General features: G+C 35.5%; 2 protein-coding genes, 1 long non-coding RNA gene and 1 pseudogene across 7 annotated transcripts; 3 read left to right on the plus strand and 1 right to left on the minus strand.

Annotated features, from left to right (window-relative positions):
- The first annotated feature begins 8,004 nt into the window (after window positions 1-8,004).
- Window positions 8,005-18,941, plus strand: LOC148853071 (uncharacterized). 2 transcript variants are annotated; one of them, XR_016099201.1, is made up of 4 exons: window positions 8,037-8,177; window positions 9,171-10,675; window positions 10,917-11,342; window positions 18,647-18,941. It is a non-coding gene; the product is annotated as an uncharacterized LOC148853071 (long non-coding RNA). The 2 variants fall into 2 exon arrangements; XR_016099200.1 differs by lacking the exon at window positions 18,647-18,941 and having other exon boundaries at window positions 8,005-8,177; window positions 10,917-11,681.
- On the minus strand, window positions 13,129-30,231 carry LOC148853072 (lupeol synthase-like). Of its 4 annotated transcripts, none has more exons than XR_016099199.1 (19): window positions 29,913-30,048; window positions 29,389-29,622; window positions 24,170-24,355; window positions 22,955-23,044; window positions 22,634-22,831; window positions 21,638-21,722; window positions 21,261-21,427; window positions 20,806-20,994; window positions 19,736-19,849; window positions 19,148-19,267; window positions 18,943-19,065; window positions 18,670-18,768; window positions 17,822-17,878; window positions 16,626-16,672; window positions 16,365-16,508; window positions 15,238-15,305; window positions 14,769-14,849; window positions 13,892-13,975; window positions 13,129-13,435 (listed from the first exon to the last, which is right to left on the minus strand). XR_016099199.1 is itself a non-coding variant. In XM_088944540.1 (19 exons), exons 2-19 carry the CDS (start codon window positions 29,581-29,583, stop codon window positions 13,325-13,327), a joined length of 2,268 nt encoding a protein of 755 aa, XP_088800666.1. In that variant the 5' UTR covers window positions 29,584-29,622; window positions 30,018-30,231; the 3' UTR covers window positions 13,129-13,324. The 4 variants fall into 4 exon arrangements, 3 of the variants coding, with proteins under 3 accessions (XP_088800666.1, XP_088800664.1, XP_088800667.1); XM_088944540.1 differs by having other exon boundaries at window positions 15,128-15,305; window positions 30,018-30,231; XM_088944538.1 differs by having other exon boundaries at window positions 15,128-15,305; window positions 29,913-30,133.
- A 31,051-nt stretch (window positions 30,232-61,282) lies between these two features.
- On the plus strand, window positions 61,283-63,381 carry LOC148853073 (beta-amyrin 28-monooxygenase-like). Its single transcript, XM_088943493.1, has 3 exons — window positions 61,283-62,310; window positions 62,436-62,623; window positions 62,811-63,381. Exons 1-3 carry the CDS (start codon window positions 61,332-61,334, stop codon window positions 63,108-63,110), a joined length of 1,467 nt encoding a protein of 488 aa, XP_088799619.1. The 5' UTR covers window positions 61,283-61,331; the 3' UTR covers window positions 63,111-63,381.
- A 5,421-nt stretch (window positions 63,382-68,802) lies between these two features.
- On the plus strand, window positions 68,803-69,559 carry LOC148853074 (BURP domain protein RD22-like; annotated as a pseudogene).
- Window positions 69,560-72,089: the final 2,530 nt, after the last annotated feature.

The raw sequence follows: 72,089 nt of genomic DNA on the forward strand, positions 1-72,089 counted from the left end.
TTCAAGAAGATGAAGAGGTAGATTGCTGCTTGTCTCCATATCCATAACCTCAACAAATGATCTGGTGCTGCTTCCATTGCTCCCATAGTTATGCAACTTGATCCATGTGCTAAGGCATATAATGAGCGGTCAGTAAGCTTGGAACTTGGAAACAATGATCTTCGGGCTCAAAGTTGATTACTCTGCAATAACTTAAAGTACAGGTTAAGAAAACAATAGAGTAGGTTTTAGGGAGGTTTATGGCTAAGAGTAACTAAGATTGAGAAGATTTGTTTAAGATTTTGGCTTCTTATTTTTTGATGAATGTTGTTGCCAATTAATACAAATTGTAATTGAAAAATTAGTTACACCTGCTCAGCTGGAGAGTTGGTTACAATAACTAACTTCTCTCTCTATATATGGTTGTATATCTAAGATGGAATAAACAAGAAAGAAATATATTAACCTAATTGCTACTTGTACCACTATTCGTGACAATTACGGGTCACCGAACCATGGATAGCAGTAGGAAAATCAACATTAATTAATTTGTCAGACTAATTAACATTAACATCCAATGAAAATATGCACAAGAACCAATGAATACTTGAATTAAAAATCAAGATCTTAAATTAAATACAGAACCTCACAATGACACAATCGAACCTCCCCCCTTGAACCAGAAAGAGAAAGCTTAGCTACTCATGATCTTCGAACTCTCCATGCTCTGCTATAGGATTATATTCAAGAATTAAATCTAATAAGACTCTCTTTCTGGAGACTACATTCGAAATTGGGGCTCTAGGCTCTTGAATTCGAGTTGGGCTGCTTTAAAACTTGGGCTGCTACAAGGCTCTTCTGCGAGTTGGGCTTCAGCTGTGAAATGGGCATGGCTGCGAACTTGCTTCGAATTCGGGCCCAGTTTCGTATTCGAGGCGGACCGATCTTGTAAAAACCCAAAACATAAAAGTTGTGGGCCTTTCTTTCATCTTTCTGATGCCTCTTGAATTATCTAATTCGGAGTCCGGAATTGAGAGTTATGCCCAGATTACTGACTGTTGCCGAAATTGTGCAAAATCATCCGAATTGCCCTGTTTTTTTCCAATTGCCTTCTTTCTTGCCCTGAATCAAAATACAAGAGTAATGAGTCAATTTAAGTGCTAAATAAATGTAAAAGAGTGAATATTAGGGGATAAAAATATGGTACTTTTTAGTCTCATCAGGTTGTTGCTACTCCAACTCCAATACTAGTCACGATCTTCCAACCATCGTTAAACACATTAAAATTGGAGCCCTTCTGCTTCAAGTTAGAAGAGGAAGACCTGTCACCGCCGACCCTGTTATTGAAATTCTGCCTCTCCTCGGGCCTCTTGGCAATGAAGGAATTCCCCCAAATCGAATCATTAAGTGAGAGATTAGCCAAGTTTGATGACTGTAGCCGAAGATGATCGCTAAATTGCATGAAAGATTGCTGATTGTTATCCATATTTCTTGTGTGATGAATCTAAGAGACTACGTTGGTAATCCTATTCTGTGCAACCACTGTAAGATAGGGAGAGTAACAGATTCACGAAATTGGGATACTTAGCTGCCGGCGGAATCCTCATGTTCTACTAGATTCGTTGAAGCCTCCACCATTTTGGCGTCATGTTTCGGTTTTCCGTCGTTTCTCGGTGGTTTCATTCTGTTTTCGGCATCTGATAACAGACCGAAGTCTTCTTTGTTCTGTGAACTCAGATCAGACGAGTTGCAGAGGTCATCCATTCACACTAAAATAGAGATCTTTTCTTGCTCTCCGTTCGTCCGCCGCATCAAGATTAGGTCTAAGATCCGTCGACCGCCGATCTTTCTTGCTCTATTTTTGCGGTTACGTTTGATTCAGAGGGTCTCAGTCTTGGCATATTTCGTAAATTCACTATTGATTTCTATTTCCTTAAAATCACTATTACCCATCATCCTTTCTTGAGCTGTCTTCATTTTTTCTTTGGTAAGAATTCAAAGCCCGGCTTCGCTTGATTCAAGTTTTTTGTTGATCATGTCAAGTTTGTCATCAATAGTGGAACTCTCACCTTTGTTGGATCTTGCTTCACCATATTACCTTCATCATTCGGATCATCATGGATCGGTCATTGTCTCACCAAAACTTACAAGCTCTAATTACGCTTCATGGAGCAGATCTTTCCTTCTAGCCTTGTCAATCAGAAACAAAACCGGTTTTGTGGATGGAACCATTAAAGAACTTGCTCTGGATAATGCTCTTCACAATGCTTGGATGAGATGCAACAACTTAATTGTTGCATGGCTTCTTCATTCAATTTCTCCTCCAATAGCATCCACTATGTAAAATATCAGTTCGGCATCACAGATATGGGAGATCTTGAAGAAGAGATTCTCACAACCAGATGATTCAAAAATTTGTAATTTGTAGTTGTCGCTCAGTACAATTACTCAAGGAACAAGAATTGTTGATGCCTATTTCACTAAGTTGACGGGAATATGGGAAGAATTAAGGAGCTATCGACCTCTGCCTCATTGCCAGTGTGGAAGATGTAACAATGACTGTTTCAAGATTTTTTCTGAAGCACAGCAAAAGGACTATGTGTTCAAATTCATTAATGGATTAAAAACAGAAGGATGAATGTTTCTCCCTTACCTAAAATCAGTACGATGGCAATCAATTCTGGAAATCAGAAGAAGTCAAGTGTTACCTGCAGTCATTGTGGTAAAAATGGTCACTTAAAGGATAAATGCTACAGGATAATAGGTTTTCCTCCCAATTTCAAATTACTAAAGGAAAATTTGCAACTAGTGGTACACCTTCTGTTAATAGTGTGACTCAAGGCACTACTAGCATTCTGTCAAATGTTTCTGAGACATCACTAGAATTGTCACTCACTCCTGAACAGACAAGAAGGTTGCTGACTCTTCTCAATGGTTGTGACTCTCATAGCAGCCCTATTTCTCAACCAGAACCTCCAAGCAATACTGCCTTTGCAGTTATATTAGATCATACACATTCTGTTAACTCTCATTGCTTTTCATCTCATTTATCTCCCATTGATATATGGATTGTAGATACAGGGGCCATAGACCATATTGCTAATTCTCTCAAATACTTTGATTCTTACACCACTATTCATGGTTTGTTTGTCACTTTGCCAAATGGAACTAAGGTTCAAGCCACACATATTGGAACAATTCCACAGACTTCTACTATTATTCTGAATGATGTGCTTTTTGTCCCTTCCTTTTCATTCAATCTTATTTCGGTCCAAAAACTTGCCAAGGATTCTAATTCTTCTGTTATCTTCACTGCTGATTCATGCGTTTTACAGGATCAATCTTCAAGGATAATGATTGGTCTTGCTAAAGCAAAATCTGGCCTTTATCTTCTTCAACCATCATTCAAGTCTAGATGTCAAATTTTCTCCTGCTTCAACACTTCTGCTATTACACAGTCTACTACTCCTTTTCATCTGTCATTTTAGGCTAGGGCATAGTTCTAAAGATGTAATAAATAAGATACATCAATGTAATAATGATGTTTGCCCTGCTAACTTTACAAACTGCCATATTTGTCTTCTTGCTAAGCAAAGGAGGCTTCCCTTTCCCCTTCATGTCAAGAACACTGTATCTCCTTTTGAACTCATTCATATGGATATATGGGGACCATATTCTACTGCAGCTATTGGTGGTTATCACTATTTCCTTACTATTGTTGATGATTTCACTAGATTTACTTGGGTATTCCTAACGAGAGCAAAGTCTGATGTTATTTCCATTATTCCAGTATTCTACAATATGGTTAGTACTCTGTTTAATTGCTTTATCAAATAGATTCGTATAGATAATGGACCCGAGTTTAATCTCTATGAATTCTATTCCTCTAAGGGTATTGTGCATCAATTGTCCTGTGTTGGTACCCCACAACAAAATGCCATTGTTGAACGTAAACATCAACATTTATTGGTTGTTGCTAAGTCCTTAATGTTTCAAGCTTCCATGTCAATGAAATTCTGGGGAATAACAGTTCTAACTGCTGCATATATCATTAACAGACTTCCAACTGTTGTTCTGAATAATCTTACACCATTTGAGTGTGTTTGTTTCATAAAGCTCCCCAGTGTGGCCATTTCAGAGTTTATGGCTCATTATGTTTTGCCAACACTTTACAACATAATAGAAAGAAGTTTCATCTAAGAGCCATAAAATGTGTTTTTGTGGGATATCCCAATGGGACGAAGGGATAGAAACTCTATAATCTTGATGATCATTCTATTTTCATCTCTAGGGATGTAGTATTTTTTGAATCGGATTTTCCCTTTTCTTCATCCCTGCTATATCCTCTATGCATACTCATGATGCACAATCCTCCTTATTTGACTTCTCTTCCATTCATCCTTTACCGCAGCCTCAAATTCCTGCTGACAATGTTTCTTCCCCATTAGCTTCTGTTCCTTTACTACTGCTTTGTCTCTTCTTGATGAACCAAAATCCTATTCTTAAGCTAAGGATCACAGCCATTGGCAAGAGGCCATGTGAGCTGAATTGCTTGCCTTGGAAGAGAACAATACTTCGTCAATTGTTCCCTTACCTCTAGATCAGCATGTAGTGGGTTGCAAATGGGTATACAAAGTGAAGTTAGAATCTGATGGAAGCATAGAGAGACATCAAGCTAGATTGGTGGCTAAAGGTTATAGCCAACATGAAGGATTTGATTATCAGGAGACTTTTAGCCTTGTTGCAAAACAAACTACTGTGAGGGTGTTTCTTGCTTTGGCAGCTCATTTTGGTTGGTATCTAGCTCAACTTGATATTAACAATGCTTTCCTATATGGTGATTTGGAGGAATATGTTTATATGGATCTTCCTTTGGGCTATACTGTTGATAAACCTCCTCACTGTCTAGTAGGATCCAGACTAGTGTGCAAACTAAATAAATCATTGTATGGTCTTAAACAAGCATCAAGACAATGGAACACTAATTTTTTTGCAGCATTGTTTGAGTATGGTTTTGTTCAATCAAAGGCTGATTACTCTCTATTTACGAGGTCTACTACTGAAGGATTTATTGCATTATTAGTTTATGTTGATGACATTGCTATAGTTAGTAACTCCACTACACTCATTGCTGATTTCAAAATGTTCCTTAGCTCTAAGTTTAAACTTAAGGATCTAGGTTCATTGAAGTACTTCTTAGGTCTTGAAATTGCAAGATCTGACAAGGGAATTGTAGTCTGCCAAAGAAAATATGTGTTGGACCTGCTGAATGACCATGGGAAATTAGGCTGCAAACCTATCTCTACTTCTATTGATCATAATCATAAGTTGGCCAAGGATAATTGTACTCTTCTTACTGATGCTTCATATTACAGACAGTTGGTTGAGAAGTTGATTTATGCCAATTTCATTCGTCCCGACATCTCTTATGCTGCAGATTTTATCTCAATACATGGATAAACCTATTGATCTTCACTTACAAACTGCACATCATGTGTTGAAATACTTGAAATCTTCCCCTGGAGCTGGCCTTTTCTTTTATGTAGGTTCTTCTACACAGTTGAGGGCTTTCTCTGACAGTGACTAGGCTGGTTGCCCAGATACAAGGAGATCCATTTCTGGCTTCTATATTTTCTTGGGTGATTCTTTGATCACATGGAAGTCTAAGAAGTAGAATTTGGTGGCATGAACTTCAACTGAGGCGGAGTATCGCGCTATTACACCCACTACTTGTGAATTGATGTGGCTTTCTTCTTTGCTCAGGTGGCAGATGCGTTCACCAAGGCCTTGCAACCTTCACATTTTCAGCGCTTAATAGGCAAGATGAACATACTCAATATCTATATTCATCTTAAGGGGGGGTAATACAAATTGTAATTGAAAAATTAGTTACATCTACTGAGCTGGAGAGTTGGTTACAATAACTAACTTCTCTATATATATATGGTTGTATATCTAAGATGGAATGAACAAGAAAGAAAGAAATCTTTCTCTCAAGTTTTCACGCTTGTTTTCCTGCTCTCTATTATTCTTCATCTCTGTTACCAGTTGCCACAGGTGTGTTTTTTCTTTAATTGGCAGTAGAAGCTTCCATTTGATTGATGCTTAGAAATTTCTATTTCCATGAAAATGGAAACACCCATGCAATAATATTTTACTATTTTTTTAATCTACTTTCAGAAACACTCAACTCAAACCTTCTTGGTGTATACATTGCTATACTTGAAAATGCATTCACAATCTCGCATATATCCTTCAGTAATGACCTTTGCTAAAACTTTCTCATCATTGTTCAGAACCAGCTCACTAAGGTGTGCAGCCATAGCTAATTTAGTTTCAGGGGAACCTGCATTAATTGTCTTTGTGGTGAGGTTACAAGGAAAAGTAATAAAGAGCAAGGGAAAATATCCACACCATTAACATTCTGAAACACATGATAATAATTGAATTGGTTAGTTTGAAGGTTCTTTGTAACCAGTTTCCAACCATTGAAAATTTGGTCTATGCACATCATTCAACTTGGACAACTCTTAGGAAACAAGATGAATTTCTTTATCAGCATTCTAAGAGAATATATGATTTAGTCATAGAGAATGACATTGCTAATAGGTAAGGAAGGTCTGAGCACACCATCTTAATCTAACATTGGTTATATATCTTTTTCAATTAGAGAAAAAATGCACATCCTGTTAAAAACAAGTAGTTTTTCCCATTTTCAATAGAGAAGCAATTGTTGAGAGAGAGAGAGAGCCATCTATCGCACATTGTTCTCACACTTCCCCAGGTTGTCCATTGTTTTTTTTTCTACCTTTCCCAACTATTATAAGAATCTCAACATTAACAACACTAATCTTTTCGCATAGAGTTTCAGATTTTGAGAGCTAATAAAGCAGAGACACAACACCAATCTTTTCCAACTATCTAATAGTGATGAAGACCTAGTAAAGCACGAATGCCCCTTTAAAAAGGAATCCAACGAACCCAAATCACCTTTGCACTGTTCAGGAAAGGCACATTGTAGCTTAAATGATCGTTGTCTTTCATTGGCTATGAGAAGAGGTAATGGAGTGTGTCGAGTTTCACCAGTGGTTCATCTTTTGTTAGAGGCCAATGTAGGAACTGATAGAACCTTGCAGGTATGAGAACGTATCCAAGGGTTACGGATTCATCCTCTTCAAGCACCATAGTGAAGCCCTTGGACTTGAAGTGGGACAGAGCCTTGTATATCCACTAGAAGACACTCCCCTCTATTTTCTCTACTGAATAAGAAGCCCCTAGACTTGAAGGAAAGGAGGAGCTGCCAAAGTAGGACAATGTGTGGGTGTGACCAGACTGATGTCGGAGAAAGAGACAGAGATGGAGATGGATTGGACTTAGACAATTTGTCAGAAAGGGTATTTTAGAAATTTTTAGAAAATATATTAGTCACATGTAACGGAGTGCAATGGAAAGTTAATGAGAGAAGAGGTTTTAAACAATTGTAAAAAAATTAGGGGTATTTTAAGACAATAGTTAAACAATAAGGATAAAGTTAGTCAAAGTTATTGGTTTGTTTTGATTAACCGAGTAGACTATTATATATATTTATATATATTATACGGGAAAATCTATGATGTGGAAAAGATATGGTATGGGAAGAGTTTTGACCAATCAAAATCCACCCATGAATTTTGATAAATAACATCTGATTGGCTACCATGTTTATAATTTTCAGATCTCATCTTTTTCATATCATAGTCGAACCCATATTATACATATATATTATTATTTATAATATATAATATATTATTTATTATTTATAATATAATATTTTTATAGGTATTTCTAATTTATAATATATTTTATAAAGTAAAAAAAAACCGACAACCCAAACTGACGATCGGTTACGATTAACAGGTTTTTGGAAAACCGGTACTACGCCCACGGTGAGCACCCCTACTTTCCGGACTCGTGTAACGGCACTAGCGCCCATCGTTTCCTCGATTTTCGGTAGAACAGACGCTCTCTTTGGCAATTGACACGATCCATCTTGTTCTCACACTTCCCACACTTCTCTCATTTGCAAGCGTAAGCATGCAAAACTTTATCGCCAAATAAGCGCGAAGCTCAGACATTTCCAATGCTTGCTGTAATTGAAATTGGAGCACGAAGAATCCAGCAAGAGAATCATTTGCTCTGCAACACTTTCCCTTTAACAGGTTCAAAATCTATTCCTCTCCCTCATGTTTTCTTCTTGATTTCAATTTTTTTCTATGCACATACAATTTCCCCAGTGCTCAACATCTCTTCCATTCTACAACTGAATATCTCAAGTTGAACCGATCTCGCTCAGAATTTGAGTTCATCTGATGCTTGGCTTGGTATGAGATTTTGACATTTACAGTTTTATTCTCTTATGTCTTATGGTCTTTTGGTAATGGGAATGATAAAGTCTATGGTTTTTTAAAATCACAAGTTTTAGCCTGAAAATTCTTTAATTTGATGCTGAATTTAGACTTTATTTACAGATCTAACTGAGTGCTGACTATAATCATTACGGAATAAACATTTAAGTCTTGCATATCTTGCTGTGGCTAAAGAGAGATCAATCCAATATGGAGCCTACCTTAACACTAGGAGCCTTCTTTTCTGTTGTAGTTTGATATTGGCCTTTGAGATTCTGGTAGGTGCAGCTGTATATTCTTGCATACCATTCCTAATAAAACCTACAAGAATCAAGAATGTATGATTTCAGAATAAAATGAACCTTGTTACTTTACTGCTCAAATGGACTTTGTGGCATCACAAGTTATAAAAGTAACTAATAACTCCAAAAGCTTGTTCTATATGATAGGCGAGGACCACTTTGCTTGTATGGGATGTGAAAAGAAAAATAATTAGAAGAGGAAGTTGTACTATTATTCATTTAGTAAGAAGTATTTATGTTTATCTAAGTGCTTACTAGATTTTTTGTTAATTGACCGACCATTATCTATTTAGAAAGAAATCATTTCTATTCTTTTCTTCATTCTACTTTCTGTTTTTCAACTTATAGCATTCTGCCTTAATGTGCCCTTTCTTTTGACAATAGTTGCAGGTCAAGCTCTTATGTCTAGATTTTGATATAGATTTCGATTTACTATTTGAGCCCTTATCCTTAGACTTCTCTCTAGCAAACAACCCAGAGTCTTGACTATTGCCCCTATTTGCAGTCAGGTCTTTATCAATCACCTCTTTATCAAGTAATGGTGTGAGAAGGAAAGATGGCTATAGTTTTTCTAGTGGAAGAGGTCTTGCTTTGGTTCAAGTGCTTTCTGGTAGGGGCCTGCAATTCTTTCAAAGTGCATGAATGGAAGAAGATCTTGAGAAGTTCTGGGAAAACATACATAGTGGAAACAATAAACAATTGGAAGGGTTGGTTTATTGCGTTGGCAGAATGGTTTGGGAAAGACAGGAAGCAGTTGATATGTCTTCCAATGGGAAAATAGAGAAGAGGGTGGAATATAATTTTGGACAATCTACAGGGCTTCCAGATAAGGGGAAAGAAGGAGGATGGTTCAAAATGCCAACAGACGAAACAGGTTTCAGTTCAAGAGAAACAAATGGAGCATATGAAACAACCTCTGGTTGTGGTTAAAACTTCACTCTCGGTGGAAGAGAAGGAACAAAAAATTCAACTATCCTACTGTATCAAATCTCCCAAGGACAGAACGACTGCCTCGAGAGGTCTCTGACCTCTGGAGCAAAATATTTATTGTGGAAGTTAATAAACCAATAGGTGATTGGAAGAAGGTTGCTGAAGCCATTAAAAGGAAGTTGAATATCGAGGGTAGTCTCACGATCTTTCCATTCTGTGACCAAAAGGCCATCTTCGATACCCTGAACCCTCTGAGAGATTTTTATGTGACTCAGATTCAAATTGAACAAGGTTATCTGTGTGTTCAAAGATGGAGCCCTGCCACCAACTCAGTTGTACTGGCAGAAAATCCTAGGGTGAAAATTGTCGGGGCTGCATTTCACCTCTGGTTTGTTTCAAACTTCAAGAAGATTGCTTAGCTGTGCGGTGGTGTGCTCAGAGAACTTAACTGCTCAAACCTTCGAGCAACCTCGTTCAAGCTGGTGGAGGTTAAGCCAAAAAACGTCCATTGAATGGTTGAATTTATGGTGGATGGAACAGTTTATGAAACTTGGGTCCTTACAGACCTGGAGTCCAAGCTTTGGAAGGAAGCAAAGGAAGAAGATGATAAGGTGGCATTGGGTGGATTGTGTGGAAGACCCTGGTTGGCTGAGGCAAGTGAGCAGTCGAATACAGGAAGCTCAACCGTCTGGGTCTGAATTAGGAAAAGGAGGGCTGTGGATTACTAATTTCTCTATGCAAGCTGGACCACCAAGTTTGATCGTAGGGTCAGGTTTAAATCGTATGCAGAGATAGTGTCAGACCAATTTGACATCCCCAGAAAGGAAATTCTTGAAGCGGGAAAAGGAAAAGGGTTGGTTGAACCTGAAGATCCTTTGATTGAACCGGGAGAAGACAAAAATAAGGCTGTAGTTTGGGTAAAAATACTGAATACTGTCGAACTGGGGTCGGCCAAAGCAGGTGATCACTTAAGTGATCATGTGATCCCTCTTATTTCTATAACAGGGGTATATCTTTGATGTAGGCGCTCATTACTAACTCCAGGCAGGTTCAAGTATAAATATGTGGCATCACAATGAGGTAAGACATCTTGGCATTTATTGCTATCAGCTCTTTAGCTTCCTGGTGACCTTGTCTGAGCTATCCTACTCAGGCCTCGTCCTACCCTCTTTGTTACGCCCTTGCTAACTTGACCGTCAGAGTCTCTGCCCTTGGGATAACACCCGGGGCCTCTGACGTGCTACTTCCTCTACAAGTCAGACTCATCAGCCAGCCCTCATCTCGGAAGTATATTTACATTGTTGCCCTCGGCCCATTCCAGGTAGCAACAATCTTCATCCCCTATAACGTCTTCTTCGAAGCAACAAGGACTGAAGGAACCCCCCTCAGATGATGGTAGGAAAAAAAAGCTCAATCTTGGAGCTTCTTATTTCATGCGGATACCGGTGCAGTCAGAAAACTATACTACACCTAATAAACCAAATCTGAGGTACTTCAGGGAACCTAGATAAGATTTGGATGAGGACAGCAACTGGGAGGACTCACAAGGCTTTGAAAACGAAGAAAATGAAGAAGTTGCAGAGTTAAACCAACCTTCAAGTGTTGAAAGCATAGACTCCCTAAATGCTTGCAATTTCTTTGATGAAGATTGCTTGGGAACTGAGATTTTGTTTGAGGATCAGTTTGCGGAAAGAACAGTCAAGTTAGTAACGGAAGCTGAGAGAGAAGAGCTCACCCCTCTCTGTTGGTAGGTCATCCTTTATTATTGTTTAACAAGGGTTGACATTTCATTTGCTGTTAGTGTGGTTATCCAGTTTATGCATAAGCCAAAACTCCTTATATGCAAGTTGTGGACAGAATTCTATGCTCCTTAAAGGGATGCTTTGGAAAGGGGATATTTTACTCTAACCCAATTTTCAAAGTATTGATAGAATCGATATGCATGAACATGCATATCGGGTATTTTGAGTGGGGCATATTGTATCGATGCTTTGAACCTTAATTTTTACTTTCATATTTTCATAAGGGGACTGTAATAATGTTATTTAACAATTAAAAATACGAGTTTTTGGAAAAGCATTAAAAATATTGTGTTGATACTTTGAACCTTTCTCTAACCATGGACATCTTAATGTGGTGTGATATAGAGATGCTGAATGTGTTGGTTCCATCGATGATAGAACATAGAAGATCTACTTGAACAAAAAAACTGTTTATTTTATTTTACTTTTACTTTCATATTTTCACAATGGGATGGTAATAATGTTATTTGACATTTAAAGATACAAGGTTTTGGAAAAGCATTAAAAGGGCTTATTGGTGATCTGTTGGAATGATAAGATACACACAATGTGGCATATTGTATCAATACTTTGAACCTTCTCTAACCATCAGCGTCTGAATGAGGCATATAGAGATGCTGAATAGGTTGGTTCCATTGATGATAGAAGATCTACTTCAGCTTATTGGGCCTTTGTTGGAGGTACTTCAGTGTCATGGAAAAGTAAGAAATAATAGGTTGTCGGTTGATCCAGTGTAAAGACTGAATATCAAGCAATGGCACATTATGTATTTGAGTTGTTGTTGTTGGAAGACTTGTTGATTGAGCTTGGAGTAAAGCTTGATACACTCTTGAAGTTATATTTTGAAAATCGGTCCGCTATAATTATAGCTAACAATTAGGTTCAACATGATCTTACTAAGCATATAAAAGTGAATAGACACTTATAGATAATGAGTCACTATTGGAGAGATTTGTTTGTCCTTTGTGAAGTTTGAAGAACAATTAGCTGATTGCCTCACCAAAGGTGCACCTCGACCAAATTTAGAAGATAATTGGAAAAATTGGGCATGATAGACATCTATGCTCAGTTCGAGGGGGAATGTTGAGATATTGATGGGTGGCTAATGGGGGGTATTTCAGTCATTGTAATTAGTTTTAAATCTCTAATATAAATACTAATTATTGGGGTGTTAGATCCAAGTTAGATTCTCTCCCCTTTTTTCTAAATTTTCTTTACTTCTTCATTATTCTTCATTCTGTTTGATCACTATCTTATTAATACTGTAACATCACAACTATTTTTACTGATGTGGTGCGTACAAAAATAAAGAAAATGCAAGGACCCATATTGCTGAAATTCCCCCTTATTGGTTTCATTGTTGATATGATAAATGTCATTTTCTGGGTATTTAACAGGGAAGAGTCGAGGATATTTATAAAAGAAAGCATGGGCTAATTAGGATGGTTGGTTAGTTATGATCTCTCAATTGCATATACAGATGTCTGAATGATATATTGGCTTGTTTTGCTAAATAAATGTCACTGTAGATGGTCAAGGCAAGCGTAGCTAATTCTTACAAGTTACAATAACCCAGTGTAGAGGAAAACGTGAAACAACTTTTTGTAGCCAGGTATTTTCATTGGCAATGCCTTCCATTTAGTTTAGGAACATGTTAGCATGATTCTTGTGATAGGATCGCATGCTTGGCTGCCTAGTGACTTGTGTTAACACCTTTGGTATATGGAGAAATTATTTAGAACACTTGAGTGATTATTTGTTATATTGGAATGACTTATTGACATATGTTACAACTTATAGATGAGATTGCTATACATTTTCATGGAATACATTACACATATTTGCATAACTCATTACTTCTTTCACCATGCTTATTCAAATAATTGGACTTTTCTGCCAATCACCATTTTGGCAAGGCATTTAGATTTTAATAAAAAAGGACCTTCCTACGATATTGCGCAATAGCCCATATGGGAAAGATATTTCTGTACTGTGCATATTGTAATGTACAATTCCTCATGAAGACTCCTGTAATTTCCTGTGTAGATAATCAAATGCCAAATACTGTCAAAGATAAAAAAAATGGTGGAAATGAAGATATATAAAATTCATTTAGCACAATCATTAATAAGTTGGTAGAGATTAATGATTTTTAAGGATATTTGAAGAATCATAGTTTTGTTTGTTTTGCTTGTCCTCTTTCTTTCTATTCTTTTAGATAGAGAGAAGGAATAGAATAAATAAATAATGCTCCAAGTGGTGCTTTTTTACTTGAATTCCTTTTGGATTTTTTTTTTTTTTGTTTTTGTTTTTGTTTTTGTAGATGAAATATTGAGAGCCAAATTTGAGAAGGAGCAACAAGAAATATTGGGATTACTTAGCTTTACTAATCCCCTTCGAACCTTTTTATGAATCTTTGTTATTGTGTGGTTATTTGTAGAAATCTTCATGGGAGTCATTAAACATGATAAGATAGGTTACATGTCAAACATACCTGTTGGGGGAAATCACCATTTTCCATTTGTGTATTAATCAAAACTCTCATTCCACGATGTAAAGGTGTTGGGTCAATCTCAGCCTGGACCCAGAGAAACAATCAGGAATCATGGTATTATTAGTTTGGAACTTGTCTTGACATCCAAAGACGGTCATGAGGACAACACAACACACACACACAAGAGATTAATTTCGGGCAATCAATACTAAATAAATGCAAGACATGATGATGATGACAATAATTGTCATAGCAATGAGATCTATGATGCCTGGATGAAGATATTTACAAGGACATTTAATATGCAAAATGGGGATTCAACTTTCCATTTTCAATGATCAGGGACACAGATATGGCTATATGAGTATAGCTGTTCTATTTAATAAGTTTTTTGTCTGTCTTTTTGTATCTAGCTGTTGAGACTAAAGTCATTCTCAATACTTATATATCTTGCTAATTCAATTTAACTTGCCAATATAGGTGGAGTTATCCCATTTAATATGTTTATGTCTTGCTTTTGTAAGTATTTTTTAGAGCAGCAGGCCTGAAATTACAACAGCTTCTTCCACAGAAGCCAAGGAAGAAGAGGTAAAGAGAAGCTCTTACAATTCAAAATCATCTCCCCTTACTCCATTTCTTGCCAATGAGTCAGCCAGCATGTTCGCATTTCTAGGGACCCAGTTGAATTAGGTATTCAAAGAGGCACCTAGTTAGTGTGTCATTTTTACCATATGTATTGGGTTTGGACATATACAGGTATTACAGTAACATAGAATGGGAGTAATGAAGTAACAGTAATAAAATATTTGATGCTAGAAGATATAGAATGTTTATGAGTAATTATATGTTGGAAACTAAATAAGACAGACTAACGAACCTGCCCAGCATCAATAAGTGATAACATGGCCCATGCAGTTTGTACCAGATTAGAACGATTGCCCTCTATATTTGTATATACCTGTTTCAAGAAACATTAATATATTCCATAAGAAATAAATAGGAAAAGAAATCAAAAGCTAAGGTTGTTTACTTGAACATTTGATTGCAGAATACTCTCCTTTATGTGAAGATAATATGTTTGCATAGGAGCTACAGAAAAGTTTATTTTGGTACTTATTTTCTCTCCAGCAGTTCTGTCTTTGCTTTACCAGTGGCTATAAAGCAAAAATCAGATGGGTGACTGGTTTTTAGGTTATGAAACCTAACCAGAATATCTGAGCTAGTATTAAAAGTTACCTTGTTCGTGGCTGAAAGATAACTTTCTCCCCAACCACCAGAGGGCAGTTGTTTGGATAGCAAAAATGCACAGGCTTTCTGAATATGAGGGCTATTGTAGTAGTTCTTACCACAAGCCACCAAGGCCTCTACTGCAAACCATGTGCCATAGGTGAAGCAGATTCCCCAACATCCATACCTATAAATATAGTACTTCCATGTAAATCTTGATGTCTTATTTTTTTGATAGATAAATAAAACATAATGTTGACTAAAAGAGTCAATTACAACATAGTTCACCAAAAATCCAGAGGATTATCTATCTGCACAACCTCTGAATCAAAAGATTTTGCTTTATGGCCAAAACATGAGCTGCCCTATTAAGATCCCTATTTAGAAAGGAAAAATCAACTTGGTTCATACTTTTATAGACAGATGAAATAACATCTCTGAACTAAAGACATGACCAACTCATAGAAGAATTAGGATTAATAAGAGTATTTATGACTTGTAAGGAGTCTGACTTAATAGTAATACTGGTAAATTTCTGACTTCTAGCAAACAAAATAGCAACCGGAACATCTCCTCGCAACTCCACCTCAAAGACTCTCTGATGCCCACTTTTAATATTGTATAAATTAGGGAAAAGTATGATGTCGATTACTTGATAGGTTTCATCCTCATGAGAAAGGGAGGGATATATGATTGTCAGCCATTCATAGTGATGCAGGTATAGGTATAGCTTAAAGCATGTATTGTTCAGGAGATATGGCCCCATCATTTGAAAATGTGTTTTGGCTTTATGTGTGTTTGTTTGATTTTAGAAAAGGTAAATGAAAGCATGCATGTTTTGATGAGAAGACCTGAACTGATAAGGTCCTAAACTCCTAATTTGTTGGGGTCAATTTGTATAAACGAATATCATTTCAGTGATAACATTATATGAGGTCAGCAGTAACTGATGGGAGATAAGGAAGAAACAAGTTATAGAAAATGCACATTGGAACTGAATTTAGAACCAAATAAAAATTGTTTTACTATATGGTGGTTTTATAAAACCTAGTAATAGCAATTGGTGGGAGTAAGCAAAAAGTGGAACCAAATTGATTGTTGTAGATTTCTACCACTATGTTTTAATTTCTGTAGAATACAACCACATTAGAAAATGGCAAATTAAAAGAGAAAAATTTAACTTCTTTTTTTTTTTATCAGAAAACTTAAATTCTTAGTTCTAGCATATCTAATAAGTGAAATATACCATGAACCATCGGGCTTCTGTGTCTTCTCAATGTAATCTATTGCTCTTGAGATGCAATGCTCTATTTCTTTCTTCCGATATTCAGGATGTAATTTTTTAAATAGTGCCAAAGCCTGAATCACTGATGAAGTGCATTCCACATACCTGGTATAGAAAAGTTGTTGGTTTTAGGGAGAGTATTCAGTGTATTATATGGTCTCAGGGAGCATATAATATAGACAAGGCTTGTGGCGGAAACTAGATATGATTCGGAAATCTTACTCTGTCTCAATAAGGGTATCTTCAAAAAATTCTGTAGGATTGAACAACTGGAAGGAAGAGATCGAATTTCCATAAATAAATGAGTAAATAAATTGATCATCTACTTTTGTATATTGTAGCTGATAATGATGTTTTGACTTACATCTGTACTTTTGTATATGTTACACAATATGAAATACTAATATGTATGCATATATTTTGAAGTTATGTCTACTTATTGGTCATTGTACTTAATGTATTAATAATCTGTTAGCAGATACCTGTCTGTTGGATTCATGCTGTAGAATGGTCCATGTCACTTAAATGTTGCTGGGGACTGTTTTGATCTGCTCTATACTTTAATTGATTCTTTTGCTACTTTTTTCTTAGCACAGTCCCAGTTAGTTCTTAATCATAGACAACTTGATCCATATAGATGCTGCTTGGTTCCTAATCGGGTCAAGTAGGAGAATTCCCTAAACAACCCTACCTAATTCTGCCACATGGAGGAATTAATGTAGCCCAAAATTTTAATTTTTTTTTTGATCTAAAAGTTGCCCATAAAAAAGGATTTATTTTGACAACTTTGGCAAACAGTTTTGGCCCATAAAAAAGGCATATTAGCAATGATGCAATTCTAATTTGTTGATTGGTCGGGTTATCAATTGGCAGAATCATCTAGCTAGGGTTTGCAGAGTTTGGATCTCCTGCACTTCAAGTTGATGTGTGACAGGTGTTCCATTACATGTTAGTCTTGATATGCTGCACTTGTCATGCACTACCATTCAGTCTGTTATTGGTGTCCCATTACATTTGTTTTCTCAAATGTTTGGTTATTTTGCACACATGTAATTGAACACCTTTTATAGATTGAATGGAAGTGTTCAATAAGCATAGCAAAAAAAAAAGTACAGATCTTGACTCGAGTAAATATCCATATGCATGAGTATACATGTAATGGGGCGCAATTCACAGATTGAATGGAAGTGCAGGAGATATGGACTCGGGTTTATAGCGGTATAGCCATACCATTATAGAGTTGTCATTTTCCTTTATTAATGAAACCTTTGTTGTCTACAAAAAAAGGATGGCTTTGAAAACCCATTTTGATTCACTATCTTATAAATATCAGTCTTTTAGAACCTTTGGATACGATAGTTTATATGATAAATGTTTGCAAATTGTGTTCACTATTGACACTCTGACAAAGAAGTTACCTCTAACCATCGAAATGCCCGTTGTGGCTCCCATGCTGGGAAACCTCCATTACTACTCTGCATACATACATAAAAGGAACTTATCAGTGGTAGAATAGTATTTTAAATAACTAGAAGAATAAAATGTCAAAGTAAGGAATGTTATTTGGGTTGTATTTAATTTCATTGATTTGTTTCTTTTGGTTATATAGATTTTTATTAGAGTAATTCAAATTTATGTTGCAGTTTTGTGTCATAGTTTATGAGTTAACGAGGAATCAGTTTTCTGAAACTTTGGAATGGTCACTGTGTCTCATTGCTAGGTCATTATAAGCTTTTAGGAGAGAGAACTGGGTTTTTGATTTGTTTAATTGATCCTCAACAAGTAAATTGATAGGTTTAACAAATGGAGGTCTTCTGGATTTCAACCTTGCATCATGTTGAAAATTGATTTCAGGAAAATGCAAAGCTAGAGTCTAGAGATACAATTATATCAATTATTAGAAAAAAATTGTAAAATGGTAGTGAAAGTACTGTTGGTTCTGGTTTTGGTCCTAGTGAAGATACAACAAGTGATGACAGGATTAAAGAAAGTCTCCTACACATGAGAGAGTGAATTATTTCTAAAACACCTCTACAGGATGATTGATTCCTTGTTAGTCTAATGATGTTTTGTTCCAGTTTAGAGTAAACTGCAGGCAGCCACCCTGTACTTGGGGTGTATGACAACATCTTGAAAAAAGTAACAACATGAGTTTATATTTCATGCTTTATGAATATAATTCAGTATTTATTATCATAATTGATTGTCTGCTAACAAATAAATCTACATCCATGTGGTTGTAGGAATATATTGTTTTAGTACTTACTTGTAGAGAAAGAATTACGTCTACAGCATCATACATTCGTTCTATTTCCAGTTGCTCCCCAACAATTTCTGATGAAATTTGAGAGAACAAAAGACAAACCTACAGAAGGAGAAATATGTATTAAATTATGAAAATGTAGTTAAAATATTTAGTGCAACTACACATTGTTGAAATTTCCTTTCACATGTATGGACTCTTTGACCCCTCGTTCAAGGAGTGGCATTGTCTACTAGATACTTCATAACCATTTTAAAGTACAACTTTGGGCATTACCTTGAGTCCTTCTGATGTACAATCTGATACCTGCCATCCATGATCTGCAGTTGAGAATGTCCATCCACCCTTAGAAATATGACGGTACATTTTATTGAAATCACCAGAAGGGTTTTCTTTGACCTTCAGAAAATTGTATATAGGAAAGTTAGTAGATGAACTTAAAGGTAATTGTAACTAGAAATTATGAGATAAAGTATGGCACCTGTGAACTTTTTACGAAGTCATGTGCCTTTCGCAGGGTAGGGCTGAATTCTTCAATAAGGTTACTTGACAAAATTGCTTGAATAGCAAAACCAGCATCCCACATTTGACATCCAAAACTCTGAATGAAATTATGGTTGACATTAATCAGGAACACTTTCTAAGAAATGTTTGTTGAACTAAAATATGATATTTGTGCCTAGCTTGTTTGTATTGATCAAATTATCACAAGTTATTTTCCAATCGTTTAAATTAAGAGTTTCTTTTAGAAGATTAGTCTAAAGCTTCACCATTGGGAAGTGAATGCTTTTGAGTAATTGCTGGAAATTGGGTAGAGAAGCTTTATACAGATTGTAGATCTCTGTGTTTTTGAAGGTTGCAGATTCCTCTTTAATTTGTTGAGTCACGGGAATTGAATGCAATGTACATGGATTTAGGTTAGATTACTTTTGGGGTTTGGAATGGATTAATCTATTTTACTTGTAAACCCTCCACTATTTTATTTCAATATCCAATTCGACTATGAAATAAATACAACACAAATAAAAGACCCTTGGAAGTAATAGAAGCGTCACATGATCTTATTAACCTGCATTTTGATGCCATCTTCAGCAACCCATAGGTAATCTGGGATTCTAGCGAGATGGAGCTTGTATGCCTCTGAATTTGGATCCTCCACCCAGCAGGCAAGTAAACATATAGCCTGTAATGCAACCAATCATGAGGATGAAGTTTTACAAAAAATGAATGGTGCATCTTGGTGTTTGATGTTCATTTTGTTTGTCAAAGGGAAGTCTAGATTCATGGGAAGGAGTACAAATACAAATACGTGGAGTGCAAAACTTTACGTTTTGTATTATTTTGTATGTATTTGTATTGTACATATTTGGATTTGTAATCCTTCCAATTGTACAAATACAAATAATCAAATATGTATGGTGCAAAACAAGGTTTAGAAATACAAAATACATGTTTATGCACTGTACATATTTGTATTTGTACTCTTTCCAAACTGAGCTTGAGTGTTCCACCAACTTTGAAAAGCTGGCCTAGCAAGTGTGAGAAGGGAGTATCAAGTCTAAGAGTGGCCTATTTACCCAAAAAAATAAAAAAAGTCAAAGATTGGTCACTTCATAAAAGAAAATGCTTGAGGTTAGGACTGTGTCCAGTCCATCCCTCCCAAGATTGGATCAGTTTGATCTGCTGTTTACCTATTAGCAGGTTCCATTACTGGATCTCTAGGAGCACGCCATTGAGTGTGCAAGTAATGACTACCATATTTACATGCTTGAAGGTGCATTAATGGATCATGATCATAAGTAATTTAGAAGATCTTGAATGTACTTACTACTTTGATCCAGCAATGAATCGTGTTAATAGGTTACCAGCGAGATCGGCTTCTATCAGGGCAAACCTGCACCCACACCGTTCTAACAGCCTTTTGCAACCTTGCATTAGGAATATCATTCCATAAAATAAAGCACATAAGTATTGAGATGTTCTCAATGCAAGGCAGTAAAGGCTGCTCCAACGGGCTTCGCCCTGACTGAAGCCGAACTCATTACCAGTAAAGGCAGTCAGGACTAATATTGGGTAGGGTAATGGCCAGTTTTTAACCAATTTGGAACTATTATTCAAATTAGTTACCACAGAATTTACCTTTTCTACACATCCAATGGTATAGTATCTGCTGTTTTTGTCTTCATAGTGGACATGCTCCATTGCTACTTTTAGAGCCTTCTCTCTTAGCATGGAAAAGGGCCAACGTGTCAGAATAGGCTCGCCAACTTTGTAAAGGAATGCCCACAACATATCCTGCACTAGGGGATGTGGGTAGTAGAGATCCTCCTGAATGACAATCAATTGGAAACATCCATCATAAAATGAATAAAACGCAAATAAGATTTGATGTAGGCATTGATAAGCAGCTTGCAGAAGGAAGGCATATTAAGTACAACTCTGGATCTCCTACCCACAAGAACCCTAACCACAAATCCCGTATTTACAATGTTAATCATTCATGGTGAGATATTCTCAATGTACAGCTGCAGTGTCTTGTGGGTAAGTGTGGGTAGAATTCTTATGGGTAGGAGATCCAGATTGATGTAACCAACCTTTGCGACTGTGTTACGAGCTTTATTCCAGTCAATCTCGTGATAAGGTTCGGTGTAGAGCTCTTGTCTCAGCGACAGTACCAAACTTGTTATTGGACCAACGAACTTCTTGCCATACAAGTATGACATGGGCATGTAAACCAAACGGCAGTAGCACAACATTTTTCCTGCATTACACATAAAGGTCCAAGTAATGAATTCAACCATATGTTTGTCTAATGGTTCCATTTCTGGTCTCTCTGTAACCATGAATTTTAAAGGGTGTGTGTGTGTGTAACCTCCACAGGGTTTTTAACGACTGCAATTCCGAGTCTTTCAACATTTTGATTGTATGATTGTGAAATGGAATCAGAACTACAAGATGCATGGGTTGAAACCTGGATGAATGGGAAAGCATTTAGGGAGAAGCCAAAATTCTGGGGGCGTTGGGTTGAAACCTGCCCACTCGTACACTCCGAGTACCTACACCAAAATTGAGTTCACTGGATTGTTAATATTGGTTAGTCCTAATAGGACTTGTATGGTTACAAAATGTTTTCAGAGAACCAGACAACTGTTTTTGTCACTGGGTAATGTCAAATGGTTCAACCATACGGTTGGACTAATTGACTCAAAAAAATGCAAAAAAGGGGATAAAAAATAAATAAATAAAGATATCATATTGAATATGGACTAACAAATACTTCCAGATCATCTTTCATAGTATATATCAAAATAGGCTTAAAACAATGAATATTATAAGTTTAATTTAAACAAGTATTAAATCATATTGACCAAGTCAACAATTTTAACAAGTGAAGCAGCTTAAAAACGAGTTCGGAACATCTCCATAATTGTAAATTTTTATTCATAGTGAGATGTTCCAGATGCCCAGTTTAAACGTGCTGTGAGGTCTGGCCCGCTCTGTGAGGAGCAGACCGAACTCCTTCAAAACTGTTTTGGCTACTGGTTCCCAATGTCGGACCGTTCTACAACACTGAGTTACACTAATTAATTATGTTTTATTGTTTATATAATTAGCCACCATTCATCTCCTGATTTGAATCTACAGAGATTCCTGAATTATGTAGAACTGAAGATCAAGGGAGAAGCAATTGTTAGTAACTCAAATACCAAAATCGATATATCCCAAATCCGTTACATAATAATAATTCCATGGGTGTGTTTATTTCGGTATAACAAATAAAGGAGATCAAATCAGCCCCCACAACGTCCCACAGAACATCCCTGCAGTGTATTGAGAACATCTCTCAATGATAATATAAAAAATAATGATGTCATCATCGGGAGATGATTCCGACAGGGATGTACTGTAGGACATTGTGGGGGGTTGATTTAAAATCCAGATTAAAATGCATTGTCAGTGGTGATACCGTGACCCAGAACTTTCCCCAAGATGGTATTCCTACTGCTCCGCCATGATCAAGTATCCATTTTCGGGCTCTGGCCATTGCCATGTCTTCACCATCATCTGGCCCTTCTCCAAGTAACCTCAAGGCAATGTAGCTGACTACTGAGCTAAACATGGTGCTATGACCCTCTACATGTAGTCCCCAACCACCATCTTTATTCTGCAATGTATATTATTCATGGTTAGCACAACAATTAAACACTTCATTATTGAATTTCGTTTCTTCCTATATATATAAAAACACAATGTAGACAACTCAGTATATTGGAAGAACCTGCCTTACCTGAGTGTTGTATAAATATCGACGAATCTCTTTCTGATGTTCTGGTGATAAAACAGTGTTAAGAGCCCCTGTAATATATAAAGCGATGACCTGCACGTTGAAACATTGAGAACCATTGATTAACCCATGTCACAAAAGGTCATTGGAAACAAATTTCAGATTCAAATAATTGGCTTCTACTTTCTACAAAGTTTTTGCCTGTTTGGGAAAGCTGAGCTGAACATTGAGCTAAGCTGATTCAATTAGAAGTGCTCATGGTTCGATTAACCGAATCGTAGGGCATTTTTTGTAACCGAACCAGTAGTACCGGTTTTTAGAAAACCGGTAACCGAAACCAAACCAAAACCAATCGGTTAACCGGTTGATAAATTCGATTAACCATTAGTTTTTTGGTTTTTTAATTTTTATAATATATATTATAAAAATATATATAATATACATAAATATATATAAAATACATAAAAATATATGTATACCGGTCTGTTTGGTTAACCAACGGTTTTCTATATTGAATAACTGAAACTGAACTGATACCTTTGGTTTTCCAAAAACACCGAATCGACCAATTCGATTAACCGATTTTTCGGTTCAGTTTCGATCGGTTTGATTTTTCAGTTTTTTTTGCTCACCCCTAAGTTCTGTTGCTTTGAGGCACTCTGGGATAAGCAATCTAAAGGGAAGAAGCTGAAGTAGATAGCCAAATAAAAAAAAAAAAAAAGATTGATTAACAGCCAATTTGGGCTGTCAAGATATTTTTAACAAACATAGCTTAAAGGCTGTCTGTATACGGTATAGGGCCTACCTTGGAAAGCCCTCCCAAATAGGCATTTTTTATCGGACAATCCATACTAGACCATATATGTGTATTCCCTGTCTCCAAATTGGTTAATATTGTTTGTTTTGAAGAATGTTTAGTGACTTAATATTGGTTAATAAAAGTTTAAGATAATAACCCCTCCACTTGGACCAAGCCTAGTCCAGGATGGACCTTGGGTTTTAGGGTTGGACAGGCCTGATACCAGCCTGTTGTCTTCTGGAGCCACCCAAACCCATTGATTCATCTACTTCCATGTGAATTGCTAGCCCGGCCCAAGTCCGAATGTCTAAGTAGATAAAATGTTCTGCCAACAATTCTATATTATCATAAACAAACTATCTTGATAAGCTAAAAAATGTGAGAATCAAAAGATTTCACTTATTGATTAATATACTCACCAAGGGAGGAAGGAAAAAGATGGGTCCTGCAATTTCTCCTGGCCAGTGCCCATCATGCGCCTGAATGCTGGAATAGAAGCTAATAGCCCTCCTTAATGTGGTTGTGACAGCCTCCTCCGTTATTTCCTCACTGTCTTTCACTTGAACTGGGGGTAGGTTCAGTTTATTTGGATTCTCTTTCGTAAGCTGCAATTTGGAATATCAGATAGATCAGTAAGATACCATTGACGGCCGTGAAGTCAGATGGGATTTACTGAAAGCAAAAATCCCTGAGAGTACGGCTTCTGGTGTAAATGGATCAAATTCGAATTGGATCGGGTAATACCTGAATTCGAATCCAATTTAAAAATTTGATATTTGAATTTGATTTGATGGATATTGAAAATTAATATTCGAATTCAAATCCAATTAAATATTCAAAAGTTCAATTCGATTCGAATTCGACTAATTAATTATTTTTGGGAATTAATAAATATATAAAATAAATATTTTATTTATATAAAGTATATAAATATAGAAATTATTTATATAATTTAATTATTATATATATATATATATAAATTATATAAAACATTTAAAAATTTTATATATTATATATAAGAATTAAATAATCGGTTGACTTTGGATATATATTGAATCGAATCAGGTCATATCCGAATTTGATTCGATTATATCAAATCTCGAATTCAAAATTGGATTTTCGAATACAGTTAATACCCCTATGTGCGACTGGATTAATGTATTTGGATGCTTTTTGCTTTCAGCAGATCTAGGCCGAGATCACATTGGCACCCCATAGAACATGCCCCACAAGCCACAGCACATCTCAACCGTGTATTGAGAACATCTCCCAATGATAAGTACGAGAAATGTCCCCAATACATGCTGAAATGTACTGTGGGGTGCTGATGTGAATTCATCCGGGCCCTGATGAATCAGCATTTGGTAGGTACTTGTAAGAGATCTATAGCATTTGGTAGGTACTTGTAAGAGATCTATGCTAATATTCTTTCTTTTCTTTTCTTTTCTTTTCTTTTTATTCTTTTTGGGCTAAATCTGGTGCAAGTAGAACTGAATAGTAGTTAAAGTGCCTGATATATGTACAGAATTGACATCCATGCTGTTTATGTACTCTGGTTGATGGATATGCAATGGAAATTAAAGAACGAATGAAGAAAGAGGTGATATTCTAACCACGGTTGCATAAGAGTGTGGGACCTCAGACTTAGATCAGGCCATTAAGAGGCGATATTCTTAGCTTGGTTGCTACCCGCGGTTGTAATGGTGAAGTTGTTGACTGGTTTGTGGTCCTAAGTCCCTTTTAGTTGACGATTTTAGTGTCTTTGGTAGGATTCAGTATTCACAAAACTGTTTTTATACCATCCTCACAGCCTTTTGTAGCTGTGCATCGAGATACAAGAACATCTCTCTATCTGTATGTTTTTATTCATAAGAAGATATTCTCAATACACAATTGCAAGTTGCTGTAAATACGGTATGAGAATGGTTCTATAAAGACTTAATCCGATTTTGTAGTAGTTAATGTCTTGTTTAGGGGTGGTTTTCTTTCTTTGCTTTCTTTCCTTTCTTTGTTGTCCTTTTGGAATATTGTTGGTTGTTCTTGTTAGTTTGCTTAGTGAATATGCTCTACCAAAAAATAAAAAGATCAGCCCATTAAAAACTAAACTAATGAAGCTACGTGGTTGGTTATCCCTAGGGGATAGGGCTGTCAAAAGACATAAGCGCCCATACCAAGGGCCCGTTTGGTGTATCTTTTTGGAAAGATCTGATAGTTTTGATAGTCAAAAGACACATTGAACTTTTGCATGGAGATCTAACTAGCCCAAAGCATGTTTGGCCGACACATGTTTTTCCGTACATCTTTCTGTGTCTTTTCGTGCGAGAATAAAATGCGAAAGACATGAAAAGCTTCACTTAGAACTTTCCGAAATCAGCCCAAAATAGGCTTTTCACGTCTTTTCAGCGCTCTGGCTTTCGACAATTAGATCTTCCACAAACCAAACAGAAATAGACCAAAAATCGATTTACCCGACTTATAAACAACCAAAAAACTGCCAGAAAAATGCACCAAACAGGCCCCAAATTGAGCAACCTTAGCTCAAATCTGATAAAGCTAGATTTTAAGTGAGGATCCAGTAACTAACATCTACCTAATGTAGCTACATGACTAGAGTGACGTTCAATTTCATAGACCATATCAGCCATATGGGGTTTGGTTTTCCTAACTAACATAAACTATTCAAAAGTTGTATATATATATATATAAGAAATTGGATTTATTATGCACACATGGCAAAAATGTTTTAGCTAGGCTTAATTTTTCTACGGGTAAAGGGTGGGGATGAAAAATCAAAAATCAAAATTTGTTTGAACAATCCATAGTTGAGAGTAATTATTAAAACTTTTTAGCCTTTTAGAGATTGGAGTTCAATTTGAGTGATTTCTGAAATTTGGTTTGAGAGGATAAAGTTTAATAGAAGGGCATTATGGTAATATTACAAAAGTTATTTATTTTCTAATATGACAAATGAATGTTTGACAAAAGTATCTATAGAGGTATCGAAGGTCAAAGAAAATATAAGAGAGTTAGAAAAGTAAAGGGGCGGCTTAGATAATTAATCGTTAATTTTGCAAAATCAAAGTTGAGATTGCATCTACTACCCACACCATTGATAGTCCGGATCTGCTGCCCATGAGAATTCTGTTCATGTTTATGGGAACTATACATGGAGAACATTTCATCATCTGCATAATATTATGCAGGGGAGATGTTCCCAATTCATGGGGGGTAGTATATTGTGGGTAGGCATGGGTAGGTGATCCGAACTCTGATTATATAGCCCAATCTCCGCATATTAAGGTTGCATTTGGCATTTCTTCTTATCCTCTTTTATTGTTAAAAACTCAGTTCTCACAAAAGGTATTTTAACTGCAAAAAGAAAATAAATCCTTAAAATAGAAAAATGACAAATGCAGCCTTAAGATAGATCCTTGCAGATTTATGGTTCTATTAATTTTCTAAATATAATATTGAAGTCCTCTTGATTGCTCTAATAGATCCTTGCAGATTTCTACCTTGACTCAATATTCAGATGAATATGGTAACGGTTTCTTTCTCATAGATATAAATATGAAGTTTCATTTGGTTTTTCTTGATTTATTGGAGAAAGGAATGGTTAAATTTTATACTTTAAGATTAGAAAAGACATTTATGTCAATGAAACAAAACAAAAATTTAAAGAAAATTTGTTTTTCTATATCAATAAAATGTTTGTTGTTATTTTAGCCGATTTCTTTAGTGAAAATGGAGGTATTTTTTGGTCAATTAAGGTTTAAGAGAAAAGGGAAGGGAAAGGAAAATGAAGAAATTTTGAGTGGGTATTTTGATAATTTATGTATTCCATGTTTGACTTAACAGCCAAGGATGTATTTGTCACCAGTCACTTAGTGCAAGGGGATTTTTGTAATTTACCCAAATAAAAAAGGTGTTTCAGATGATGTTTTGAATTCATTTCACTCATGGAGATGATGAATCTACCATCTCAATAGTCGATAGTTATGATAACTAATTGGATACTATAACCATTAATACCAACCTGTCATATTTGTATAGGATGGTGATCTAGGTTTTATAGAGAAATTTATAGTTCAATTCATCTCATGGACTTTTATCAGTTGAGTTTTATTTACCAACACCTCTACCTATAATTCATTATCCCTTGAATTTTGATTTATTCTCCCACTTATTGTTCTAATTGTGTAAATTGTACAAAAATTGATGGGGTGGGCTTATCTTTTATTTCATCCATCCAAATTGCCAGTATATTCTGTTAGGCTCGATTTCTTCCCAGGTTCAGTTTATGAGTACAGACACAAAATATGTAGAGTGCAAAACTTGTACTCTATATTATTTTGTATGTATTTGTATTGTACATTTTATATTTATATTCTTTACAAACTGATTCTTAAACTCAGTTTGGAAAGAGTATAAATACAAATATGTACAGTACAAATCATGGTTTCAAAAAATGACCTGGAAATGAAACTATTCTGACAACTAATTTTAGGGTCGATGGTTCGACTATCCAATTTGAACGAACGACCTGTTCTAATAACAAGAATAAAAAAAATAATTAAAAATAAAAACACAGCCAAAAAAACATTGAACGGATCAACGAGTCGATGGTTCGACCACCTAGGTCAATGGGTCATTGACCAATTCAATGATTTTTTGCTAGGGGCTGGGTTTGGGGTAAAATGGAACCGGTGCCTAAACGGTTCCCAGGCGAACGGTCCAACTGTCTGAATCAACGGTGATTCAAAAACCATGGTACAAATACATACAAAATAATGCAAAATATAAAGTTTTGCACCCTACATATTAGCATTTATATTCTTTCCAAACTGAGCAATAGCTTATAACCTTAATAATAATAATACAAAATACAAGGCCTTGTACTCCTTTCAAATGGAGCCTTAGTTGTTAATTTTCTCTTTATCAGGCAGCCTGGAAACAAATTAATTAGCACATATTGGCTTAAAGGCTAAACGTTTGGATTCAAATATTACATGGAGGCAGGGGATTGGGATGTCTTGAGGGATCTAATAAATGCTTTTTCAGCTAATAAATAAATTAGTTCTTTACTAACTGATTGTGGCTCACTTGATAAAATCCGTTTGTTGGAATAGAGACTTGGGATCAAATGCAGTTGCCGCGTAATCAGGCTCTACTGATTATCCACGGATCCTTGATGGATCCCAGTCAATACTTTGAGCTAAGGTCTGGCCATGAACAATTTTGTTACTGACTCAACTGGAGTCAAGTTGGATTGGCAATTTATTAAATTTTGAATGAACCGGGTCCTATGTGATTGCCGATCTGCTACCCGGTTACCCGTAGAAACCCGCAAGACACTACAGCCCTACATAAAAACTGGGAAGCCAGAAAAAAACCTTTGAAAGAAAAGAAATTTTTAATTAAATACCGTTAATATGATTATTAGAAAAAAGATTTGAAGTAAAAAAAAAAAAAAACGTACTTGATTCAAATTTGTTTCGTCTTTTTAATTTCTAATTTCATAATTCTTGCTGCAAATTTTAGTTAATTGTTAAGGAAATTTTCTTCAATGTTGAGAAGGTGAGGAGTGGAGAGTGAGATTGAAGAGAGTTCATTAGGCTTGAATGAGTAGTGTTCTTACCTGCATCCGCATTAGAAGATCGGAATTCTGTTTCTGTCGAAACCTGTTCTTTCTGAACTCTTCTCGGACCCTTTCCACTTCAGCTCGCTCTTCTGGCGTTCCAGCTTCTGGGTCGAACTCCCAGTGCTGTCTACCGACGTGATTATTCACGGTCTTGAGCCATGGACCACCTTCAGCGATCTTAAGCTTCCACATTCTCTGCACCAATCAATCGCTCGATAGCTCTGGCAGTTCCTACAAATTAAGCAAGTTGCCAGGTGTTAATTTCTTCTAGTCTACTAGCTAACAGTTCTGCACCTGGAATTAAAACAGACAACCCAACCAAACTATAAATTTAACGACCAAGAATAATAATGGCTTGATTGGCCGGTTTTCTCAGTTGGGTGACAGTCTGTGTTTTTGTCAAGGAATCAATATTTCTACTGAACAATGAATGGGGAGGAAAAGAAGAATTGATGGGTGGAGTTAAGGATCGAGTAGAAGCATCACTTAAGCTTATCTTATTACAGGATTTTGTGAGTCACCTGGATAAACGCCTCGTTATATGAAATCGAGCTTATAATATGAAGAAGAAAGAAGAATAAACCAAAGCTAGAATTGAACACTCGGAGGGGAGGAGGGGAGAGTACAAATTAATAGTTCAGTGCATGCTGTTTCTGGTCTCGTCCCACTTAAATAGAAAAGAGAGGAGAAGACGACAGCTTTGGTTCAGGTTTGAGCTTCCACCGGTCGGCTGATGCTGTGGAGGATTTCGAGACTCTTGGGTCAGTGGTTATCTGGTCGATGAAATTATTGAATTTACTGTATAAATATAATTATTAATTGTAATTCAATTCGAATTCCAACTTGAATCTGGGGACAATCTAATTTAAAGACCAGGTCATATCTCTTGATAATAATATCATTATTTCTGATATTATCATACTACAATGACTGATTTGACATTATTTGACGAATTGCATGTTTGTAGCTTGTAAATTTACATTATTGGTTAGATTTACGATACCACAATAAGAATGTAGAGGTTAGATTTGGGCCGTGGAATTATGATCTAAACTCCTTTGTATCGACTAATGAGTGGCTGAGGATTTCTCTTTTCATTGAACTTTCAAACTATCTTAATTAGAACCCCAAATTATTAAAACCATCTGTTTTGTAAATAAATTGATTCTCAAAACCAGAATAGAAAAACATGTTCTTGCTTGCATCTGTCTTTTGTTTCCAAAACTGAAACCAAAAAAGTTTTCTTGAATTTAAGCTTTGAAAAACAATATTCTTATTTGGTGATCTTTATCATCTTTAATAAATCATACAATATCACCACAAACAAGTTTGTATTGGTTAATGAAACCATCAAAATGATCGTTTCATAAGCATAATTTTTCTTTTTTCTGAAACGAAAATGACCAATTTCAGAACAGAAACAAAGTTTAATAACATGTTTTCATGCTGATGTTAGGTGGGTTTTGTCACAACCAGACCTTGATTAACCCCACAAAGCTGGGCACATTAGAGGCAAGTGAGATGGAGTGAAGAACAAGGAGCTTGGTCAGATTTGTGTGTGGTTGGTGTTGAAAGGATTTGAACACCCCAAGGGTCAGGGAAACTTAATCATCCATATCTGACTTGTTAGCTGAGCACACCTTCACCGACAAGGTATTGGCTGAGATTTAAGAAGATATTTTGACACAGTAGTTGTTTTGAAAAGTGATGAATGGCCCTCCTTTCTCTTTTGTTTTTATTTGCTCTTAATGTTGAATACTTAAGATTTTAAAATGGATTCTTCTTCTTGGTTGGATTTGATGTCTAAGTTGAAAAACTTGCAATTGGAAAACCAGGGAAACGACATAGCGGAAAAATTATCTCAGAAACCACCAAAAGCATGCATGGAGTACTGAAAATAATTTTAGGATAAATTGCTTAAGCCTCCCTGGAGTTTTTAGTTGTTACTGAAATTTTTCTTGAAGTTTGATAATTGCAATCACCTTTCCTGAGCTTTTTGACATAGTTGCAATTAGATCCCTTTTGTTAGAATCCTCTAAAAAGAGACATAAAATGTCCAAAATACCCATGCAGTTGCTTTTGACCAAAATGTTTATTAACGATTTTTTTTTTCATATGATCGCTAGCACAAGCCCTTCCAATCTCTTTTCTGAATTTGATTTGTTTTTCAAATTTGTCCTCAATATCAAATGCTCAAAGGCAAAGCTGGAACTTTAAATTCTTTATTTTTTTTGTTTATAAAATTTGTCTTTATTTTTTATTTTTTTTATTTTTTGCAGAAACTAGCGTATTTGGACATTTTTGTGCCTCTTGTTAGAGGATTCCAACAAAGAGAGTCTATTTGTAATTGTGTCAGAAAGTTCAGGGAGGTAATTGTAATTATCAAACTATAGGGGATGTTTCATGATCATAAACTTCAGGGGAGGTTTCAGCAATTTACCCATAATTTTATGTTTATTAATAGTTATATAAATGTATACCACCAAAACAAGGACATTGGTGAAACCCCCCTGAAGTTTTGGAATTACAACCACATTCCCTGAACATTTTGAAACACTTGCAAGAAATACAAGAATGCTCAAAATATCCATGCAGTTACTTTTTACCAGAACCCTTGTCGTATCAATGGCTACCCTAACCCTTCTCATATTTTTTCTAAAATTGATTTATTTTTTAAACTTGCCTTTCAAACCCTTGCAATCTCTTTTAAAACCCTTGGGTGATAGCATTTTCATATTTGTCGTGTAACTTGAATTTATATGCTACCCCAATAACATGAACGTTGATTTATAAATGAAATCAATGAAACACAAAAAAACGAAGTAGTTAGTTTACAATTACTAACTTCCCAAAGCAAAAGAAATGCAATGTTTTAGGGTCTCTTGATGAAATACAAAAAATGTAATTTTAAGGGTAATTTTGTCATTTTGAAACATATAATTAATAACGGGGCCATTTGGCAAGTCTTTTTAGAAAGATCTTCTGGTAGCTCTGATAGTCAAAAGACGCATTGAGTTTTTGCATGAAGATTTGAGCAGTCCAAAGCTAGTTTGGCTAGCGCGAGTCTTTTCATGTGTCATCCCGTGCGAAAAAGACACAAAAAGCTCTATTTAGAACTTCTTGAAATCAGCCCAAAATGGGCTTTTCGCATCTTTTCGGTGCATCGGCTTTTGGCGGATAGGTTTGTTACGGACCAAATGGAAAAAGACCACGGTGCAGTCTACCAGGCTTATAAACTACTAAAAGACCGTGCGAAAATACATGCCAAACAGGGCCAATATCAGCAAAATTTGTGAGCCCTTACAACGACAACCTAATGAAAGGAATCCACTTGCAACTATATTGGAAAATTCAGGAGAGGTAATTGCCATTCTAGGAGGTTTCAACAACTGTAAGCAATTTCAACAATTTACCCTAATTGATAAATATAAAAGAAGTACTATAGAAGCACAGGAGTTGAGATCTTGTTGAAATAGATAGAAGCAGAGGAGTTGGGATCACCGGCCAACAAAACAAGTTTCAACACCCACCGAATTGATCTGACATTGCACATCTTATTATAAAATTGGGGCCCATCATAAAAATAGGACCTGGCAATCATAAAAGTGAGACCTGCCATGAGATAAGGGTTGTGAGATATTGTTATAATGTTGGTTGGGTGTTGGACCATCAGGTTTGCGTCGGCTAGGCTGGGCTAGGTGAATGCATTAACTTCTAGCCGAAATCAATTGAAAGATGCTGCTGATGCGGACGGCCTTCAGATCTCTAGAATTTTCATCTAATTTACAGGCTTCTGTGTATGAAACACACAAAGCATGAGGCCACTATATTTCATCCCTCCAAAACAGGCGCTTAATCCGCTTTAAATTAAAGGATTACTGATAACTATTCAAAGAGGCTGGAGCAGAATCCCTTTAAATGACTGGTTGACAGCTTGAGGTCTCCTGATTTTTCACCATTAACTGCTCGTCCGCTCTCTCAAACAGGTAATTATTGAGAATATCTAAATTAAGGTTAAAAAAATCGACACGTATCAGCTTATATCAGGAGTATCTCGATATGTTCCTACAGAGGGTGTATTGAGGTTTTGACCGATTCAGGCGGTAAAGGAACCTTAAACCGGCCCCCTAAACCGGATTTGAAAAAAGTTAAAAAAAGTAAAAAAAAAAAAGTATCAATACACCCCTACTGGTGTATCGGATGTATCGATATTTAGAACCTTGATCCAAATGCTCATATTCAGTAATGGCTACACAACAGGAGTAACCCATTGTATGAGATTCTTAAATTGATCCAGGTCAATTAATGATCCATATTTTGACCCACAAGTGTAGACAAATTTTACCACAGGACATGGACATGTGCATTTTTTGAAGGTAAAATATCATATTTCATTCAATTATAAAACTTATATAAATGTAGAGTAATGGTCAAAGTACTAAACAAGAAAATAAAGAAACATTATATGAAAACAGAAAAAATGATAACAATACTAAGCAAGAATAGAAGATTCATTTATCTATTTTGGTAAGAGTATCTTTAACATGTATTTATCTATTCATTTAGTTTGATAATATCGGAAACAGGTTATAATAGTTTATGTTTCAGTAATTAACCGCGTGACATGTGACATTGCTTCTCCGCCAAGGATTTATTTTAAATTTTAATTTATTTGGACAATCGATCAAATGGAGAAGGTATGATTGGAAAAAAACATTATTTTTGTATGTTCTTGCTAGGCATACAATCTGATTTCAGTGCACATATCTACACAGTTGTCTGGCATGTGAAGAATTCAAAATAATACTTAAATCTCCCTTTGAGGCTTTTTTATATGTTTATATCTATATTATATTGTTCACATTACATTAATTAATTCTTTATATTGTACTTCAATCATTTTAGAATTTTATGATTTTTTTTCAATTTTTAAAAATAAAAAATTAAATATGAAACTATTTAAGTTCACCCCAATCAAAATGTAACGTGGGCATTTTTATAACGGCAGCTTGCATGACATGGGCATTTTTATGAGTCTGACATAAAAATTTAAATATGTCAGACTCATATTGCTTCCCAACTCTTTTAAAAATTTTGTCTTTGAATGGTTAAATGTAGATAATTAAATATAGGGGTGCGCTTATTTAAGCTCATTCATAATTCAGTTAAGACACTTAACGAAAGAACATGGGCATCTTTTTCTAACACCAGCCCCATGCATTGGATGGGTCTCCAAAGACTTTTTGGCAAGTGGCTCGATCTATCGGGCCTTTAAGAACATGTTTAAAGGCTATTTATGACATGGAAAGATCAGAAGACTTCATTTGATGCTTCCTGAATTTTGGAATTTTCAGTCCTTTTGGGTCTTTTCATACATGGGTCTTTTGGTACTTACTAGCTTTTAGTTAGAAATGGGAAAAGACCGATTTTCGACAAGGTTTTTAAAACCAAACTAGACAGGGAACCATTCTGGGGTCCAGTTTGTGGGTCGAGCAGTCTGACCGTCCAGTCTGAATGGATGACCTGTTCAAAAATGCAACAAGTGGCCAAAAACCATTCTTGGGTCGAACAGTTTGATGGTTCGACCGCCCAAGTCAGCAATTCGCTGACCAAATCAACAGTTTTTTTTTTTGCCAAAAAAGTGGTTTTGGGGTTAAATGGCTGATCGGGTGACAAATTCCCGATTTTTCCGATCTGAATGTTTGCTCTAATCTGGTTTTAAAAACATTGATTTTCGATCTTCCAAGCTTACTAAAACCTCAAACACCACATGAAAAAACTTTCCAAGCACCACTTAAAACATTCTCCCATCTTTCTAAAATCATATAAACTTTCAATTATTTCACCCAAGGATTAAAGTATCGGAATCGAATATCGTATCAAACGACTTGGATACGGATATGGATACAGATACATTAAGGAAACACATGCAAATTTCATAAATACATTAATAACACTAAATATATGGTCAAATAGCTATAAATAATGTATAAATCTATAAGAAATATATTTACTGATGTATATAAAAATATATTATATATAATTAATAGCAGAATCCACAAATATCATACAATGCATTAATTAAGAGTCCAAGATGGACTTATTATATTTATCCTAATTATTATATCAATAATTTTCTATTTTATTATTTTTACGTTTTAACATTAACATAAAAAGTTAACCAAATATTAAATTCTCAAATATAGATTTAATTGTCATTTAATAATTTATAAAAATATATAAATTTAACTTAAAATATATAAAATTGGTTAAAATTTCTAAGATATATATCATATGCAAATTCATAATTTTTAATTATTAATTTTTTTTTAATTATTAAAATTGTTATTTGTATAATTGTTTTTTGAAATTAAAAATCAAATTTTTATATAAATGCAAGTTAGTGGATTTGATAAATTCAATTTAATATTATATTCTTGAATATTTTGCAAATAGATTTTTATTTTTTTGTAAATAATAAATATGTTGTCATTTAATGTAAATTAAAATATTAATTAATAATTATAAAAATATATAAAATTTTTAAGATATATTACATGTGAAAGTTTATAAATTTTAATTAGTAGGGTAAATTATTCTACTATTAATATTTTATTTGTATAAATTTCTTGAGATTAAATTCATCTTTTGTTGTAAATATATTTTTTGGTACATCTTTGATGTAAATATAGAATTGATAGATTTTTTATTCCATTTATTTATAAAATACTAATTTTAATTATTATATATTTTAATTTTTAATTAGGGTTGTTAAACTCAAATATTGATTATTTATTTGGATAGGCATTAATAAAAATTGTGTTATTTTGTTAAATATCACAATGTATGGCATGGCCAAGTGATTTGGTGGAGAGTTTAAGGCTTTCGGTGCCACGTGCAGGGTTTTCTGGGTTCAAATCACGTTATTAGTAGTGTTTGTATTTTTTTAATCGAAGACGTTGTGTATCGATCGGTATTGGTGCTTATCGACCAATATGTTCTCGTATCGGCGTGATTTATAGGATACACTTCCATTCATAGTGTATCCTGTATCGCCCTAATTTGATACTGATACAGTACTTCCCATATCCAATGTATTATATCGATTTTTTTTTGAAAGATAAAAGCATTGTATTAACAAAAGGAGCAAAATACTAAGTTTTGCATTGAGGATATAGAGGGAGGAAACTGAGATAGAAAAATATGTTCATGCGTAATATGTTTACTCCAATTATCTATTTGATGTGTAGGAACATTATACCTCCTATTAATAGCTAAAAACTAAATAGAACGAAAAGAAGAAAAAAGATATTTTGAGAATATGAGCTTATCAAAATATTGGACTTCTCCAATTGGTGTGCATGAGAAATTCCTTGAAATATAGCAAAATGTTCAGCTTCCTCCACTGATATTAAAACACTTTCTACCTCCTGTAACTTGAAGACATTCCAACTGGGTATTTAGTATGATAACACCATAAGTAAACAAAGTATGATTGGTTTATCCTACATGAGGTAGTCAGTAGATAATTTTATATGTAAGCAGAGTTGTGGAGGTAATTCTTGAGTTGGATTTGGATTAGTTTGAAAATTTAAGATACCGTTAAAGATAGAATTAATTTTTTTCGTTTGATCCAAACATTGGAAATAGTTGATCCTTAAAAAATTTTTCATTGCGTGTAAACCAAATGTAGTATAAAGCAATGGCATACCAGATAAGAATTTTCCTAAACATAGATCTATCTGAAATCTTATGATCAAGTTCAACAATACAATTAATCCATGTAGAATGAGCTATGCTATTTAATTTTATATTCTAGGGAGAAGCAAATAAAATGGATTTTGTAAAGGAACATTCAAGAAACAAATGATTCAAATATTCTGGATGATTTTGACAGAATTTACAACTTTGGTCTTGGCTTCTAAAGAGAATTTTCTCCTTCACTGGGATATAACCATGAATAATACACCAGAAAAAAAAGTTGATAACGGGGAGGACAAGGAAGGCTCTAGATCCATTTAATACAAAATTTAAGCTAATTAGATAATTGTGGAGTGTAGTTTTGAAGTAAATCTTTGTAAGCAACTGAAGATATAAACTTCCCTGAGGAGTGTTTGGTCCAGATCTAAGAGACATAAGTATTTGATGGGAGGATAAGACTTTTAAGGATCTAAGACGTTTGGATGCTATCAAAAAAAGTGTGGATTACAGGTATATTCCAAAGACCATTACTGATGAGATTTGTGAAGGTGAGATTTAGCAAATGAGCAGGAATGGGACGGTTAAACATTTGAAACTTATCATCATTTTGAATCCAAGGAAATTAGACAATTTTATCAGTAGAAGAATCCAAGACTAAAAAACCAACCTCCTGAAGAAGATTTTGAATTTTTGGCGTAGTAGATTTCCAAAAAAAAGAACTTGACCGGGGAATGGAGTAAGGGAAAATTACATTATTGGGGAGGTATTTAGATTTCTATAATCGGGTCCACCATTTATCTTGTTCATTAAGATATCTCCATGCAAGTTTCTTAAGAAAAACTAAGTTAACCAATTTTATTTTTCTAAAACCTAACCTGCTAGAAGATTTAGGAAGAGATAGTTTATTCCAAGAACACCTGTGATATGGATGAGGATTATTATTTGATTTACCCCACCATAAGTTTTTTATGATACAATTGGTAACAATAATAGTTTTTTTGGGGCAATTGGGCTACAGTCATGGTGTGAGTGGGAATAGATTGAAGAACAAATTGAATGAGAATCGTTTACCTACTTGACTGATAGCAGAAGCTTTCCAATTATTAAGTTTGTTCTTGAGAGTATCCGAAATGAAGGAAAGCTGGGAGTGTTTATTTCCTCCCCAATTCAAAGGAAGACCTAAAAATCTGGAATTTCCAACGAGGGTTTTCATTTGAAGTTGTCTCCCTATCATTCTTTGATGTCTGGGATGAGTATTTTTACTAAAACAAATGCTTGATTTCTCCAAATTAATTAGTTGCCCTGAAACATTTTGAAAGTGATGAAGAATGATTTTAAGGATGTCCAGTTCATCTTGGTGGCTCCTTAAAAATAATAGAATATCATCCGCAAAGAGTAAATGAGAAATAATAGGGGCTCTAGAAGCTATTTGTAAACCCTAGAGTTGGTTGTCAATTTTAGCTCTAGTAATCGTTCGTGTCAAGCATTCCATGGCCAAAATAAAAAGATAAGGGGATAAAGGGTCCCTTGTCTAAGGTCTCTAGTGGGTGAAACTTTACCCTCTATAGTACCATTAATGAAAATATAATAGGATACAAAAGAAATGCATTCTAGAATGATTTGACAGAAATCCTAAGCAAACCCTAGAGCTTTTAAAACTTCAAGGAGAAAAGATCACTCCAGTCGATCGTAGGATTTTGCCATGTTCAATTTAATAGTCACATAGCCTTTACCTCTTTTATAATGTTTTAGATAATGAAATATTTCATGGGCAATAATGGTATTATCTACCATTTGTCATCCTGGAATAAAAGCTGATTGATTAGGGGAAATGCATTTATCCAGAACAGTACAAAGTCTATTGGCTATAATCTTTGAAATAATTTTATACAATATATTACAAAGACTGATTGAATGATAATCCTAAACTTTAGAATAATTTTCTTTTTTAGGAATATGGTAGATAAAAGTATGATTGAGACATTTCAACAACTTCTTATTTTGGAAAAAATCCTTGGCAAAATCTATGATTTTAGTACCCATTAGATCCTAGTATTCTTTTAAAACTAGAGCAGGCATACCATTTGGTCTTGGTGATTTGAGATTGCCTATACTAAATAAAGCTGATTTGGTTTCTTCCTCATAAGGAATGACAGTCAGCATCCTATTGTCTTCCTCTATGATGATAGGGGTAAAAATATTGTTAATAAAGGTCAAATGAGCAGAAGTTTGATGGGTAAAGAGGTTCAAAAAATATGTAATAAAGATTCCTACGATGTCTTTATGTTCTGACACCCAAAATCCTTGATAGTCTTTAATGCCTTGAGTTTCATTTCTTCTCTATTGACACATTGTATTTTTATGGAAATAATTTGTATTTTTATTTGCCAAGTTCAACCAAAGTTGTCTAGATCTTTGTCTCTAAATATTCTCTCCAAATAAGGTCAATCTTGCTGTTAGCCCCATTTCATTCACTATTTTTGTTGATTGAAATTTTGAAGGGTAAGTTATTAATTATTATTATTGTTATTATTATTTTGAGGAACCCAAAAGGCAATTCACATTCTTCTAGGGTAAACTATGATGTTGGAAAGGTATATCCTGAACCCAATGAAAACCCCTTATGTATTTCTTGTGTAGTTGATGACAATTGCTCAAACTTTGGTTTTGAAACCATTTTTCAAAAAAAATAGTGCCACATTGGAGCCAGTTCAATGTGGCCATTTTTTAGTGTAAAATGAATGTTTGGTTCAAGCGTTTATAATTAAAATATGGTAAAAAATGGAGCCATCTTGTAAATTGAAATTCACTCGATATAGGAAACGTCAATTTTGACATTTCATGAATCGGGCCACCGTTGCCCCCAATAGCTCAATGACATGGATCCGATGTCTATCCCATGCGCTTGCTAATGTGTAATAGAGAGGAATGTTATGGTGCTTCTCATGCACTGATTCATTTTGTGCAATTCTTCCATAAACCTGTCTTCTTCTTCACCATCAAGCCCCCCCACCGCTACAATTCCCCATCATTTGGTCATCGCTGGTAAGTATGCATACTACTTCAATTTTTTGGTTTTTCCTTTCCATTTTAACATGAAAACTCACAATCAAGTTATTTGGTCTTATCCCATAACCTGTTTTCTTCTTTTCCTTCCCATTTTCATGATTCAAGAACATATGTAGGCAATGTGTTTTCTTCTTTTCCTTCTCACTTGGCTATATACAAGCGTATAATTTTTAATTTGCTTAAGGTATCCCATTACCTTCTTAGGTAGCATTTGGTATTTCTTATTTTAAGGACTTGTCTCCTTTTTGTAGTTAAAAATCCGGTGTTCATAAGGGCATTTTAATGGAAAAAAAAGGAGATAAGTCCTTAAAATAAGGAATGCCAAATGCAACATTAGCCATTTTCCAATGTGCCCATCTTGGATTGTTTTGGTGTCTCCCTAAACTTTCCACTACAAAAGTCATGTCTATCATGCACATATCATGGCATACATCAGGCTCCCAATTACAAACACTTAAGGAATTTTCTTCATTATTTCCTATTCTAGATCATTTTTAGCATATTGATTAAGACTCAAAGTGTCTTTAACAATTGGAGACTCCTCAAGAGAGCATGAGTCTATGTCAAATTTCTTCACCATTTTTATGTATGCCTCCTATGAAAGCCCTAGAAGTCTCAATTTCTTGTTCTTATATATTTCAATTCCCACAACATAAGATGCATTTCCAAGATCTTTCATATCAAACCAACTTGATAGAAACTACTCGGTTTTTTACATTGCCTGATCATTTCTTACTAAGAGAATATTATCAACATATAGTATCAAAAACTTAACCTTGTTTTCACTAACTTTCACATAAATGCAATTATTAGAGATGTTTTTTTTTTAATTTGAATCCCAAGACAATAGTATAGAATTTAATGTGCCACTACTTTAAAGCTTGTTTAAGTCCATTAATAGGCCTTTTTTCGTTAATCTACATGCCTTTTATTCTTCTTTTATGATAAAACCTTCAAGTTGTTACATGTAAATAACTTCTTGCAAGTCGCCATTAAAAAAGACAATTTTTTCGTTCACGAGTATTTTGAGTCACCATTAAGAAAGACAGATTACGTTCATCTAAATAACTTTTCCCAATTCACCATTAAGAAAGACAACTTGGAATTTTTTTGGTGAAATGGTAAAATAAATATTTTGAGTCTAAAAATTGGTAGATGATTAATCAAGATGTTTAGAAAGGTGATCTTCAATTTGGATAATTTGGACCAATTGAGATGTTTAGGGCCTTGGAGTCTTGGGGGTGTGCTATGATATAGATCTTGAATTTGGATAATTATGGCCAATAAAATAGTTCGATTTGGAATCTCTTTATATAAAAGGTAAAATGGGTATTTTAAGGGCTCAAATTCTATAGGTGGTCGATTAGGTGTTTTAGGAAGGTGATTGTATGGTTTGGATGTCCTAGTTGGTGTGTCACAATGAACATTTTGAATTATGAGAGTGACGACCAATGAGAATAGTCGATTTAAAATATTTGTGTATGAGGGATGAAACGGGTATTTTTTGGTCTAAAATTTGATAGGTGATTGATTAGAAGTTTAGGAAGGCATGTGTAGAGTTTGAATGTCTTAGGAGGTGTATCACGATGCAGATCTTGAATTTGTATAATTACGACCAATAAGAGGGTTTGATTTGGAATCTTTTTATAAAATGGGTAAAATAGGTATTTTTTAGTCTAAAATTTTGTGGATGGTCGATCAGAAGTTTTAGGAAGGTTTTTGTAGGGCTTTGGAGTCTTGAGAGATGTATTGTTATGAAGATCTTGATTTTAGAAAGCAATAACTAATGAGCGTGCTTGACTTAGAATTTTTAATATAAAGGGTAAAATAGATATTTTCTATTATTTGATGGGAGGTCAATCAAGAGGTTTTGGGGTCTTAGGAGGTGTACCATGGTGGAGATCTTGAATTAGGAAGTTGTAGCCAATGAGAATGCATGATTTGGAATTTTTTTATAAGATGAGATAAATGGGGATTTTGTGTCTAACATTTGGTAGATCACCAATTGTGAGGTTTAAAAAGGTGATGTCATGGTTTGAAGGTCTTGAGGAAGTGACTTAATAGAGATTTATGATTTTTAGAGTAGTGGGTAATGAGAGTGGTTAAATTGGAATCTTTTCTAATCGTATGATAAGATGGAGATTTTGGGTCTAAAATTTGATGAGAGGTTGATTGGAAGCTCTACAAAGGTGATTGCAAAGTTTCAAATCTTGAGGGAGGTGTCTTGATTGTGATCTATGACTTTGGGATTAGTGGGTGATGAAAGTGACTAAATCGCGATCTCTTTTGTAGAATGGAGAAAATGAGGATTTTAGGTATGAAATTTGATGGGAGAATGATCAGGAGGTTTAGAAAGGTGATATCGTGGTTTGGAGATATTGGGAGAGGTGTTGTGATGGAGATCTATTTGTGTTGAACAAAACTATTTATGTTGAAAAAACTATTTGTATTGGATAAAACTTTCTTAACATGGCTGAGTGCCCAGGGGGACTTTGTAAAATGATCGGTACTGTGTTGAATAAAACTTTCTTAACATGGTTGAGTGTCCTGGGGAACTTTGTAAAATGATTGATAATGTGTCGAATAAAAATGTACACAATAAAATTATCTATGTTGAATAAAACTTTCTTAGCAAGGCTGAGTATCCATATGGATTTTGTAAAAAGAAAGTTTCTCAATGTGGTTGTGTGCCTAAAGGGACTTTGTAAAATGGTCGATTATATGTTGAATAAAACTATTTATTTTGAAAAAAGCTTTCTTAGTCTAGTTGAGTGCCTAAGGGGAATTTGTAAAATGATTGATAATATGCTGAACAAAACTATTTATAGTAAAAAACTATCTGTGTTGAACAAAACTATCTATGGTAAAAAAAAACCTATCTTTGCTAAGTAAAACTTTCTCAGCTTGGTGAGTTTTCATGAAGACTTTGTAAAAAGAAACTTTCTCAGCAAAGTTGAGTGCCAAGGGGAGTTTGTAAAATGATCAACAATATGTTGGATTGAATCTGCATTGAATAAAATTATCCGTGGTAAAAAACTATCTATACGTACTGAATAAAACTTTTAGTGTGGCTAAGTGCGTAGGGGACTTTGTAAAATGAAACTTTCTCAATGTGGCTAAGTGCCTAAGGGGACTTTGTAAAGTGAAACTTTCTCAGTGTGGTTGAGTGCCTAGGGGGTTTCGCAAAATGATCGATAATGAAACTTTCTCTATGTGGCTGAGTGCCCAAGGGGACTTTGTAAAATGATCATAATTTGCTTAATGAAATATGCGTTGAATAAAACTATTTGTGTTGAATAAAACTTTCTCAGCATGGATGAATGCCCATGGGGACTTTGTAAAAAGAAACTTTCTTAGCGTGGTTGAGCGCCTCGGTGGACTTTGTAAAGTGATTGATAGTGTATTGGATGATGGAGATTTATGGCTAATAAACTCTAATTAATAATATTTGTTGAAACGAAATCTTAGCTTGATAGTGGCTCAAATGAGGGGACCTTGGGATAAAATTTGGTGGATAGGTATTTTTGAATGTCTTGAATATGATATATGAGATAGATTGTTGGTCATAGGTTTGGATTGAAAAATTTGATTTAGATTAAGGTTTTAGCTTATTGACCATCAACTAATGAAAATGCTTAAAATGTAATATTGTTTGTTTAATGGTCAAATAAAAGAATTAGTTTATGAAACTCAACATACTGGGGTTTTTGGATCTTTAGATATGGAGGTGAGGTCTAATTGGTCAAATGAGATTTGAATGATAAAGATCCATGGATAATAAGATCTAATCAATGCGATTTATTGAAATAAAATCTTAGCTTGAGGGTATGTCAAATGAGGGAATCTTGGGATGAAATTTGGTAGATAAGCATTCTTTAAATGTTGTAAATTTGATGAATGAGACAAATCTTTGATCAAAGGTGTGGGCTAAAAGATTTGGTTTAGATTAAGATTTTAACTTATGCCTTATCAACTAGTTAGAAGACTAGAAATAGAACCTTGATTGTTTTACAAGGTAATGAAGGAACTTAAGGTTGACATTGGACGGGTGAGTTATTTTGAGGATTCTAGGGTTAATGAGAGGGGTTTGGTTTCTTGGGTTTATGATTTCTTGTGTAACTTAATCATAAAGATCAAGTTGGAACATTTGTTGATTGGACGATTAAATAAGGGGATTTTAAGTTGAAATTTGGCATGTGGGAATAGATTAAAATGAGGAATCGAGTGGAATGTTCAAATCTAAGAAAGAATTTATTGAGCTTAGTTGTCTAGTTTTATTCATCCAAGGCCGTTAAAATAGACTCTTGCCATTTTTATGGTTGATCGTTATAGATTCAAGGTGAAAATTGGGGGGGGGGGATTAATTATATCTTAGTATCCTTGAGGCAATGGATGTGCCAAATTTGATTTTGTGGAATCAATGTTTGAACATTGCATAGATCGGAATTGCTAGGGAGAAAGTTGATGTGATAAACAATGGATCTTTGGAGTTTTAGTCATGAGATTCAACATTAACTAAGTTATAGTTTCCTTTAGGAGTTATGTCTGATAGGGGTATTAAAGCTTAAATGTTGATCTCAATGTTCTTATTAATTTTAAGTTTATTTGTGTAGTTTAGATGGGTGTTTAAAACATGAGACGAGGTTTTGGGTTTTAATAAGTCTCGGGTTAATTTGGTTATATTTTCAAGTTTTGGTGTCTTAAAAGAAAGTAAAAGGGATATAGCAAAAATTAGGTGTTGACACACGAGAAGTCTAATTGATTAGTGGAATATCCTTAGTGGTGGTCTGAGGTAGAGGACATAGGTAGGGTTGGACAAACTTTTATAAAAATTTGTGTGTGCCTCTTGTGTTTTGTTTCTTTTGTTCTCAAGTTTGGAGTTCATTTTTATTTGTGCTAACTTTCTCTGTACCACAATACCTGAAACATTGAAATCTTGCAGATTTGTTTCTTAATCCACAAGATACAAGAACAACTATTGCAATTTGAGCTTTAACTTTACTAACCCTACTAACTACACTAACATTACTAAGGTGGCGTTTGGTAAATCTGAAGTCTGAAGTCTAAAAAGCATAAAACCTCCAAAAAAGCTCTAAAAGGATTTAGAGGAAAGTTTTCTTTTCTACTTTTACAAACATCTGAATATAGTAGGGTTGTTTAGTAAATTGAATGTTGCGACGTCTAAGAAATTTACATTTTACAAATTTACCCCTTAAAGTTATTATTTAAATAAAAGTAAATGAAAAGGATTAGGATATTATAATAATATTACAAAAATAATACAAAATACTAAAAATGATAAAAATCAATAAATAATATCAATAAAAATAAAAAAATAATATAAGAAATGACAAAATAGTAAAAATTATTATAAGTATAAACAAATGTAGAAAAATAAAACAATAATGGTAATAAAAATTAAATATATAATATAGATCATTTAATTATAAAAAACATATAATGTAAAAATAGTAAGAATTATTTAAAAGAGATTGATAAATAATCAAACAATGTACAAAAAGATAATATAGTAAAACTTATTAATATAATAGTAAAAATTGTCACAAAAATAATAAGTAGTAAAAGTCATATAAAATAAAAATGCAAGAAAATGGCAAATTAGTGAAAATTAATATAACTTTAATAAAAATGTAAAAACGACAATAATATTGGTAATAAAAAATTAAAAATATATAGAATTCATATAATATTATTAGGAATAATATAAAATGAAAATAAAATATACGAAATAGATTTGTAAATATTAAAAACTATAAAAAAGGTAAGACAATAAAAATAAATATAAACATAATAAAAATGTAAAAAAATTATAATAGATTTACTAAATAATAGTAATAACCCACCTCTACTTTTTTTCAAGCTTGACATTGATGAAGTTCGTCAATTGTAAAGCTATAAATCGAGTCGTATCGGGCTTGGATTTGTAGGTCCACAAGCTGGCATGGCATGACATGAGAAATTGGGTCGTGCTAGAATGGCCCACTAAAGAATGAGTGGCTCACAAAGTCATGTGTTGACCTGGCATGACCTAATTTACACCTTTAGCCTTTTGCATTCAATAGTAGAAGAACAATGGTGGAAAGACCAAATGGATTTTAAGGTTTGGTATAAACAACACAAAGGTAATTTTAATTTTTTTTAAAGGGACAATATAGAAAAAAATATTTTGTCTACTACCTCTGAACACGCTCTGAGGTAGCTCACGGTTTGAATAATTCAAAGCTACATTCAGTGTTTAGTGGCAGTGTTGAAAGGTATGACCGAATGACCACCAAGCAATGAAAAAGCAATATTGATTATTGTTATTGTTGTTTACATTTATTATTTATTTATATTTTAATAGCATTTACACTTTATAGTTAGTTCTATTTATTTTGATAATTAGTTCATATTTCTCTACTACTTGTTAGTGGATAGTTCTCTCTCTCTAGTTGCTAAGGCGCACACCAGTAATTGAAATTTATTTTTCTTATCCTTTTATTAACTGTAGAACAACTAACTTGATAGTAAGTTGTAGAACCACTAATTTGATGGCAAATCATCTCGTTAGCAGTCTTTGATGAGGGCAGATTTGGCCCTCCATTGACATTATAACACCGGGCACCTCATGACAAATAGGTAGCTCGCCACTTATTAGCAGATCGCCATAGGCAGCTCACCATCATGTAACCTGGCACCTTACAGGCAGTTCGCCACAGGCAGCTCACTGTCATGGAGCCTGGCAACTTAGACAACTCGGCACTGCATAGGCAACTCACCACTAGGTAGCTCGCCACATGCAGCTCACCATCATGTAGCCTGACAACTTAGACAACTCGACACTGCACAGGCAACTCGCCACTTATGGGTAGCTTGCCTCCTAGTTAGATCGACCACCGCATGACAACCACGAGGAGCTCACCACTGTACCCCGCATTTCATGGGATTGCGACTTGTAATGGCTATATTAGCTCACCAACTCCTTGATTTAGGCGGAAATGGGCAACCTTACCGATTGGTGGCTTTATGCCCACCTAACATGAAAACAGGTCCCATCACAGCGGGAATCTAGGAGCTGCTCCACCAAACCCACGAGGACTCCAGTATATAAAGGCCTCACCGAGGAGATGACTTAGCCATCGGAGTGACCTCGTCGGGTAAACACCTCCGGGTTCTCTGATTCAGTTCATGCAGGTCCTTCAATTCCCACTGTCTACAAAGATGAGCAGATCATCTCTAGCAGGAAGTAGTCGGTTCAGTTCCTGTTGTTGCTGGTAGCCGGATCACCTCCTGTAGGGAGCAACTGGGTTGCGCTACGCTAGGGAGCTCCACTTCAGCCTCTGAATCATCGGCCACTTGGGAGCAGATGAGGTGATGATGTACTTAGCCAAAAAAAAATGATACATGACGAGAAACCGTTCGATCAATTGGCACCATCTGTGGAAAACGCTACGAAAAGCTAAGTTCTCATCCTACAAAAAGCTAAGTCATCTTCTCCCAGAAAGCTAAGCCCTCACTTTTTAGAAACTGAAGCTCTCGCTTTATAGTTTCCATTTTTTTATGAATCCATAGAAACTTAAGCTCTTGCATTACGAGGCGGATGCAACGCAATAATAGCTCTAAGGCGCCCAACCGGCGGCCTGGCAGCCTGGCACAAGCATTGACCTGGCAGCCTAGCCCAGGCGTGAACTAACGAACTGATAAAAGACTTCCTCATCACTTAAGATCCAATCGCCTCTTTGGCATGGGTGAGTTAGTCCCAGTCGCCTCCTTGGAATGGGCACTTAAGATCCAATCGCCTCTTTGGCATGGGCAAGCAAGTCCCAGTCGCCTCCTTGGCATGGGCACTTAAGACCCAGTCGCCTCTTCAGCATGGGCAAACAAGTCCCAGTCGCCTCTTCGGCATGGGCAAGCAAGTCCCAGTCGCCTCCTTGGCATGGACACTTATGACCCAATCGCCTCTCTGGCATGGGCGAGCAAGTCCTAATCATCTCCTTGGCATGGACACTTAAGACCCAGTCGCCTTTTCAACATGGGAGAGCTAGTCCTAGTCGCCTCCTTGGTATGGGCACTTAAGACACAATCACCTCTTTAGCATGGACAAAATCAACAAAGGTGGACTATTGCCCCCAGAGCCTAAGGGCTATAGTACCGAACTGGCAGAGACCTCGGCACCTTATGAGCAACTCGCTTCCAAGCAGCTCCTAGAGCCTAAGTAGCTGAATCAACTCTTATGAGCTTACCGAATTACAAGCCAAAAGGAGAAATCTACTCACTTCGCCGAGTTACTTTCAGCTCAGGAGTGGGGGCAAATGATGAGGGCAGATTTGGCCCTCTATTGACATTATGACACCTGGCACCTTGTGACAACTAGGTAGCTCGCCACAGGCAGCTTGCCACTTACAGGAAGATCGCCACAGACAACTCGCCACAGGCAGCTCACCATCATGTAGCTTGGAACCTTACAGGCAGCTCGCCATAGGCAGCTCACCATCATGTAGCTTGGAACCTTACAAGCAGCTCACCATCATGTAGCCTAGCAACTTAGACAACTCGGCACTGTACAAGCAGCACGACACTAGGCAGCTTGCCACAGGCAACTCGCCACCAAGCAGATAGGTAGCTCACCATAGGAAGCTTGCCACTTACGGGCAGCTCGCTTCCTAGTCAGATCGATCACCGCATGACAACCCCGAGGAGCTTACCACCGTACCCCATATTTCATGGGATTGTGAGTTATAATGATTATATTAGCTCACCCACTCCTCGATTTAGGCGAAAATGGGCAACTTTACCGGTTGGTGGCTTTATGCCCACCTAACACGAAAGCAGATCCCATCACAACGGGAATCAAGGAACTACTCCACCAAACCCACAAGGACTCAAGTATATAAAGGCCTCACCCCCCAGGGGCGAGGAGGAGATGTGTAACCCATGCTCTCTAGCTCTCTCATTCTCTAATATCATTCTCAGCTCATGACTAAGTGTTGACTTAGCCATCAGAGTGACCTCGCCGAGTAAACTCCCCCGAGTTCTCTAATTCAATTCATGCAGATCCCTCAGTTTCCGTCGTCTACAAAGATGAGCAGATCATCTCCAGCAGGAAGTAGCCGGTTCAGCTCCCGTTGTTGCTGATAGCCGGATCACCTCCTGCAGGGAGCAGCTGGGTTGCGCTACGCTAGGGAGCTCCACTTCAGCCTCTGAGTCATCGGCCACTTGGAAGCAAATGAGGTGACGAAGTATTTAGCAAAAAAAAAAAATGATACATGACGAGAAACCGTTACATCAGTCCTTATCAATAATATTGTGCTTAATTGTTGAATGCTAACCCTTGCAACGACAACGTACTACTATATTGTTTATTTATTTTAGAGTGTTAGGTTCTTTACTTCAACAATATAGTTATTCCAAGTGATTTACCTTGATTAACTATTGAACCTTACTCACTGTGCCTTTGACCTTCTACTACATATTATCTGATAAATAAGGCTCATATTGAATTTGAGGGAAAATTATGATCTTGATTGTCAAGACTCTATGGATTTGGATTGAATTTCAAGACAAATAAAATTTTCAAAGCAACGTTGTGGGTTAGGTGGAGAAGATAGGAGGAGAGGAAATCAACTAGTCTCATCAACGTTCCTATACTATTGGTAAGGGTGTCAATGGACGGGTTTTGGATTAGACCCCGTCCAGTGTAAAATCAATTTGGACAGACCAACAAGACATTGGATTGGACCATTCCGATCCAAAATATTTATTAAGTCGATATCTGGTCCATTGATAAAAGATAATATGTGTCAATGAACCAGGTTTGGATTGAAACCAATCTAAATCAAAATAAATTTGAACAGATTGGACAATTTAGATATTGAATTCGACCAATCCAAATTAATCCAAAACATTCATTGGATTGGATTGAAGCTGATCCATTTATAATGGACTTGCATCGGACTGGATCGGATAAGACTAAATCCAGTCCAATTGACATATTGGAGCGTGAAGATGATTATTGAAGAGTGTTTCTCAATTTGCAACTTTTTTTTTTGTTCCATCTCAATTTACTCTGGCGATAATTTAGGGTGGGATTTTAATTATATATTTGTATGAATGCTATATGGGGGAGGGCTACACCCGTCTGTGTTCCATGTTCACCCTCAAAAATTCAAACCGCATTATTAACGGACGAAACTTTGTCCTCTCATGGCCAACAACTCATAATTGCATTAATTTTATTTAGGAGTTCTCTTTTCATTCTAGAACAAGCTCCGGACAGAAGAAATTTTTTAAGTAAATACTCCAAACACCTAATTGCTTCTTTCCTAAAACTTTGTCTTGTGGTCAGTACTGGATTAGGACATTAATTGGAAATTAAAGTATTAATCATGTTCTTGATTAGAGATGGGATCAGTATATTTCCATTTGGTCATACATCCCATTACAGCTGCCTGAAGCTTGATTAATTGGGAGATTGACTTTAATGAATAGAAACAAAATTGGGTGGGAGAATTTAAAGCATTAATGAAATTTTAATATCACTAATATATGACTATGGCCTCATTTAATTTCTTCAAACTTGGATCCAGTAAGATTTGGTGAGATGATCAAGATAATATATAAAGAGATTAATAAATTAGCTTTAAGACAAAACAGGGATTGTGGTGATACATTGAACAATTCGTCCCTCCTGAAAAGCAGACAAATCACTAATTAAATAATCAATCAGAGCAAAATCAAGATGTAGAGCCTTGAATTTGATGGGGGGATGGTGATTAATAGATATAATGCAACCTCCAAACGTAGAAGCTTGTAATCAGAAGAGGGGGTTTGTCCTTGAGGTTGTGTTTGGTTTCAATGTAAATAAATTTATACTGATGCAAAACTTTGACGGTGCAAATAATTTGAACGTAGGTATATAAAAATATTTTATATTCTTATGAAAATGAATTAGAAATACTTAGATATCATATTTCATGACCAACGTAAATTGGAAATTATTTATCTGAAACTTGAACCTATGACAATTTAGTAAGGTATAATAACATTCGAACCAATTTTGCAAATCGATACAATGTAAAAGTTAAGGGCCTGTTTGGTTCATGCAAAATTTGAGGGAATGGTCATTCACTCCCCCTCCCAATGTGAATCCATTCCAGTTAATTCCGATTCCAATTCTTAATATAAACAGATTGAATTTGGATAAATGGGGCTGAATTAGAAGTTGGTTCAACGAATATAATTGATTTATTGACTCCAATTCTCTAAATCATATGGAAAATACAAATTTGGTAACATAGCTTCCTCAAAAATCAGTAGAGGAATTTAGTAATCCTAATAAGTATCATGACTTGGGATCATATTTGAAGCTTTGATCTTTTCTTACCACCAAACACATACTAGAGACTCCATTTCTTTTTAATTGACTGGTGTAAAAGCACTTATTATGTAAGTATCACTGTTTTTAAAACCGAACCGGATTGGACGGTTGGACTGGAAAAACCGGGAAATGGTCAGGTGGTCAGTTCCATTTTTCCCAAAAACCAGATTTCTTCTCAAAATTGTTGATTTTGGTCAGCAAACCACTGAATCGGACAGTTAATCATTCGAACGGTTTTGACCCTTTTTTATTATTTTTTATTTTTTGTCAGAATGGGTCGATCTATTGGACCGTTCGGTTTTAAAAACCATGGTAAATATGCACATTAATACTAAGAATATATGATATACTGGTTTTTTAATTTAATTTTTATGGCATGTACAGAACCAAATCAAGTACCGGTTTTACTTATTATAGATATAGATATTCATATCTCTCTCCAATGGTCAATTCATTCGAATTTTATTTGATCGTTTGGGAAAAATGAAAAAAACAGTCCGCTAAAAAACTAAATTCGTGTTTGAAAGGGTTTAAAGCACAGAAAGCTTCTAGCTTTATAAGGTCAGCTTTACAATTTTTTGGGGCTGTCCACTTCATCTTCTTTGGACAGCTTATTTAGGAACACCTCAAATTCAAAGTCCCTACACCCGTTTGGTGTGTCTTTTTGTATAGGTTGTTGATTTTTTAGATGCCTGACAGCCAACGTTTTTATCTTTTCCCTTTTGGTTGAAAAAATATCTAGCAGCCAAAAGCCATAATCTAGAAAAGACGCGAAAAGCCTGTTTTAAGTTGTTTTTGAAAAACTCCAAATGGTGTTTTTTTCATTTTCTCTCAATTCATCTTTGTTTAAAAAAACTTGCCTTAACCAAAAACTCTTTATGTTGTTAGGATCTTGATACAAAAACTCACATTATGATTTGACAATCAAATCTCTCAAAAGTTATTCTAAAAAAGATTTACCAAATAGCCCCTTATCAGCTCAACCCTCTCAAAAGTTAAATCCGAATATAACAATCACAATACATTGCTGGCCATATTGCTGCCACTATAAGATATAAGAGACATTGCCAAAGTATGTTAAATGACGTGACCACTGACCAGCAATATATTGTGTTCAACGTATTTGGTTTAAAAAAAAAAAGTAGGGAAAACAAGAGAAAGATATCAAAATCCTTAAATAAAGTTTGTAAAGATTTTCTTATCTTTTATTTTTTTTTTCCTTCGAACCGAACAGACTCCAAGTAGGTAATGTATCACGTGTAAGAATCTATAAAAGTCAAAACAGCGTCAGGCTGATTTTCTCGGATACAGCCAAACTTTTATCTGTCTAAATTCTAAACACGCAGCTCGATCAACCCGTCAACCCCACATCCACATGTAGGCCATGTGGCATTTATTGACTCAAATAGTCTACAAACAAGTATGTGATTCTGCAGGACCAAACCAAACAAATGCTAACATCACGCGCGTCTAAATTAACTTGTAGTTCTATTATCGACACATCTCCCATTCTCCTGGATGGTGACGGCCAAGGATTTCTACCCAGCATAACACATCACACGTCTCTTTTAATAAAGAACAATACATTACCATGTAGTACCATTAAAGAATTAATCAATGAAAAAAGTATTAAATTGTCCAAACAAACAACACTGATGACTGATCTAAGCTAGTGTCTTGTGCTACCGTGTCCCCAATCACACTGTACACTTTTCTGCAAACGGCTGTTCGTTCGGTTCACATCTCTCCATCAAAGGGCCCACATTTGGGTTTATAATCTATCAGAAATCAGATCAGATGTTCAACACTACTAGCCTTCGGGTCAGCTATCGTAAGGGTTAGGTGTAAAGAGACGAAGAGAAATTTACCGATGGAAAGCGATTGATTTACGACCCAGTGGGATTGTGCCACGTTCTATAGGAGCTACTCTTGGCCTATGTTCTTAGATGTCTCATTATTCCTTTTGGACGGATAGAGAAAAAATAATGCCACTGATCTGTATTGCTAAGTTGATTGTACAATTGTTGACCATCGATCTGGATGGCGTGCCCAATTGCCTAATTCCTGGTCAGTTTTGTAATACAAGTTTCCGTATAAGATAGAGTGGCTTAGATCACGGACAGAAGCAAAACAAATGACAGATGATGTGTTTTATTAATAACAACACATTTACGTTGTCTGTGTTAGAAGAAAGAATGGAGTAGGTGGGCGGTGGGCCAGTTTCCTATAATTTTACGAAACCAAGTGGTATTGGACATGAAAGGAGACATCAAGTCCATGGGCTTTTTTTCATCCCATCAAAAGAATGAGGCCCACCATTCACTCTAGGTCGTATACACGGGATCATGGCCATTCTCTTAGGACAATTCACAAACAAACAAATAGGGATGGCTATGGAAAGAGATTAAAACCTCCTGTAATTGGATGAACAGGATTAATGGATTAGGTTAGCTCATTTTCTAGCATATAACAAATTAACAACAGAAAAAGTAGGCTCATAGCTTAGATGGGCCCACCTCCAAAAGCAGATCAAAGTTACCAACTTTATATCATATGGTGGTATCAGTACGTTCTATGATTGTGGGGTGTGGTCCTACACCCCAGCTAATTGATGTTAAATGTAAGGATCTGGTGTGGCATAGTTTATTCTATCAGGTTAGCAGAAATGGACAAGTCAATGGATTGCTGTTTGGAGGTTCTGAGAAGATCATAGAAATTTCAAGGGCCCCACAATCCTAACATAGGTTTAAGAGGAAATGAAAGAAGCATTCTTAATCTACCTCAACAGTTCTATCTAGGCTTCTAGTTAACCAATATTATATACCAAAAAATAGGAGAAAAATGTATATAAACATCTTTCCTTTCATTTTATATACAATAGAAAAATAGAAACCTCTTTTCTTTCAATTATGAGTAGCTGTCGCCTTAAGTGTATTAATATTTTTTTAATATATGGGTTTGTTACATGAATTCTGTTTCGTCGTTTCATTCTGCTTATTGTTATATCTATTATTAAATTATTAATATTTAAATCACTGCTTATTACACTGACGTATGTACTTTTTGGTCTATAGGTTGCGACAAGGTTTAGATGATGATGTGGTGGTGGTGGAGATGGTGGTTACGATAAATACATCGTCAATTAGAGCATAAGATGGTGATGACAATTTACTTATTGAACTTTAAAATGCGATAATTCAGTATTCGACTTTCAAAATGTGATAATTCAATATCTGAGTTTTTAAAATGTGATAATCTTAAGTAGTCCGTTAATCAGCCGTTAAGTGATATTTGAAAAGTCAAAAGTGTCTTTCGAATACCATTTAATTGTCTTTATCAACCATCCAAACGTTGACAAAAAATTGAACAGTCCCAAATCCTTGTCTCTTCTATTCAAAAAAGTTGATGACTGTTTATAAGAATCTAGAATTTTGGACTGTTCATTTTATTGTCAATGTTTGAATGGTTGATAAAGAGATTTAGATGCATTCTTAGGGCATTTTTTATTTTTCAAATGTTACTTAACAGATGATTAACGGACTAGTTAACAACAGGTATTGGATTGCCACATTTTGAAACTTCGGGTATTGGATTGTCGCATTTTGAAAGTTTGAGTATTGAATTGTTGCATTTTAAAGTTTGGGGACTGAATTGTCACTCGAGCCAAAGTACAGAGTACTGATCTAGAATTTTCCCTAAAAAACAAAGAAGCCAAATGCAATGTTCTAATTTAGGATTCAATAAATTAATCTGATAATTAGCAAGTGTTATTAAAACTGCAAATTGGATTTATTTATAAGTTGTAGAGAGAGCCCATATTTGTTACCTACATTGATAGCGTGTGCAATATTATTTGCCTTTAATATTGAATAAATAAGTCTTGTTTTTGTTTTTTTTTGTTTTTTTAAATCAATGCAAGTCAAGAACTACACCGGTGCACTTCTCTATCGTGATATTCTATTGTGAAAACATAAAATATTCACCTAAATTATCAATAAATTATTGATACGTTCTTGGCAGACATTCTTTTTATATCCTCCACAAGAAGTTAGAAAAATTTTGAGAATTACTTTAATATTAGAATCCCTAAATATGACAATCGAATTTGACATATCTTAGATAATTTCATATTCCTAAAAATAACATTAGTTTCCTTAGTTTGGACCTTTTGTTTTATTCATATAAAACGTTGTTTATTAATTAAATAGTTTCCCATATGTTTTTTTTTTTCAAGTTCATATAATCCATACTAGTGTAAGAGCAAGTGCTATGCAAATGTGCAAGTATTAAGCATATACAATATATGGTATTTAGATTTAAATCTTTTTAATCTTTCAAAGAATTTAAATTTTATAGTTTGCATTGAAACTAGTGTAGTGCCAAGTGCATGCGTGCAAGTAAAAGATATAAATATAAGTGGACATTAAATAATCAAATTTAACTTTTTATCTCCTTACTAAAGTCAAGGCAATGCTTTACAATAATATAGATAGATAACTTCTTTTTCACCAACTTGCTAATCTATAAAAGAAAACCTACAACACTTCTTTTTCCTCCTCAAGTTGCCTCTTTTATAAAATAAATAAATAAACAAATTAATAGGGTCGTTTGATAAAAATGGTGAAGATGTTGAATTGGAAAGTTTATTGCTTTGTCTTTAGGGGCCATTTGGTAAGTTTTTTTGAAAAGATCTTATTGTAACTCTGACAGTCAAAAATCGCATTGAGCTTTTGCATGAAAATCCGAATAATTCAAAGATAGTTTAGCTACCACATATCTTTCCGTCCATCTTTTCGTGTATATCCGTGTAAGAATAAAATGAGATTGACGCAAAAATTTATATTTGAAGCTTCCCGAAATCAGCCCAAAATGGATTTCTCACATCTTTTTGGTGCACCAACTTTTGACATCTAAACCAAGTTGAACATCCATGAAAATCTAGGCCCATGGGCTCTCATTTGAGAAACTTAGCCCATTTGTTTAGTGGTCTGTAACTTGGCCAATTTAGAAAGCAACGTGTCTTTGTATTCCTACACTATGTATAGATTACGCGTCTTATAGACCCAACCAATTTTGCTATTTAGTGTATATGGTTTGACTACCTAGCTTCTCTAGGTTTTTACCTAAACATGCAAGTATGTATATTATAAAGATCCAACTGGTTTAGTTGTTACGAGGACTCACTACTTGATTTGCAGTCTATTTAACAACTTAATAGACCTGATGAAGAATCTAAAATTAAGGTTAGGTTATGAGAATGATGATGATGATGATGATGGCAAAAACCACTGACGACATTGACATAAAATATGCTCGGCATTCCACTAAATCATATTTAATTGGAGAAGAATTTAAAATACAATCTAGGGTTAGGGTTGGCAGAGCTGTTCCATGCATGGCCATACAAAACCTACTCTGAACTAAACGTCAACTAAACTTATAGTTGCAAGCCAAATTTGATTAAAACGATTCCAAGAAAATCTAGGGTTAGTTTGTTAATTAATGAAGGCTTAATAAAAGGTTCAAAGCCTGATTCATTTTTGCTTACATGGGTAAGTGTGCAAAACTTGCTTCTAGGGTTCTTGTATGCTAGCCATTACTCGGGTGAAGAGAGAGGTGAGAGGTGAAATGGTTAAATGATTTACCCAAATCAGGGAAGTATCAGTTGGGTATCCTCATTTGCTATGGGACCCAATTAGCGGAAAACATATATGATTATAATGATCAATCTATTGATGGACCAACTTGCGCCCATAATGACTTTAATATTAGAATCCCCAAATATGACAATCGAATTTGACATATCTTACCTCAAAGTAGATAATTTCATATTTCTAAAATTAGCATTAGTTTCCTTAGTTTGGACTTTTTGTTTTATTCATATAAAACGTTGTTTATTAATTAAATAGTTTTTCATATGTTTTTTTTTTTTTCAAGTTCATATAATCATATACTAGTGTAAGAGCAAGTATTATGCACATGTGCAAGTATTAAGCATATACAATATATGTTATTTATATTTAATTTCTTTAGTCCTTCAAAGAATTTAAATTTTATAAATTGCACTGAAACTATGGCAAGTATATATCTATTATATAGTAATAGAGTAGTGCATGTGTGCAAGTAAAGGGTATAGATATAAGTGGACGTTAAATAATCAAATTCAACTTTTATCTTTTGTATTAAAATCAAGGCAAGTATATGCTTTATAGTAGTGGACGTTAAAAGAAAACAAACAACACTTCTTTTTCCTCCTCAAGTTGCCTCTTTCACAAAATAAATAAATAAACAAATTAATAGGTCATTTGATAAAAGTGGTGAAGATGCTGAACTGAAAAGCTTGTTGCTTTGTTTTTAGGGATCGTTGGACAAGTCTTTTGGGGAAGATCTTCTAGTAGTTCTAACAGTCAAAAGGCGCATTGAGCTTTTGCATGAAGATCTAAGCAATTCGAAGCTAGTTTTGCTATCTTGCATCTTTTCGTGTCTTTCTGCGTGAGAATAAAATGAGAAAGACGCAAAAAATTCAATTCGGAGTTTCTTAAAATCAGTCAAAAATGGGTTTCTCGTATCTTTTCGATGCACTGACTTTTGCCGACTAGACCAAGTTGAACATCCATGAAAATCTAGGCCCCATGGACTGTCATTTGAGAAACTTTTAAGGGCCAATTTAGAAAGCAATTGTCTCTGTATTCCTACACTATGATTATATTATGGGCCATATAGACCCAACCATTTAGTGTATAAGTTTTGACTACCTAGCTTCTCTAGGTCTTTACCTAATGATGTAACTATGTATATTATAAAGATCCAACTGGTTCAGTTGTTACGATGACTCACTACTTGATTTGCAATCTATTTAACAACTTAGTAAACATGTAAGTTATGACAATGATGATGATGGTGGCAAAAAACACTTACGACATTGACATAAAACATGCTAGGCATTCCACTAAGTCATATTTAATTGGAGAAGAATTTGAAATACAATCTAAGGTTAGGGTTGGCAGAGCTGTTGCATGCATGGCTATACAAAACCTACTCTGAAGTACACGTGAACTAGAGCTATGGTTGCAAGCCAAATTTGGTTAAAATGATTCCAAGAAAATGTTCTTAGCCCAGCCCTTAACCTCTGTTTCCTTCTTTGTATTTAGTTTGTTAATTAGTTGAGGTTCAAAGATTCAAATATCGATACGTATCAGAGTATATTGTATCAAGTTTCACTATATTGACTTTGTATGTTAGTGATATGACATGCATGTAGTCCATCTTAAATTATTGGACCAGATTAATAAAGCCTAATTCATTTTTATTTACATGGGTAAGTGTGTAAAACTTGTGTCCGAATAAGCATACTTCCAGGGTTCTTGTATGCTAATCATTACTCGGATAAAAAGAGAGGTGAAAGGGAGAGAGTGCCAACCAATGTGATTTAACAGATGGATAAATGATTTATCCAAGATTTAAAGTATCAACCGGTATGATTGACCAATTTGCCCCATAAAAAATCAGCAAATGAAGGAATCCCTTAAACAAAGAGTATCTATTGCTTTCAACTCTTGATACATTAATTTTTCCTGTAAAGAATATGAATACTTTAAACCATGATTTATATTTATTTATTCTACGACTAAATTTTTGCAACTTGGGCATTTAGAGTTACAATAATGTGTTGTATATATAGAATGGAAACTGAATATTCATTGGAGCAAGGTTTTCAAAAGCGGACTCGATCGGATGGTCTGGTCGGAAAAATCGGGAACCGTTTTTTTCCAAAATCGTTTTTTTCTCTAAAATTGTTGATTTTGGTCAGTAAACTGCTAAACCGGCTAGTTAATTGTTTGAACGGTTTTGACAGTTTTCTAATTTTTTATTTTTTGTCAGAACAGGCCGACAGTTCAGGTCAAATGGTCAGACCGTTCGAACCGATAACCGGACCCCTGACTGGTTTGTTTTTAAAAACCATGCATTGAAGGCGGCATTGAACACATGGCTTATTAATCCAAAAAAAAATTGTACATTCACCGACAACTCACATAGAAACCTTTCCCGAAAATATATATATATGCAATTGAAATCCATCCATGTGACTGGTTTTGAGTTGGCCAAATCTCAAACGTGAGAATATGATATTTTTTAAACAGCCATTTACCAGAATTGGTAATACACAACGGGATGTATTGTGAGACTTTGTGGGGCGCCCTCTTGTAGGGTGCAGATCTGAACTGAAAAATATAATGAATCATGGTTGTATGTGACCTCGAATGAAATGAGATGGAATCAAAAATCGGGTGAATATTTTGAGAACATACAATCCAATCATACGTGGCAACCTTTTCACATGAGTATATAATTTAATATATTCCTAATTTGGAATATATATATATATATATATTTGGTGTGTTTAGCATTTCACTGGGGTCGCATGCAACCAAGGTTACAGATATTTTTCCTCAATAACACATGGTCAAAGTGTAGCTAATTTGGACAAATATGGCCGACATAACAGGAGAAAGTATTAGCCGAACGCTCTGACTGTGTAGCTAATCTGGACAAATATGGCCGGCATAACAGGAGAAAGTATTAGCCGAACGCTCTAACTGTTTAGTAGGCTGTGAAATTAAAGCTCCGTTTGGAAGGAGTACAAATGTGTAAAGTGTAAAATTTTTTATTTTATATTTTTTTGCATTATATATATTTGGATTTATAGTCTTTTCAAATTGAGCCTAATGATAATATTTTACATCGATCACAAAAAATATGAGCTCACAATTATTCTAGACGGGATCAGTTGCTCACGGAGTGCATCCCACAGGTGCCCCCACAAACCATCCCATCCGTGCAATAGGAGTATGTCCCTATGATAAGGATGGAAGATGCTCCCCATGGATGGAGGAGATGAGCTGTCGGGTGTTTGTTCTCTGTGGGCAGCCAATCTGATCATCAATCATTCAATCTCTCAATATGGGCCTCGAGCCCGGATAAGCTTATCATATAATGCTCGTCACATCAATCTCACAGCATGTAGCAGTTGTCTGGTAGGAACGTTTCTTTTGTATATTATTCTTCATTAGAAATATTCCCAACATACAATGGGATGTGGCTGTGAAACCGGTGTAAAGAGTCCTCTGTAAAGAATGTATCCCAAATTGTGGGTTCTATGTGTTTTATCACTGACGCGAAATGCTATAACTAATTTCATGAATTGGGATCTGCTCCTCATACAATGCTCCTCACACCGATCTCAGTCATATCCCACCCGTGTACCGAGAATATCTTCCATGAATAATAACATATAAATAGGAAAGATGTTGCTAATGTATAACTGGTACATCCTATGAGATCAGTATAAAGAGCGCTTTGTGAGAAGGAGATTCTAAAGCGTTCAGCTAACAAGCTCACTACAAAATGTTTGGATACTTGCATTTCAAGCATTATAGTGCAAATATTTGGCAAGTTCTTTGAGATAAAAAATCAAACAACTGGCACACGACATGGGTGGGGTACATGAGACATGTAACATATATACATTCATGCACGCAAAAGCCCCAGCAAGCCAAGTAGTCTGATTTCTTTCTTTACCACTTCGAATGAGGATCCGATTAATGGATTATTTCAGTCTTCACCAACTATGCGATAAAGAAAGAAAGCCGTGCCAACCCCACCTACGATTAAATAGAATAAATTTCTGTATGCACTGTAACAGCTCCTTCCCATATATTTGATTAACCTCACACCCGGCTCGTTACTTTTCATCAAACTTCACTACTTTTGTAGGAGATAGATACCACACCACATGAGCGACAACGATATGGAACTGTTTTTCTTGTCACTTCTTCTCCTGTTAGCTCTCTTCCTTTCTCTTTCCCTTCGCTTCTCCCTTCGTTACTTCGTATGTAAATACAAACGCACCGGCGGAGCATACCTCCCGCCGGGGAGTCTAGGCTGGCCCGTCGTTGGCGAAAGTCTTGAGTTCCTCTCGACAGGCCGAAATGGGACGCCTGAGAAATTCTTCGAGGATAGGATGAAGAAGTACTCCCCAGAAGTGTTCAAGACTTCGCTGCTGGGAGAACCGGCCGCAGTCTTCTGTGGTGCCGGCGGCAACAAGTTTCTCTTCTCTAACGAGAACAAACTTGTCACCTCCTGGTGGCCTCGCTCAGTCGAGAAGATCTTCCCTACCTCTCTCCAGACCTCCACCAAAGAGGAAGCGGTGAAGATGCGTAAGTTGCTTCCTTCCTTCCTCAAGCCCGAGGCTCTGCAGAAGTACGTAGGAATAATGGATACAGTCACCAGGCGGCATTTGGATGCAAGTTGGGATGGGAAAGAACAGGTGACCGTGTTCCCTCTGGTTAAGAGGTACACCTTCTCGTTGGCATGCCGACTGTTCATGAGCATCGAAGATCCCGACCATGTTGCCAAGTTCGCCGACCCCTTTCACGTCTTGGCCGCCGGAGTCATGTCTTTACCGATTAATCTGCCCGGAACACCTTTTAACCGGGCGATCAAAGCAGCCCAACTGATTCGCAAGGAACTACTAGAAATAATCAGGAAGAGGAAAACGGATTTAGCGGAGAAAACAGTGTCCTCCACGCAAGACATCTTGTCCCACATGCTCACAACCACCGACGAGAGTGGGAAGTTCATGAACGAACTGGACATAGCTGATAAAATACTTGGTTTGCTAATCGGTGGCCATGACACTGCAAGTGCTGCCATTACTTTCATCATGAAATATCTCGCAGAGCTTCCAGAAATCTATAATGAAGTCCTCAAGGGTAAAAAAACACAAAAACCCACTTAATTGTTTTTTTCAATCAAATTGCATCGACCCATGAAGTAAAATAACCCATTGAATTAATATTGATTGAAAGATATTATTTTCTGGTTGGAGAATGAACAGAGCAAACTGAGATCGCCAAGTCAAAAGCCTCTGGTGAGTTGCTAACCTGGGAGGACATACAGAAGATGAAATATTCATGGAACGTAGCATGCGAAGTGATGCGACTGGCCCCACCCCTGCAAGGAACTTTCAGGGAGGCCTTGACTGACTTTACGTTCGCAGGATTCTCCATTCCAAAAGGGTGGAAGGTGATGGTCCATATATCTCTGCTATCACATCTATATATAATAAGTTCTTATATATGGTTATTTGTCACTGAAATTCATGATCAAAGAATCAATCTTTTAAAGACTAATTAAAGCTTACCTAAGTGTTGATTACTTACAGAGAAATATTAAATATTTAAACCTTGTTGTGTGGTTTTACTCTTTGCAGTTGTATTGGACATCGAATTCGACGCACAGGAATCCAAAATACTTCCCTGAACCGCTCAAGTTTGATCCTTCAAGGTTCGAAGGGAACGGACCAGCTCCTTACACATTTGTTCCTTTTGGAGGGGGACCTCGAATGTGCCCAGGAAAAGAATACGCACGACTAGAAATACTAGCGTTTATTTACCATTTGGTGAGAAGGTTCAAATGGGAGAATGTTCTTCCTGATGAGAAGATAATCGTTGATCCAATGCCACAGCCAGCCAAGGGACTCCCAGTTCGCCTCCAACCACATAAACCCTAATAACTTCATCATCATCATCATCATCAGATCAGAGTCTGTTATTTGCATATCAAAACAGTACTCAACTGTGCATATATATATATATATATATATATATATATATATATATATATATATAGTCTCATACTTTGTGATTATGTGTTCTTGTGACATATTTGCTTAAAAGTGGAAGTGCACTACTAAAAAAAATCTTAATTTGATTGAATTACTTAGCGCAAGTAAGTGTGTATTAAGGTTGAATCGTGAATGAATAAAATATCTTCTTATAAAAGAGTGATTATTTCCATTAGAATGTAATTCTTCAAGTGATGAATGCAGCTGGAATGTCATTCATATTTTCATAGCAGGGAAAATCTATGATCGACGCCGGAAAGTTTTTCCAGTATCATGCCTTTCCGGCATCATAGACGTCGAACCCTCCAATTGATTATTGGTCATACATTAATACATTAATTTCTTACTCTTGCTGAAGCTCGGATTAATAGCTACTTTGGATTCATTATCTTTTAGCTTTTCTCCCCTCCCCCATTCTCTTCTTTTTATTTCTCTTGCTGACTTCTGGGGTTGCACTGCCCCGGTTTGTTGTAGTGCTCTTTCGTTTTACTCAGAAAATAAAAAGAAAAAAAGAAACCAAATTGGGTGTGGGATAATTTAATGCATTTATATATGAAATCAAATGACCTACTTATGCATATATATATATATATGACCATGGCCTCATTTTCCTCAAGCCTGGGTATAGTGAGATTTGGTGAGGTGATAATCAAGAAATCAAATGTGTGGAGATTATATAATATAATAAGGCAAAAAGAAAAAAAGAAACCAAATTTGGCGTGGTATAATTTAATGCATTTATGAAATCAAATGACCTACGTATGCATATATATGACCATGGCCTCATTTTCCTCAAGCCTGGGTATAGTGAGATTTGGTGAGATGATAATCAAGAAATCAACTGTGGGGAGATTATATAATATAATAAGGCACATTCATTTTTTGTTAAGTTACTTATCTGGGTAAATGCAATTAGTTGGGTAAATTTATCCTGAGAAACATTTACCCAGGTAAGTGCATTTACCCATTTTCTTTTATTTCACAGATAAATAAGGTAATAACCATTTTAGTCATAAATTCATTATTAAATGGGCATTTTTGTCCCATTCAAGTGTTAGCATTTTTGTCCCATTTACCCACTTAGGAGATGGGTATAGGAAAGTAAACTTTCCCTGGTCTCCACGTTAATCTAAAAAATGAATATGGGATTCTTGTCAATGAGAACCAAAATCCCATTTACCAATTTTGCCCCCTCTCAAAATCCAAAAAAAGAATGCCCCCTAAGAGTTTAATAAATTAACTTAAGACAATAATGCTACGACCATAGAATCAGAAAATTAATCAAACAAGCCTCAAAGGCCATGGCTGACCAAGTGACCAATCCGTTCTTCTGGGAAGCAAGCAGAACGCTAAAAATGATGAACCAGAGCAAGAGTAATTAGAAATAAAGCTTTGAATTTACTGGAGTGGTGGTGATAAATGTATATTAATGCAACCTCACCAAACACAGAAGCTGAAATCAGAATTAGGACCCCATTTGGGAGAGTTTCAATCAGCTGACGAGTCAGTCGCTTTGGAGAACTACTCAAATTATTAGCTTCACTAAAAGGTTGTTTGTCTTTCCAAGAAAAGAAGGTTTCAAATTTGTATCTAATTAGGTCGATTTCTGTCCTGCTTAGAAGAATAAAACTATAAGGCTGTGTTTGGTTGCAATGCAAATAAATTTGCACTTATGCAAAACCAGGACAGTGCAAATGATTTGAGTGTAAATTCTGACCTATTTTTGTTTAAAACATTAGCTTATTTTGTTTGATTGCTGTACAAATGAAGTAAATTAAGGCATGAGACAGAATAAAGTAAAATCTAAAATGAAATTAAACAAGAATTTGCATTTTTTACATTTGCACTCCCATGCATTTGTACTAGTGTGACTAAATTTGTACTGCAAATACGTATAATGCATAACCTTATATTTTGTATTATATATTTGCATTTGTATACTTTCCAAACTGAGCCTAAGGCTTAATTTGGAATGAATACAAATACAAATATGTAAAGTGCAAAACCTTGTATTTTGTATTATTTTATACGTATTTATACTGTACATATTTGCATGTGTACTCCTTCCAAACTGAGCATAAGACTCAGTTTAGAAAGAGCACAAATACAGATTTATACAGTACAAATACATATAAAATAATACAAAATGTAAGGTTTTACATTCTACAAATTTATATTTGTGTTCTTTCCAAACAGAGCCTAAGGGACACACCTCAGGGCTCTCTCTATCTCTTGTAGGTGCCTTTGTAGTAACTCGGTTTGACCAACTTCTTCGGCTTATATTGTCCAAATTCGGACTGTAACAATGATAATGTATTCATTCAATCCAACTTCTCAAATGGATAAAATATCTCCTATTCACTAAACAAGTTTGATTTTGTAGGTCCAAAATCCTTCAAGGGATCAAATGCATGTTGACATCAGCTACGTATAAATTACTATCATCAACATTATGCTCCCCATTCTTTTCGATGATGTTTTCAAAACTGGATGGGACCGGATGGTTGGACTGGAAAAACTGAGAACCAATCACCTTATCGATTCCATTTTACCCTCAAATTGTTTTTGGTCAAAAATCATTGATTTGGTCAACGAACCATTAGCCGAAGAATGAAAGAACATAGCCTACTTTGTCTTAGACCCGTCAATGCAACAATATGACCGTAACTTTCTCGCAACCTCCGCCCCCCACACAGACACACACACAAAGAAAATAAAGGAAGGTTGAGAGTATCTTCATGAATAGATGCCAAAAGGTCTTGGGGAAAAAAAACTATAAGAGTCCTCATTTTTATTATTCAAGTCTAATTCAAATAAAAGTGACATGGTAGCACAATGACGTGCAACATTGAAAGAAATGGGAGACTCCGGGATCCCTCCATGGGGGCATGAGCAACCGTGTTTCAATGTTAGGGTCGTAAAACGCCCTCGCCCCCTAAGGCTCAGTTTGGAAGGAGTACAAATACAATTTTATATATAATGTGTAAATACATACAAAATAATACATCAAAGAGCCTAAAGTGCAATGACGTGCCGGATGACATTTCTCTATCAAAGAGCCTAAATCTACTAGAAATCACATCAAGCGAAAATTAATGATGTCAGTTAAGTAAAACTGTTGTGATCTTCTTTGTGCTGAAGATCATCATTGGAATTCAGTTCTTATATTGTGTCTGATGCAAAAGCTGTTATCGACTCTTTAAACTCAAACACTGCTTCCTTATATTTGGGTGGACAAAATTCTATCTTTACTTTCCATTTTTTTTTTTTTTGATAAATATTAGGTTCAGTTTGGAAGGAGTATAAAGACAAATACAAATATGTACGGTGTAAAACCTTGTATTTTGAACTATTTTGTATGCATTTGTACTGTATATATTTGTGCTTGTACTCCTTTCAAACTGAGCCTTAGGCTGTATTTGGTTGTAGTGCAATTTTATATATGCTAGTAAAAAATGCAAGAGTGTAAATGTAAAAAATGCGAATTCTTCTTTAATTTTGTTTTGGATTTTAATTTATTCTGCTTCATATCTTAATTTATTTCATTTGTATTGCAATCAAACAAAATAAGCTAAAATTTAAAACAAAAATAGGTTGGAATTTACACTCAAATCATTTGCATGGCCATGGTTTTGCATCAGTACAAGTTTATTTGCAATGCAACCAAACACAACCTTACAGGCTCAATTTCAAAGAAGTACAAATACAAACATGTACACGCAAAACCTTGCATTTCGTATTATTTTGTATGTATTTGACTGTACATATTTATATTGCACTCTTTCCAAACTGAGCCCTAAGGCTGTGTTTGGTTGTAGTGCAATTTAATTTGCATTAGTACAAATGCGTTATAATGCAAATGAAAAAAATTACAAATTCTTGTTTAATTTTGTTTTGGGTTTTACTTTATTCTACTTCATGCCTTAATTTACTTTATTTGTACTGCAATCAAACAGAATAAGCAAAAATTTTAAATAGAAATGGGTCAAAATTTACACTCAAGTCATTAGTACTGCCATGGTTTTAAATCAGTGCAAATGTATTTGCATTGCAATCAAATACAACCTAAGTTTAAATTTTTCATCGAGTACGAACAGGTCTAATGCAGATTTCTGATTTTCACTATAGATTTATAAACATTCAAAATATCAACAATCCCCACTTTATACATCAATGTCCGCCCATAAATTGGACCTAAAAATTCTGACACTGGGCTGAATCATTATTCTCCCTTAAATTTATAAAGGGAGCGAATTAGCTAGAGACAAAAATTTATAGAGGTAATTCAGCCGGGTGTGTATGAATTTGTCTCCGACTCATCCGGACTGATTTATAGATGTAATAATCAGGCTGCATATATTTTAATTGCTAAGTTGGGGTAGCCGCCTGTCTGTAGAGGGCATTTAAGTAGTATTTGTTTGCAAATGAGATGACCTAAAATTTACTTTTTGTTTGTTTTTAGTACACATCTACCAGACAATTAGCTTTGTCTGTTTATGGATTATTGGACAAGAAAGAATGAATGAGATAGGCGTGCCGGTATCCTCTAAAAATAATATAAACCTAACGAGAGGCTATGTGATCCCATCAAATGGTCGGGGCCCACTATTCAATATAGGTTGTCCGCACAGGATCTTTGATCATTCTCTTAGAGACAATAGGGATGACTGTTGAAAGGGATGGAAACTCCATTAATTAGATGAATAGGATATCCCACCTCGAAAAGAAAGAAGATCAAATTACCAACTTTATACGGTTGCCTCAGTACCATTCTATTATTGTCATCCCACACCAACCTCAGCTGATCTTACATGTGATGTTGCTTGATGTTAAATTTAAGAGTTCAACTAATATTTGTTGTACGCTAAATCAATAAAAGTAGCATGCTTTACTATTTTTTTTTTTTGTATTTTAAATAATGTTTAAAATAGTTTAAATTTTTTAAATTAGCCTTATGATTTAGTTAATTGACTAAGTGTACTCTTATTGTTTGAAAATTCACTTAACACTATTCTCACAATTGACTAACTCTAACCCTGTCATTAGTATCCATTAAGACTCCGTCACAGTCTATGCACATGTAAATCCACATGACCTATAATTTTTTTTTTAAAACCTAATATTACCCTCATAGCCCCACTCTCTCTCTCCAGTCTAAGATCTCCCCCTCAGCCTCTATCTCTCTTCAGTCTCTCTCTCCATTCTTAGGTCTCCCCCTCGGCCTCTGTTCTCTCCCCCCTTCTCTCTTCTTCTATTTCTCTCTCTCTTATTTTATACTTTCGCTACTAGCTTGGCGTTCATCAGATCTACACCATACTAATTCAAGATACCTTGTTTTCATTTCCTCCGGTTTTATTTTAACATTTGAATGCTCATTTTTCTCTGTTAGTGTTAGTCTTTCGTTACTAGCGTGGTGGCGGCGATGATGAAAGAGGAAGCGGAGGAGAGAAGGAGAAGAAAAAAAAGGAAGAGAGAGTGAGAGAAGGGAAAATTGTCGTCACATCTTCTGGTTCGAACAGAGGTCGACGATGGAACTATAACAGTAAAAAGAGGAATGAACAGAAAGAAATGGGAGAGAATGGCAGGAGGCAATCTATTAGCTTATATATCTCTTTTAACCAGTTTAATTTGCTACAGTGGACGTTTTCTTCTTAATGTTGTTTATTATCAACATTTGCAAATAAATCTGAATGAATTATTAGAATATACACAAATCAGGTATCTATTTAAACTCTGAACTACATCACCTTGGAAAGATGATTGTAGCTCCTACAGACAACGCATAGTGGCATTTTATGAAACGGGGTTCTTTGAAGGAGTTCCAAGAAATATGTTTTCACAACCACAAACAACTAACTGCTGATGTTGATCATTACTTCTTGGAGGAAAGCTAGTATCCAAGAAAAGAGATGACTTTGGAAGTATTAGGAGACTACACTAGGGCCACCCTCTTATCCCGCCAAGTGGCTGATTCGATTCCTTTCTCCTCTAACAAACTACCAGACATCTTAGATCAGTTCTCAGTTGAGCTTGGATCAATACAAGCATAGGCCATGGAGGAGACAATCACGGCTTGCGAAAGGACTGAAGATGATGATGAAGAAACAATGCATTGTGCAACATCGTTAGAGTCAATGATAGACTGGAGCATTTCAAAGTTGGGAAAGAACATCACAGCACTGGGGATAGAAGTAGATGGAGAGAATGGGCACAAGAAGCACTTCACCATCTCTAGATCTTCATCATGCATAAAGAAAATGGCTAAAGGAAAGCAAGTGGTGTGCCATAGCATGCCATACCTAAAGGGATGGGAGATTCATCATATAGATGGCTGAACCCTGAAGGAAGGTTGGGCGAAATTTTAAAAATTTCTTTCTCTACCATCCGGGAATCATATTCCCTAATTTAGAAAACTGTTTTTTCAAGATTCGTTCTTGAAACCAAAATCGGACCAGATATGAAACGAAGAGGGATGTACCTGATTTAAAGTTGCAGTAACTACCAACGTAGGTGTTCACACCCAAAGAGAAGACCAAAACCCGCATCTAATGAAGATAACATAGTGTGTAGTGAAGCAGGATCAGTAGGATGGTTCTTCAGCAAGAATCAAGCAAGGACTAGTGAGCATGACTTCAGATTGCTTCTTCTACCAAGAAACAATATCAAGAACTCTTCTTGATTAGATCCACAAGTGGAGATCAAACAGGGTAGGGGCGGCGAGAATTGAGGAAGAATTCTGCAGTTTGCTGTTGTGAAAATATGAGGAATTTGCCCCCTATTTATAGCCTTCTTTGGATCAGCCTCCTAATCTAATTAGGAGAGAGTTTCCTAATCCAATTTTGATATTTGGATTTGGACTCTTAAAAGGATAAGACTTCTCTTATCCTTCAGCTAATCCTAATCAACTTAAAAGATGAATTCACCCCCTTTTAATTTAACTAATTTAAGCCCAGATCGAATTGGGTCTTAAGCCCATTAAGCTTATGTGCTCACTTATTCTTTAATCTACTGCCGAGTTGGCTCTTTTTGTATGGCGTGGGACTCTAACATTGATCTACACATCAGCCACATGGGTTCGGCCCAACCTTTGTTACAAGGTCTGGCCGAATTCACTGTATGTCACAGTGAACCCCTAAATCCATCACCATGGGCTCTCAATGGGCCCAACATTTACACTAAATGGTTCTTGGATGCAACTACCTTATGAAAACCCAAGAACTGTGGGTAGATGCAAGATTAGCCCAACATTTACACTAAATGGTTATTGGATCCAACTACCTTATGAAAACCCAAAAACTGTGGGTAGATGCAAGATTAGCCCATTAGGCATTACCCTCAATGGTCTTACAATTAACCTCTCAGCCCATGATGATCAAATACTGTCCGACAAGAGATGACCTCTCCCTCAGCCGCAAGATGCAGTGCTACACTCTCCACTCACATGGATCTCAGGAATTAAAACCTTTTGCAAAAATTTTGAATATATGTTATGTATGTATATCTCTATATAAATATATTTTGCAAAAACAAATTTTAACAAATTTGAAATTAACTGTCGGCAGTTTAGGTTTCCATCAGAGAGAGTGCATTACCCAATCATTCACTTTGTCTAACAAAGGGGCTGATTCTGTCACTATGATCACCAACTCAGGTGAATTCTCAAACTGCCCCAACATACCCAAGTTTTGACCCCCTCTTAGGATCTCACTGATTGGCATATCAAAGACAACCCAATCCGATACCTAGTGCAGTACCATAATCGAGTCTAGGGGTTAGGTGTAACTTTCCAGTTTGAGAATATATTTTATGTATGTTATGTATGTATATCTCTATATAAATATATTTTGCAAAAACAAATTTATATGTTATGGTACATCTCTATATAAATATATTTTCCAGTTTGAGAATATATGTTATGTATGTATATCTCTATATAAATATATTTTGCAAAAACAAATTTTAACAAATTTGAAATTAACTGTCGACAGTTTAGGTTTCCATCAGAGAGAGTGGATTACCCAATCATTCACTTTGTCTAACAAATGGGCTGATTCTGTCACTATGATCACCCACTCAGGTGAATTCTCAAACTGCCCCAACATACCCAAGTTTTGACCCCCTCTTAAGATCTCACTGATTGGCATATCAAAGACAACCCAATCCGATACCTAGTGCAGTACCATAATCGAGTCTAGGGGTTAGGTGTAACTTTCCAGTTTTGCCCATCTATCTCCAGGGGTTTAAAAAAACCCACACTGCATGTACCTCAGGTCTCACCCTGGCAGTTAAGACAAGCCACCCCAACCAACTTGGTGGTACATCAGTTTCAGCCTTGGCAAGATAGACCTCCTCAAATCTATCCAACTGTTGTGAAGATTCTAAACTATCATGAGTCTCATAAGTGTCCAGTTTATGGGTAAAAAACACAAAAACACACCACTATGACATGATTCAGTTATGTACTTTATTCATTTACAATAAATTTCAAAAGGTACATCAATCTGATTGGAACTAAGGGTATTACTGTCCAATAATACCCATATGTTGTCTAACCATTCGAAGAGGGGTCATCGCTGTCGCTAGAGCAAAAAGGCAATCTAATCCAAAAAGGCTTGATCTGTGCTAGACAACTCCTCTAATAATTCAGTTCAAGGATTTACTCTCATTTACCCCAAATCCATTGATAGAGAGAGAGACCCCTATTCAAGTTTTTCCTTTTAACCGAATCCGTTGCTTGAGGAATTGCATCAACTTCATCTTCTTTCGGTCCTTTTCTTCAATTCAATCGAAAGGATCACCTGCAAAATAAGGATCAACTACTCTTGAGCATTCGAGCCTCTCCTCGGGGAAACTTTTGCCATATCT

Source organism: Nelumbo lutea, chromosome 5 (assembly GCF_056320005.1).
Source record: "Nelumbo lutea isolate HS-2025 chromosome 5, American lotus-T2T, whole genome shotgun sequence".
In the NCBI taxonomy this organism is placed as follows: Eukaryota; Viridiplantae; Streptophyta; class Magnoliopsida; order Proteales; family Nelumbonaceae; genus Nelumbo; species Nelumbo lutea.

Excerpts from the sequence above, each read along its gene's own strand:
- LOC148853073 (XM_088943493.1), top strand. The coding sequence starts at position 61,332 with ATGAGCGACAACGATATGGAACTGTTTTTCTTGTCACTTCTTCTCCTG. Across the intron at positions 62,311-62,435 it reads CTATAATGAAGTCCTCAAGG|AGCAAACTGAGATCGCCAAG; the intron begins GTAAAAAAACAC and ends GAGAATGAACAG. Across the intron at positions 62,624-62,810 it reads CCATTCCAAAAGGGTGGAAG|TTGTATTGGACATCGAATTC; the intron begins GTGATGGTCCAT and ends TACTCTTTGCAG.
- LOC148853072 (XM_088944540.1), bottom strand. The coding sequence starts at position 29,583 with ATGTGGAAGCTTAAGATCGCTGAAGGTGGTCCATGGCTCAAGACCGTG. Across the intron at positions 19,850-20,805 it reads CCATTGGATGTGTAGAAAAG|GCTATATGTTTACTTGCCTG; the intron begins GTAAATTCTGTG and ends GTTGCATTACAG. Across the intron at positions 19,268-19,735 it reads AAGATGGCATCAAAATGCAG|AGTTTTGGATGTCAAATGTG; the intron begins GTTAATAAGATC and ends AATTTCATTCAG.